This window comes from Chanodichthys erythropterus, chromosome 15, assembly GCF_024489055.1.
Source record: "Chanodichthys erythropterus isolate Z2021 chromosome 15, ASM2448905v1, whole genome shotgun sequence".
Taxonomy (NCBI): domain Eukaryota; kingdom Metazoa; phylum Chordata; class Actinopteri; order Cypriniformes; family Xenocyprididae; genus Chanodichthys; species Chanodichthys erythropterus.
In genome coordinates, this window is record NC_090235.1 from 33,999,534 (window position 1) to 34,071,622 (window position 72,089).

A 72,089-nucleotide genomic window follows, 5' to 3' on the forward strand; every position below is an offset into this window, starting at 1 on the left:
CTAGGTCCTCTCAGATGTGTGTGGAAAACTTGGCAGTATGAACCTATATTTGTGCTAAAATATGGAACGCCAAAAGTGCCAAAATCTGCATAAAAAGTTTTCTCCTCTCTCACTACCCTCAATGGTGGGGTGGCTGTGAAAAAGCAGGCCACCTCTGCCCTGCGTAGTGCTGGTTCGGTCGAACAGACAGCATGCTTCACAGAAGAGTGTGCTCAGTCAGTGCTAAACTGCTTGAATACATTCAAAGACAGGACTTTTTCAGAGGCTCCTGGGGCATATGACACCCTAGAACAGGTGTCAAGGCATGCTGTGGTATCTCCATCATGCTGTCTCCCTCCACCTTCAAAGTTTATGTTGCTGCTATATCAGCATATCACATAAGCATGACCTGGTTGTCAGGTTCCTTAGGGGGGGCCAGAAGGTTGAACCCTCTTCTGCCTCCCTCTATACCCTTTCGAGACCTCACTCTGGTGCTCAGAGCACTTCAGAATGTCCCGTTCGAGCCTTTGCAGTCAGCAGATCTAAGGATTCTGTCAATGAAGACTTTGCTGTTGGATGCACTGGCCTCCATCAAGAGAGCAGGGGACTTGCAGGCATTTTCGGCTGACAAATCGTTCCTAGAGTTTGGGCCGGCCAACTCCAGTGTAACACTGAGACCCCGGCCTGGCTATGTGCCCAAGGTTCCTACCACTCCCTGCAGGGACCAGGTGGTGAACCTGCAAGCGCTGCTCCCAGAGGAGGCAGACCCAACTCTAGCTTTGCTTTGCCCTGTCCGTGCATAATGAATGTACTGGATACAAAGCTCTAGGACCTCAGACCAGCTCTTTGTCTGTTACGGAGGCCAGCAGAAGGGAAAGGCTGTATCCAAGCAGAGAATGGCCCACTGGATACTGGATGCCATCACCTTGGCTTACCAAGCACAAGGCATGCCTTGCCCACTCAGGTTGTGAACTCACTCTACTCAAAGTGTTGCATCCTCCTGGGTGCTGGCATGTGGCACCTCGCTGACAGATATCTGTAGAGCTGCTGGCTGGGTGAGACCGAACACGTTCGCTAGATTCTATAGCCTTCGTGTTGAGCCGGTATCCTCCTATGTTCTCATCTCAAATGGGTAGTGGCACTGAGTGGCCCTGGCTTAGTTTCAGCTTGCTGCACCTAATGTGCTTATATTGCTCAACAGGGCAAACCCTGTTGAGCTCCTTCATCACCCTCAGCAACCGGACATGGCAGAGCATCCAGTGCCAGGCTTTTTTACTTTCTGTATCCTTGAGAACCGGGGCTAGGCTGAGTGTCCATATGCAGTGACCCCGAGGGGATCCCATATGTGTATTGTCCATGGTTCAGGTCCTATCGGAAGCCTGTGTCTTTCCCTTGGCAGAGCCGGTTCTGTCATCTCTGCCTGGTGTACTCCTCCTATTGATGAGAGCCACCTCTGACACTTCCATATGCACGACCCTACAAGGTTAGTCCATATGTGTATTTGGCACTTAGAAACCTCCTGTGGAGGATGTGGCCTCCGCAGTGTTTCTTTTCCTATGGAAAATGCACAGTTTCCCAGTGATATCCAAGTTCACTGAGTGGGCAATGATCGCCTTCTCTGCGTAAGCCCTTCCCCACCTCCCATAAGTGATTAGGAGGCTTATGTAGGATACTGGAAGGGGGAGCATCTATGGCATTTTGTTAGTGAACCCAATTCGTCATTCCTCTGATGAGACAGACTGAAAGGGAATGTCTCGGTTACGTATGTAACCCTCGATCCCTGAAGGAGGGAACGGAAACGTCTCGTCTCGTTGCCATAGCTGCTGTGCCACTGCTGGGGTGCCCAGGTCACCTGCTCAGCTCTTCAGTGAAAACCCGACATGCGCTTGCACCTGCTGCTCATTTATACCTGCGCTGCAAGGCAGAGCTCATTTTGTTTACACTCCAAGTAGATTGGCCTCTCTAGAAAGATCCAAATTTGGATCCGACAAGACATCTCCATTCCCTCCTTCAGGGAATGAGGGTTATAAATGTAACCGAGATGTTATTTCATTTGTATCTTTGTTGCATTGCATTTGTTTGTGCTATTGCTTGTAATCTGATTATTTGTTCTTATTTTATTACTGACTGTTTACTTGTTTTTAACCCTTAAATGCATACCTCGGGTCTTTAGTGACCCGGGACATCATTCACTTTAATTATATTAAATTGTAATCACAGCATTCATCACTGTGAGCTGTACAATAGAGTTGGTTGGTTGTCATCATCAACACGCAGACGTAAGTATTGGTACCTGTTTATTTATAAATCCATTTTGGGTCTGCTGCCTCTATATCTTTGCTCTCTTACCCAACACAAACCTGTTGAAATTTATTCTTTGCACTCCCAGGATTTGTATACCCTTTCAGTTACACTTGCACAAACTGAATTTGGAAAACAAGCTTTTCGTTAGGGGGCACCCAATGACTGGAACTTTCTACAAAATTACCTGAAATTGCAGACCCTGTTGTCGATGAACACTTTTAAATCTTTTCTTAGTGAGCTGTTAAAGGAAGAAACTATTTATAAAAGTTTTTAAATTGTTTTGATGAGGTTTGTCTTTGTGTTATGGTGATCTCTTTCTTTTTCTTTTTTTTTTGATAATGCTGTGCTGTTCATCTTGGCCAGGTGACTTCTTTAAAAGAGATTTTTAATCTCAGAAAGTTTTATCTGGTTAAATAAAGGGCAATAAAAAAAAACTTGATTTACGCACAACCATCACCTTGTTATCATGTGGGTATTACGTTGCTTCCTGATATCACGTGCATATATATATATATATATATATATATATATATATATATATATATATATATATATATATATATATGTATACACACACTGATCAGGCATAACATTATGACCACCTTCCTAATATTGTGTTGGTCCCCCTTTTGCTGGCAAAACAGCCCTGACCCATCGATGCATGGACTCCACTAGACCCCTGAAAGTGTGCTGTGGTATCAGGCACCAATGTGTTAGCGGCAGATCCACCTTGCCCTGATAAATTAATTGAATTACTTTTTCAACATATGTTAAAGCATTACTTTTCCTTTTTTAAACACTAGAAAATAATTTTGTACCTCTCACTGAGAGAAAAGTTCATATAATGGCATCCGTTAATCTCTAATTCCTACTATTCGCCATTTCTTTACTCCAAGCATACGAGTTATAACAAGAGGAAAGTGTACTTACATTGCTGTCGATACTTGAAAATTGCTTGAAGTTACGGGATGTGTAATTGTGCAGTGCTGTTGTTGATTCATTGTATAATTGACGTGTGATTGAATCCAATGCGCAGATTCAAACAAATATAAGGACATACCATGGTATTCCAAACAAACCAAATAAAGTGCGTTGCTTTAGTAACTTTCCACCATTGAAAAACTGTATTGGCTTGGCGTCTTTGATTACCATGCTCCTGCATAACGTGCTTCTATCTACCACCAGCATAGATCATGATGCAATCAATAGGTGTCACTAACATTCACTTCTGCTGGCTGTAATTAAAGGGCCATACTCCTAATTTGGCTCCTACAGATCATGTTATCAGTATGTTTTGGGAAAGTTTCCTGCTCAGAGCAGAGCAGAGCTCAGATCAACTTCAACCTTGATGAAGCTGAAACGTGTATCTGTGTATGTGCGCTAAGTGTTCTGTGCAGGTCCTTTGTACTGATGGACAACTGGCACTCTGAGACCAGCAGACGCCATGTCATGACCCCAAAAGGACATCTGGTACCTAAATCTAGGGTCCCCTCATCAGCATCGGGACGAAGGGAGATATGCATCTAACTATCTGTCCATGTGTGGAAGATTACCAAATCTGTCTATTTTTCTTAGCCAATCAGAATCATTCAACCTGAAGTAATGATGTAGTTATTTGACTCTGTTAGAGTATAATTGTTATGGAAATGTGAATGTAAGCAGAGCGGCCTACGAACTCCTTGTGAGACTTGAAGCTGGCTTTTGTTGATGAAACTGCAAACTATTTTTCATTACATTTTTCTTCAATGTATTAATTTGTTTTTAAACTTTGACTCCGGGTCTTTATTCAACATATCTGGTTTCAAGGGTCCTAAACTGTTTATCCCCAACAACTGCAAATTATTTACAACATTCATAAATTAACTTAACATAAACATAAATTAACATAAATTAAATTAACACCCTCAACATTAAAGCTATATAGTATATATTTAGTTGAAATTCATATGAAGTTTTGGTTTATAAATGAGCCAATTTTTCAACCCACTGAGAGTGAGTTCAGTCTTCCTAATTTGTATGAATAACATTGTTCTAGTCCACATGCATTGATTTCACATCACAATATATCTACTGTAGGTGTTACTTATGTTGAGATCACACCAATTTTCCACTGTAATGTGAAGTTTTGCTCTGACTGATTGTAAGTTTTCAAACAAAGAATTTAAACTGTCATGAAATAAATGGGAAAACCTGGCAAAATTACACATTTGCCATAACTTTGCCCTACTTGTCTGTTTCATCTCACTTTAGTTCATAAATGCTTGCTTTTTGTTTTTATTTTGGAAATGGATGAATGTTTACATAAGTTCTTTGATTGGGGCTGTCTGTCTGGAAATTTCCCTCGGCGCAGAGGTGCTTTTCCACCATTAGTCTGTGGTGCATTGATCCCATGCCCAAAGAGCTCTTCTTTGGCTACCATTGACAAGGCTGTGAGCTCTGCGGATGGTCTTTATGGTGACATGCCTCCACATGTGCTCATTAGCTCAGGGTCTCTGGAATTCATCTCAACACATCCACCTCAACAGCACACTTACTTTCCAGGGAAATTGTCCAGTCCTAATGGTTCACACATGCCACTTGTTAAATTGAGCAGCTGAAAGAGAAGGAAAATTATTAGACTGGCCACCTTCTCTGTTTTCCTTTTCAGGTCCTCGCTAGACAACAGACTCTTCCCATGTCATTCTCATTTATTGCTTGCGTGTCCTTGCCTCTTTGCTTGGCGAGACCTTGGCTGTGGGCTGGACAATCTATGAAATATCATTCTCAATTATACACAAATATCTGCTTAAAAAAACATCATATTTGGGACCACAATCTCAAAATAGAATTAGGGTCAGACAGCACAGGGATAACTCAGAAATGTCCCACAAAACATCTTGAGGTACAACTACCCATTTTCCAAACAAAATTGTGCTGGTGCTCAGTTGGGGGAAGTGAACTTCTATTTTAGAACCAGGCCGCATTTCTCCTGACTGGAGAGCTGAATGATGATGTAACTGTCTTTAATACAAACCATGCCCACAAACAAACATAGCACATCATGACAGTTGTAATCAAGACTAGTTAATTCAAGTTCAGACTGAGACCAGAAAAGGGTTGAGTAGAAGACAAGACCGAGTTCTCATGCTACCTGAAAATATGGTCTTGGACTCGGATGCAAAAAACAGAGTCCGGTATGAAATACTACAACTCTTTCTCTCAGTTGCCATGGCCACAGCTGCCATCATTCATGCTTAACATAGCTTGAATAAATAATCTGAATCAAGTGTAGTTAATGTCCATTCACACCAAGATCGATAACTATAAAGACAACTATAACGATAACTATTTTACCATCCACACGAATGGACAATAAGACTGTTTATACTGCAGAATAATGAAATACTGCAGTTATGATGTCTGCCACTTTAAATGCTTGAGCTCTTTAAAGCCGAGTGGATTCTGGTTGGCTGTCAATGTTTTTATCATTCATTTGCTGAAAAAAAAAAAAAAATCACTCTGAAAGTTTCCATTCCATCTATATTGTTTCTCTGTGTTGTTATTCTGATATTTGTGGTACATATTCTTTTTAATTTATTTGAAGAATTTTTAAAAGCTATATATCATTATCCTTGTAGTTTTCTCATCCCTGGTGTGAATGGGCCTTTGGTGTTATTACTGATGAATATTTGATCGCATACTGTAAATTGTACTACTGAATTACAGTTCTCCAGAAACGCCAGACTTAATCTCCCATCAAAGACAAAATAATCACACAGTATTATCTACAAACAAATCATGGCATTAAATGAAACTTGTATTCTGTTCCTGCCTTTCTAATTTTTTAAGCAACCTATACGCTGAATGCTGTATACTCTCTCAAGGACAATTTTATTAAGAAAATTGTGTCAATTATGCCCCTATTCCATTGTTATAGCTTGCCTTAGTATTATTTTGCTGTAGACAGGTTCTGCAAATGGTGTTTTCTAAGCAGAAGCTGTCATCTATTTGACATTAATATAAAATGACATCAGAGCAGTCCACCTTTAAATTTAAGAAGTATCGAATTCTTTTACATTCACGTCAGATAATTTGACCCTTCCAGCCAACCATACAAATAAAAATCCTGTTTCATTGCTACAGTTTAATGTATCAGTGAAGTCTGTGAACTCGCTCATGGTTTAACCTCTATTTTACCTCTGCATGTTTATCAACTATGATAAATTGCTTAATTCCTGGAACAAATTATGAAGCACATTAACCTCCTGACCCTATCCTGCTTCTTTTATTGTGTTTTAAATACCTCATCTCAATTTATAATCATATTCTCATTCCACAAACCTTGCCAATTGCATCCATAGTGCCAAATTAGTTTGCTTCCTCGTCCGCTGCTCATTCCAGCCGGCAGTCTATCACAACCGCTTGTAATAGTTCCGCGTCCTCTCCGACCGTTATGGTTACCTTTCCTCCTCCCACAGGTGAGTGTCTCACTGCTTCCTCTGTCCACACTTCCAACATTTCTCTTCCTCCTGTCTTTCAGTCTCAGTTTAATTCATCTAGCCATGGAATAAATAATTTGAGGCTACCTTTGCAAACGGCACCCCTTCCCCCTTACCCCCCCTCTTCCATTCCTTTCTCCTCTGCTATCAGAGCAGACCCAAGCGTGAGGCTGCCTCCGCAAACAGTCCTGCCCCCCCTCCCATTCCTTTCTCATCCGCTATTGGAGCAGACCCAAGCGTGAGGCTGCCTCCGCAAACGGTCCTGCCCCCCCCTCCAATTCCTTTCTCATCCGCTATTGGAGCAGACCCAAGCATGAGGTTGCCTCCGCAAATGGTCCTGCCCCCCTCCCTTTCCTTTCTCATCCGCTGTCGGAGCCGATCCAAGTGTGCCTCCCCAAGCAATATATTCTCTGGCCTTATTCCATCCAGCTACTGCTTCAACTGTTCCTCCCAACATATACACTCTCAACTGCTTCTGCTCTTCCAGTTCGTTCCAATGCCGTTGCTATGGATCTACCACCCGTCTCCACCCATCTACGCTCCCAGATTTTAGCAGGTGCGGACATTGATCTCTCTTCTCTCCTCCCCTCTGTGTCAATAAGTGAACCCTATCACACCCTTGACTGTGGTCCTATTACGTTCAGTCTGAAAAATCCAAATTCCAAATCAAATCGTATACTTACCATGGCTGAATTTTGTATCGCTTTTGGAAGATGTACAGAAATTATTTGTTCTGTCTTCCCCTCAAGGCGCATTTTTTTAACCATCATAGCTGAACTGTCCCACTCCTTCGGCTGTACCCATTTCTTCACTTATTACAGGCTTTTTTCAGCCAAATGCGCAGCTCGAGTCACCCAGTGGAATCAGTGTCCTTATTGGGGAGCTCTTGACCTTGAGCTGTACAATAAGGTTTTTCTGGGTTGCCGTAGCATCTGCAAACCTGCAATAATCGCTGCAAATATCTACGTGTGTAATTTCTGTGGCGGAGCTTATGCTCGCTCTGTATGCCCTGTCTATCACTCGTCAGCAAACTCCAATAAAGAATTGAGAAAGTATCTCATTGTCTCCTCTTTAGCGCACAAACTGGTGAATCACCCAGATCAAAACTTCACACAGTATCTACTTACAGGTTTAAAGGAAGGTTTTAATCCTGGTTTGGAAAGCTTGCCTACCACTAGCCTTATTTGCAAAAACCTACAGTCTGCAATAGCCGAACCTGAAGCAGTTGACAACCTAATAGCCAAAGAGCTAGAGTCTGGATTTATGATTGGCCCCTTTGATACCCATCCGTTCAAATTGTTTCGGATTAGTCCCATCGGTGTAGCCACAAGGAAATTTTCAGGGAAAAACGAATGATCATTGATCTCTCTGCTCCACACTACAACACTTATCCAAGCATTAACAGCCTCATCCCGCTAGAAGAATTCTCCTTGTGCTACCATAACATAGACCAAGCCATTAATCTAATCAAAAATGCAGGTTACGGAGCCTGGCTAGCAAAAGTTGACATTACTTCAGCATTCAAAGTCATGCCCATTCATTCAGATTTTTGGCACCTTTTTGGCATTCGCTGGAAAGAAAAATTCTATTTTGCTATTTTCCTGGTGCATCTTCTGGATGACTTTCTCACCATTTCCCCAAGCTTCTTTCCTCCAGCTGCTCATCTTTCCACTGTTCAGTAAGTTTTTTTTCTAAATTGGGAGTTCTACTGTCCCCAGAGAAAACATCAGGCCCTACCACATCCCTAGAATTCCTTGGAATTAACCTTGACTCTGTTAAATTCCAAGCTTCCCTTCCCAAAGACAAAATAGGCACGATAATCGCCATCTCCTCCAATCTGCTGGAAGCACCTCAGAGATTTGCTATCCCTGCTAGGCCACTTAAACTACGCCATGCATATAGTGCCTCAAGGACGCCCTTTCATCTCTCACTTGCTGTCTCTTGCATCTTCCATTCAGGAATTGGATAATTTTTTGTGGGGTCACGAATGGTCTTCTAAAAGCATAGAATTCCAATGTGATAATCTAGCCACTGTTCACTGCATTAACAAAGGCTGTTCAAATTCCCCTGAAATCATGCCTCTCTTGAGACACCTCACCTGGTTATCCACCTGTAGACAGTTCATCTTCAAAGCCGTTCATATTCCAGGCCACCAAAACCAAATCGCTGACATACTCTCTCGTTTTCTGTTTCAGAAATTCAGAGCATTAGCACCGGAGGCGGACCCAGACCCAACCCCAGTTCCTCCCTATTCAGACTTGATATTCCTGTAACTCACCCACTCAAACATCTCCACACCTCATCTCTGGATTCAATATTCCATGCCATCTCACCCAGAACATTACAATCCTACTGGACAGCTTGGAGAGCTTTCAAACAATTCCATTCCTCCTACACCCAGCCTTTTCTCAACTTTTCTCTACTTTCAGTGTCTTCATTCATCTCATATCTCAACCAGATTAAGTCCATTCAACCCAGTACCATCAAAGTTTATCTTAGCGGCATTCAATTTTTCTTTAAACGAATCTATGGCCATCCATGCCCTGCCTTAACAAACCCTCAGATCACACTCCTTATCAAAGGAATTAAAAAAACCCAACCCCACTCATCCTGACTCTAGGCAACCTCCAACCATTGATCTTTTAGCTAAATGCCTGACCTTCCTCCGTTCTGGTTATATGCCCCCCGATACAGCAAGAACTCTGGATGCTATGTTTACCCTGGCCTTTTCCTCAGAGTTTCTGAAATTACAACCAATTCTAAATTCAACCCAGCCATCCACCCAACCTTCTCCGATCTCCAAGTTTTAGACACAGACACCATCCGTTTCCTCCTCAAATGTAGCAAAACTGATCAATTAAAAAATGTCCATTTCATCCATATCTTCAATCTTCCAACACCCATCCACCCATATCAGTCTCTTTCCTACTTCCTTGCACACAGGAAGGTCCAGATCTCCTCTCCGCTTGACCCGCTTTTCATTGATGAGAACAACCTTCCAGTAACTAGGCATTGGTTCTATAAAAAGCTTAAACACATCCTCACCCACTCTGGTATCCAGGCTCACTTGTATTTATCTCACTACTTCCGCATTGGAGCAGCCACCACCGCAGCCCAAAAAGGTCTGCCAGATCATCAAATCAAACTACTGGGTCGGTGGTCCTCAGACGCCTTTCAGTCTTACATTAGTTCTGACCTCAGCCTCATCAAACAAGCCCATCTAACTCTCGCTTCTCTTTAAGATAGCTGTCCCACGAAACTCAATCCAACATATGCCTGCCAAATCTTGCTTTATTTGATACTGCCGCTGCAGTGCTCCGCCTAATTTGATACTGCTGCTGCAGTGCTCTGCCCAATTTGATACTGTCGCTGCAGTGCTTCACATGATACTGCCGCTGCAGTGCTCTGCCTAATTTGATACTGCCGCTGCAGTGCTCCACCTAATTTTGAGACTGCTGCTGCAGTGCTCCACTTGATCCCATGCTGCCGCCGCAGCGCCTCACCTAAATTAAAACTGCTGCAACAGTGACCTGCCTACCTCAATACTACCACTGCAGTGCCATCTTCCATTCCTTCTTTTCTCCAATTTTGGGGGGTCTTCTGGATTATTGAAATAATTTCACATGCCGATTACTTCCATGATCATGATCTGTTCTATAATTCTATAATTCCTATAATAATAAATCCTATAATTCTCGATTGCTGTCTAAATTCTGCATTTATTTTTTTGGGGGGCAATTGGAGCTTGATTAGGATATTCTTTCCGAGCCCCTCTATAGCAGACAGCAAGCCAAATCTGTTTACCACTTACGCTAAGATTTTATGGGCACACAAACTTGTGAAATGTAAATCACAATCAACCAGTCATTTATAAACAGCTCCTTAGAACACAACAATTCTTCCCGTATAGACTAGGAAGTCTGAAAATCTGTCTCTGTCACTGTTGAGTGGTTGAAGAGAAGCACACGACAAAGAAGAATTAAATTCCAATAACATTGAATTCAAAAATGCATGACAGGAAGATTCAGGGAAACAGAATAGCATCACTCTAACATCGACATTAAACAATACAGGACATTAGAGTGCAGAAGGTTTTAGACATAATGGAAGCTGAAATGGTCAAAATATACTGTAGTTTATCTAATTATATAGAGTGAGTTGTTCTTTCTTTCTTTCTTTCTTTCTATACAGTACTTCAGCCTGTCTGGCCATCTTTCTCAAGCTATTGTCAAAGTTTTGTCTTGACCAGCTGACTGTACATCATTCCTGAATGACAGTGGGGAATTATTTAAATTAATGTCAGTAAATTATGGAGTGCTGCAAGGGTCTGTTTTAGGCCCCCTACTATTGCCAATATACATGCTGCACCTTGGTTTTTCTCAAATGCTTTGGCTAAATTCTCAAATTAGACAATTTCTCAAAACAATTAGTTTCTTGTTCACATCAGATTTGGATTTCTTATTGAATTAAGCAATTTGCATGTGTTTTGCCATGTGTGCAAAAGAATAAGTACAACTGTCTACAATTTGCACACCATCTAAATGCACATGTCTTGTTGATCAAAACTGATGAGTTAATTCTCAGTGAAATTGTCAAACTCTTCACAACTTCTAAACATTATTTAATCATAAAGTCTCCACATACAAAATGATCCATTCAGTTATCAAAATCTGTCAGAAATGCATGTATGTTCCATAAATACCTCCAATATGGAACATTTGTAATGTCTGCTGAACTGGCAAATGCCATTGTAATGAAATAGGAATAACAATCTTGCCAATCAAGTTTGGATGCATATAGTAGGCTATATGGAGTTTTCCCAGCACATTCACTGCCATTTTTGAACTCGGAAAAACGTCTAAATCCCTAAACAGCAACAGCAGTTTATTTTTGTAGAAATGTGTTACATATAAACTGAAAATTCACAGTTGCTTGTTGTGAAACAGCAAGATATGTAAGAATGTTTGGTGTTAAGGGAAGACATAATAGTGTGTCAAAATGAACAAGCAACTGTGAATTTTCAATTTACATGCAACACATTTCTACAAATATGTGCTCTATAAATAAAAATGTCCCACTTTATATTAGGTGTCTTTAACTACTATGTACTTACATATGAATGAATAATTTGATACAGTGCACTTATTGTGTACATGTTTTTACATTGTACTTATAATTAAAAAAATCCTGCATGTAATTACACCTGTAATTACATTCATAATTACATTGTTGACCCATCCATTACACCGACCTTAACGTACTCTTAAACCTACCCATACTACCAAACCTGTCCCTAACCTTACCCATATCCCACTTCATTAGCAGCAAATGTGTTTAGCAATACAATATGAACACAATAAATACACTGTACTTATGTTTTTATGTAAGTACATAGTAGATAAGGACACCTAATATAAATTTTGACCAAATGTCCATTTTCTCTTTGAGTACTACAGTACTGACTTACCAAAGTAAGTGAGAGAGTGAAGAGTGTGAACTAAAAAGTAGAAAGCACATGAAATTTGTGTTTACAAAATATTTCTATTGTGGAAAAAAAATGTCTAAACATTTTGACCAGTATGTATGTGTAACGAAGCCGGACTCAGGCGGAGATCCATTTGCAAGCTTTTATTCAATGTGAGCATAGTCGTTCAGGCTGGGTCGATCAGGGGTAAACAGGAACAGCAAGGAACAGGCAGAGTCGTAATCAGAGTACAGGCAGTAGATCGAGGACAGGCGGATATCATTCACAGAACAGTATAACAGGCAAGGGTCAGGACAGGCAGCAACGGGTCAAGAAACAGGAACAGGCAGTAACGGTAACAGACAGGCAGGAAATAATGCTCGGAAATTATACAGGAGTAATCAAGACTTCGTGATTGGATGGTGTGAGTGAGAGTCCTTTTATAGTCCAGGTAACAAGCTGCAGCTGGGTGTAGTGATTAGTGAGGAGTGTGTGCATGGCTGTATGTGGCGACAGGTGATTGGTGTAGAGTGAACATGTGACTGGCAGGGAGGATTGTGGGAAGTGTAGTCCGGGAACTGACAGGAACAGACGGTGATCATGACAGTATGGAGCCCCACACATAACATGCAAGAAAAAAAAAAATAAAAAATGTGCGCATGATTTACTAATTCGTTCCCTTTTTCCCTCAATTTACTAAATCATGCACACAACTTATTTAAACATGCACATGATCTAGTAAATTGAGGGAACTAAATAGTAAATTGTGCGCATGTTTGACTAAATCGAGGGAACAAATTAGTAAATTGTGCGCACAATTTAGCCTGCTCCCGGGGCTCCTTAAGTATGGCTCACACGATGACAAAAAGACTTTTTATTTTGGTGGCATTGGCCAATTTACTGACACAAAAAAATGAATTAAATGTTTTGGGTGAGTAACCACATTTTGCAGCCATGTAATAGAGTTCTGATGTTTCAGCAAACATTTGTGACAGTTGCACTTACAATTTAGAAAATGTAAAGACTTTTTCAAGAAATGTGGAAAACTGTATTAGAGAACATGGGATTAGTTTTCACAGTTAGGCTGATGATACTCAGTTATATATTCACGTCCGGATGAAAAATTATCCAAGTTGACAAAGTGTGTTAAAGATTTAAAGATATAAAATATTGGATGACCAGTAATTTTCTTCTGTTAAATTCAGATAAGACTGAGGTATTACTTATTGGACCAATAACATGCACACAGAATCTCTTAGAATACAATTTGCATCTAGAAGGATGTACTGTTACTTCATACTCTATAGTTAAAGGCTTGGTGTTGTGTAAGCAATAAGGTACGAGAGGCTGTGCTGTATCGAGCATGACTGAAGGGCTTTATTAGGCACAACGTGAAGTGGAGTGCCCTCAGCCCCTTTAGCGGTGACTTATTCACGATACAGCACTAGCCTTGAGTACCTTAAAGGATTAGTTCACTTTCACATTAAAATTTCCTGATAATTTACTCACCCCCATGTCATCCAAGATGTACATGACCTTCTTTCTTCAGTCGAAAAGAAATTAAAGTTTTTGATGAATTCCAGTATTATTCTCCTTATAGTGGACTTCAAATGACCCCAAACGGTTGAAGGTCAAAATTACAGTTTCAGTGCAGCTTCAAAGGGCTTTAAACGATACCAGACGAGGAATAAGGGTCTTATCTATCGAAACAATCGGTCATTTTCAAAAAAAAAAAAAAAATGTATATGCTTTATAAACACAAATGATCACCTCGCAAGTGTTTCTGCCAGACTGCCTTCCGTATTCTTCAAATAGCTTATGCTGTAAGTCCAACACATTCCCTATTCAACTTATGGAAAAAAATGGAACTGACGCTGTAATTTGAATAGGGAAGGTGTAGGACATAAAGTGTAAGCTTTTTGAAGAATACGGAAGGTGGTCTGGCAGAAGCACTTTCGAGGCGATCATTTGTGTTTATAAATGTTTATTTATTTATTTATTTATTTATTTATTTATTTATTTATTTATTTATTTTTTAGAAAATGACCAATAGTTTCAATAGATATTGTTTAAAGCTGCACTGAAACTGTAATTTTGACCTTCAACCATTTGGGGTCAACTGAAGTCCACTATAAGGAGAATAATCCTGGAATGTTTTCCTCAAAAACCTTCATTTCTTTTCGACTGAAGAAAGAAGGACATGGACATCTTGAATGACAAATTTTAATATGAAAGTGAACTAATTTTATTCTTAATTTTATACTAACTTTATTGCTTTTATAAAACAGTTACCACACAATACAAATATTAAAGCCAGATATATGTATCAGTGCAACTTTCATGAAGTAAACTTTTTCTAAAAGCCTTCCTTCCACCAGAAAAAATAGTCCCTGACCGTGAACAGCAATAGAAGTTACATTTTCATGCCATTAGATGGCGGCAAAAGCTATCTTTATGAGTGTGGAAGAATTTACATCAGATGAAGAGCACAACTTTCATTGCGAGGATCAACTTGGTTGTGAATAGTACGTTTTTTTTTCTTTATTTTAATTGTGATATAGTGTCTATGAATATTAAACTGCAAAAAAACTAAATATGAATCCTGCAAGTTTTGTGTGTCTCTGTGTGAATGAATGGGGCAAACGTGCGTTTTGTTTACTACACAAAACTCACATCAGTGAACATGCAATATTGACTATTTCCAAACTATATTGCTATACTGAGATGAGTTAAATTGACTAAAATAAAATGTGTAAGCAATATATTAAACTGCACATTAACATTTAGGCTCTATAATATAACAAATATAATACATAAAATGTCATAGAGGTAATATGAACATTTAGACCAGGGATGGGCAACTTCAATAGTGATGAGGGCCAATATTTTTTCTCCTTCATACCAAGGGGCCAGATTACTAATCCATACTCGCACCTTTAACACTGTTTTATTCAATTTACTTTTTATTAAGGGAAATCAATGTATAAATAATGCATCTTGTTTTTAAAGATTTTATTAACTATAAAACATGTGCAATTATGCTGATACAAATGGGAAACCGTTGTCAGTTGACAAGCAATATTACCCCAACAAGCAAATGTAAACATCTCAATTGCATTATCTGTAAATTTGCAACAAACAAATGTAGTTCTCCTATTTTTGATTACAAGCATACAGAACATTTCAACTCAACTCAACCTCAGAGAGCAGTTAAAAAGGGCTTATTAAAAAAAAAAAAAAAATCAAAAATTACCATAATCCATATCCACATATTACCAAATACATAGTAATGTGTCAAATTTTTTGACCAGTACTATATATAATTTAAAATATAATAGGTATATACAAAATTTTCGTCACATAATGTGCAATAATACCTGCATGCATGAGGTCACAAAAATCATGTTTTCTGTTAATAGTAGACATTATATTAACGTTAATCTAATAGCTTATGATCCTATTATCAGCATGCTGTCACGTTTAGAGTTTTTCATCTGCTTTCATGTTTTTCCCTATCTTCTGTTACTTCGTTAGTTTTCTAGTTTGTTAATTGTTTCAGTTCTCCTCATGTCTATTTGTATCCTAGGTTACTGATTAATTAGTGTCTTCAGTTCAGGTGTTTCTTGTTAATTAGTATTGTTAACTCCTCTGTTTGGTGTGTATTTAAGCTCTTAGTTTTGGTCTATTCTTTGTCTAACTTTGATATGTTATGTGGTGTTAGTAAGTTACTTTCCTGGTGATTTTTGCTGTTCCTAGCATGCCATTAATTGTTCTTGAAGATATCTCCTTTGTTGTATGTATGTAACACGATTTATTTCCAGGTATAACTGTGTACTCAATTTCTTTGACTCTCATTCATATTGTTAACTATATTATAAAACCACAAAATAAACTACTTTTGTCCTGGTGCTCTTTCTTCTCACATACCTGACTAAAAAGGCTCATTATGCAGCTCATTATGTGGGTCATTGTCTCCTCAGGTTTGAATCACAGCCTTATTCAGGATTGACCAGTGTTTTTTTTTTTTTTTTTAAGATCACTTTGAAGCAAATTCTAGACTTCTACATTTAGTACTATAAGAAATTAAAGTTTGCTCTGACCAAACTTCCTCTCTGAAATCTGTATTAAACTATGCTCCTTCCCTGAAAAGAACTTGATTATCATAAAGACAATTCTTTCCGATCTCCGTAATCTGTAAATAGTACCACCTGAGTGACTATATCACTTATAGTATGGGTGCGGCAATGGGCCATCAAGAACCATCCTGTGTTAAAAAGAATGCATGAATATGAGAATCAAGGGTTTTGGGTTATCTTATCACCTCACCATTTGGGTGTGCCCATATGGTAAAATATCAAATGTAGAGAATACTGTTCAGTCTGACTCTGTTGAATCTGAAGTGTTGCGTTGAATCTGAAGTTGCTTGTACTTTGTTACTGCTATTCTGGAATAAAAGTGCTTCACCGAGATCAAAGTGTTTTTTTTTTTCTCCAAATAACTATGCATAAATGTAATTCTGTCAAAAATAGACATGTACATGTTGCTCACATTATGGTAGCCTAATTTGTGCTGAATACAGTGTAATGACACTAATATGCCATAAATATGTTTATAAGCAACTGTAAAAAAGCACAAATGTTAGGTCATGTCAACTTCTCCAGGGCCCCAAAAACCCACAGACCCCTGAAGGTTAACCTCTGACTGCAACACAACAGTGCTAGCAAGCTGTACATAAAGAGAGGAGCTCGAAGAGCGAAGGCTTCTAATAAAATGACTCTCTACAGTGAGAGGAAGCCTACCAACGATCTGATTAAAAAAGGTGACCAAGGAGGCTCGCCGAGAGCCTAACCACTTAGACCCAGGCCGAGCCGAGCTGAAACCTGTCAGGGAGGCATAGAGATGGCCTAGCAAGTTGACAATAAAAAAATATAACTGGGGCTCAGCCCAATCTGGATGCACCAGAGGAGGCTCAACTTAGCGCTACTGATCCCAAAATCTCTAAGAGAATGGAGACCTCCATAAGCTGACTCTCAAAAAACGAAAGGAGGCCTAACTACATTCTATACCCAAGGAGGCTCAAAGGGAGCCTACAACTCGGAAAAAAGTAAGGGCTGGAGCTCCGGTGGAGAGGAGGCCTACATGAACAATAATTCTTAATAAACGGTAGGCCTAGTAACGTTATATAAAAGAGCAGCCAAGGAGGCTCCAGAAAAGCCTAGCAACTCTTCCAAGCTCCTGTTAAGGAGGCACACAGAGTGCCTAACAATTTGGCACTGCCCTGGGCAGAGCACCGAGAAGCAGTTTCTATAAAGCAGTTGCCAAGGAGGCTCCAAAAGGAGCCTAACTACTTGATAACACTGCTGGCTAAAGCAGGGGCCTCATAAGAGAAAATACAAGAAAGGCCTAACCTGATGACACTCCAAGCGAGAGGAGGCCTAACATTGTCCTAAACTCAGAAAGCTTACCAAGGGGGCTTACTCTGTGTTAATTTATACTGTGTAATGAGTGATTGTTGAAGTATCAGTATTCAAGACATTTGTTTCATCCTGTTAAATTAATTCAACTACTAAATTATGAATTATTATTGTTACGTTCTCTCTTCCTGACCATTGTTTGAAACATGGTAGGGAGGTGGGTGCTGTTTGTTTTGTTCGTTTTGTCCTGTTTATGTTAGCAGGAAGGGAAGTGTAGTGAACAGCAGACATGATGGCACCAGAAAACCTTTTGTCCCACTGTGATTAAGACAAAAGTATGTGATAGGACCCTCAACGACAACTAAATGACTATTGTAATCATAGTAAATGCTTATGTACTCTTTCATACCAGCATCCAGAAATACCACAATTGATCTCCCATAGACTCCTAATAACCCATTCATTGCTTCATCCAATCCGTTGCTCATCTACTTGGCATTCATTTTGTTAATGTCCATTTGTGTAGTAGTTTGTTGTTTCTGTTTGATTATTGATTCAATTTTCTTAGTTGTTTAGTCAATTACCTTAGTAGTATTTAGTAGTAGTAGTAGTAGTAGTAGTAGTGTGATATTTTACTCTTGTATATCATTTTGGTAATAAATTAATTTTTATTGCAAACTGTGTCATTCTTGTGTTGATAATCAGAGGCTCTACAAGCTGCCCAAATCTCACTAAATCCTTCAGATTGGTCAGATGATAAACTTCCTCCAATTTATAAAATTCTAATTCAGTCAACAATCTTCTATGATTGTTCTTTATTGTCAAGGTGAGATTCCTTGGTTGGTGCCCTGAAATATAGGAAGGAATCATGACACTTTCACACTCTACTTAGTTGATGTGTGACCAAAAACTCAATATTAATATTTAAGACCATGAATCACTGCATTTGCGGTGTAGGTCGTGTGAGGCTAATCCAAAATCACTACAGAAGTTTTTGTATTTTCTTTGTAATCTGTTTTCCATGTTAGTCTGTAAACATTAGTTAGTTTTGCTTTTTGTTATTTGTTTTGACTTTTACCCCTCCAGAAGTTTGCTCTTTATTTATTCTCGTTTAATAAATACATTTCCTTGCACTTTAAAAGTGTTTTGTTGTTGTGAAATTCTTTGATAATGGGGAGTGAGAGCGGGGACTCCAGGGATCTTTTTATTAGGATTACGGACAGTTTAGTTCTAGACAGTTTAGTTGTCTTTTCGGTGGGTAGCAATTATTCCTATTAATCTTGCTTTTCTTGAAAGGGTAAAAGCAGTGATGAAGGCTAAATATGGAGTCAGATGTTTGGATGAATGAGTCACAGGCTAAGATGAAGGAGTATTATGACCGTAAAAGTGTCACTCGTTCTTTCCAGCTGGGTGATTCCGTATTGGTGTTAATATCCACGCCAGATCTGCAGCCAAAATTCTCAGGCCCTTACACAGTGACAAATAAATTAAATGACACAAACTATTTGATTTGTACCATCAGAGGAAGTCTTGAATGGGTCATCTTAATATGCTGAAGTTTTATGTAAAAGGTGAGCCTGGTCTTGCTGCTGCTAAGCCAAGTGGAGTATCTATGCAAGAAGAAGAGTGCGTGGAGTTCACATTGTCTATTAGTTCCTAAAGCTGACTCATTGGTTCATTTCTGCATTATTGCAAGGCCAATACAGTGACCAAACCTGATTCTTTCCAACTTCAATGTATGGAGGACTGCATAGACTGTGTTGAACCTGCAAAGTCTGTAATGAAATTAGACCTCTTGAAGGGATACTGGCAAGTACCCCTTACCCCTCAGACATTAGAGATTTCAGCTTTTGTTACCCCTGATGATTTATTTTAGCCTCCACTCTTCAAACTACCCCTGATGCAGTATTCTGTTAAAGCATTCGGAATGCGCAATGCGCCATCAACATTCCAATGTTATGAATGGAGTTGAGAAATGTATAGTTGGTTGAAAATAATATGAGTTGTCATAACCAAAACAAAATCTTCAGCATGGTGACAAAGCGCTTAACTGAGTACTTCATGAGGAACAATTATATCAACAACTCTGTCCAAAAGGGAGGCATCCCAAAGGTACCAGGCTGCTTGAAGCATACAGGAGTCATCACACAGTTATTGAGGGAGGCCAGAGAAACCAAGGGTAACCTAGTGGTGCTGTGGTTAGATTTGGTAAATGCCTATGGCTCAATTCCCCACAAAGTTGTCAAGAGTGCTCTGCAGAGGCACCATGTTCCTGAAGGCATCAGAAAGCTCATCATGGACTATTACAACGAGTTCCACCTGAGAGTCTCAACAGGGACAATAACATCTGACTGGTGCAGTTTGGAGGTTGGCATCATCACAGGCTGCACTATTTCAGTCACCCTGTTTAGCCTGGCAATGAACATTTTGGTCAAATCTGCAGAGTCAAAGTGTTGAGGCCCAAAATCAAGATCCGGTATCTGCCAACCACCCATATGAGCCTTTATGGACGACTTGACGATTACAACAGAGTCAGTACCAGGTGCTAGGTGGATACTGAGGGGGCAGGAGAGGCTGATAGGGTGGGCAAGGATGTCCTTCAAGCCTGCAAAGTCAAGATCTGAAGTGCTGAAGAAGAGAACATCCAAATCCCAACCATCACAGAGTACCCTGTTAAAAGTCCCAGGAAAATATTTGACGAGACACTCAAAGTCAAAGATACAATAAGATACACCCGTGCAGAGTGTGAGCAATGGTTGCAGAAAGTTGACAGGAGTGACCTTCCAGGTTGATTTAAAGCTTGGATCTATCAGCACGGCATACTACCAAGAATCCTCTGGCCACTGCTGCTTTATGAATTCCCAATTTCCACCATTGCCGAACGGGAGAGGGTACTCAGCCAGCTCCTGCGAAGATGGCTGGGTTTACCAAGAAATATCAGTAGTATTGCTTTGTATGGGAGCTCCTACAAACTGAGACTCCACATGAAATCTATTGTGTTGGGGTGCTTCTCAATATCCCTCCTCGTTTCCTCGCTCCTCCATCCTCCATCCTATGACACGGAAACCGATGGAGCTCAGCCATCTTGATTCAATTCCTTCCTTGTTTCCTTCCCTTGAGCCCTGAAGGGGTGGAGCTAAGACGCGAGGAAAGGAAGCGAGGAAAGGAAACGAGGATGCACAAATAAGATTTGAGAAGCACCCTTGGAGTTCAAGGTAATGCAAGAGAAGTGCTGCAGTACCATGAATCCTCAGACCCAAAGGTTACCAGAACAAGAGTTGCAGTAATAACAGGAAGGAAATTGAGAGCAGAAGCTGCAGTGGAAGGAGCTGAGGTGTGATTACGACACAAAGTGCTGGTGGGAGCAGTTGCTAAAGGACAATCTGGCCTTGGAAGCCTTGAAGTCCCATGCCCAAGAGAGGGAGAGATGTCAGCTTATTTAAGATGAAATCAGGGCAGTTGTAGAGGAGGAGAGGATGGACAAAGCAGTAGGGATGAGACAGTAAGGCACCTGGACCAGATGGGAGCAGGTGATGGAGCGTAAGATCATCTGGAATGATCTCTGAAAAATGGATTCAGAGAGCATCAAATTCCTCATTATGGTTGTCTATGACATCCTCCCAAGTCAATCCAATTTGCACCACTGGGGCCTTGAGGAATAACCAACCTGCTCCCTCTGTGAGAGAACGGGCACACTAGAACATATCCTGAGTTGCTGCAGTCAGCTCTCGCAGACAGTCATTATCAGTGGCGTCATGACCAGGTCCTCAGGATAATAGCAGAAACCATCAGCAATACTCTTAACATCTGTCGAAGGACAGGGTCGAGCAGGAACACTATTCAGTTTGTCAAGTGTTGGCCCATGGAAGTTGGGTGTTGGCTTTGTAGGCCAGTCACAGGGCATTCAGTGCACTTGGTATCATAGGAAAGAGATGAAGGAGAGCTATTCACACTACTACAGACACAGCTGAGAAAGTGTCTAGGTGGATTGCAGATCCGTGTTGCTGCTAGGGCATAGGTCGTGGTCTGATCAACCTTGGTTGGGTCACCAGGGTGAGGGTGTATGATATTCGAAAGACCCAAAACATCCTGTGTCCCCAGGTAATATCACTGATGATGTGCCCTAACGTAGCATCATTAAGATGTTTCTGTAAGTAGGATGCAAATGATTGTGTTATTTTCTTTTAGACAAGACATTTTTTTTTAGAGTGAGTTGCTTGAAATGTTATGAACAGCAGCTACACTAATTATTTTCAATTTGCTTACTGTTTCTGCCTCTGCCCATCTCAAGGTAACTAAAGATTATGTCAGCTCCAGTTTGGATCCAGCCTCTCATGAAGATTTCAGATGTGACCCAACACCTGTGAAGAAATTATACCAACCCATGTGAGGACTTCAGATGACTCCAACTCTGAATCAACATACACAACTGCCAACTTTTCTATATATTGTAATCATAACAATCACAGCTTTAATAATTTAAATGTTGCTTTTAATGAGCTCATTATTTCTGCCTAAATAAATACATGATGTTAGCTAAATACATGATTTGTATTATCTTAGATTTCTGACACATGGACAATGCTATGACACAGTCACCTCTGATTACTCTAAATTGTAATGTAGAAACATGGATTTTCTATAAAGCTATGAAATAATATCCATTGTGAAACGTGCCATACAAATAAATGTGAATTAAATTTACTTCTCCTGTACACCTTCATTTATACAATAACATACAATGACATTGCTAATAATAATGAACAATTTAAATAATTTATCAATTTATCAAACAAATCAACTGACTATGGACCACTAAGGCTACATACAGGATCTGCAAAAAAAGTCAGTCCTTTTACTGGCCTCAGGTAAAACGAGGCACCATCAATTTAATAGGAAAGCTTAGAAGGGAAAGAGAGCAAAGGAAGATAAATTGATGAGAAGCACATGGGCCACGTGCTCATATTTTAACCACTGCGTGAAGTTGAGACACATGGGACCTCTTTACGACCCATTACTGTAATTTGTTCCGTCACCCTCTGCCAGCATTTAATCCCTGTCTTAAAGAGGGCTGCTGTTGCCTGGCAACAGCCATTGCCACGGTCACACTTGCATCTGTATCTCAGCAGACTGCTGAAGTGGATGAAATGTGTGCAGACGTGTCGGAGGATGACACCTGTGACTGAACGCTCTGTCAGGGACAAAACAGGAGTCATTAGCCAGCATATCATGAGTGAACACTGCTTCAAAAAGACAAAGAGTGGATATTTTAAAAGTGCCTTTAGCTCAATATTTGATTTATCTTTTAACATTCATCCCAGGGAAGTAAGGCATGGGCAAAATTTTGTTTTTATTTAGGAGTTTCAATTTTAATTGAATTACCAACATGCACCAAGGTATGCTGAAGTGGAATTTGAATCTGAAGGACTGGCAAAATTTCAAACAAGGATTATTAAAATCATCTAAACCTTCTGGGAATGAATGTGTATGATAACATATTATGGATAGTTTATGCTGAAAAATTAAATATTTTAGTAAAATAAGACTGAAATCCGTTTGTTTAGTTAAATAAATATTAATTAAATAAAAATAATTAAATAAGAATTAAAGAATACATTTACATTTATTTAGCAGATTAATTATATAAATAATATAAATATAAAAAAGCAAGATTTACATGTCTTATCAAAAAGATGAAAAACAAAATCATCAAATCATAATCAAATGTCATTTTGTCATTTTTAATCATTTTTCAGTTTGTTGGAAATTATTAAGAACTAATTCAGTATATACATTTCTTTGATTCTAAACAATAAAAATGAAAAAGATATTTTATGCAGCCATGACATGGATCATTGCCTTGAAGGAAAGTGTCCGAGTGGTAACAACCCCTGTGGTGTAGCCAGACAGCTCAGCTTTTGTGGATGGGCTTGCATTTTCCCAAAGAGTTTTTGGGAAAAAGTTCCGTTCTCATAAACACAACTGTGACCATCAAAGGCTTTCTTTTTCAGAAACTCTCCAGAAATCACAGCCGTTTGCCCAAGGCATTTCATGATTTGCTATTTTGACATAAAACTGAGATGAATAGGATGAATCAAACTCCACAGGCAAAAATTTATGCCGCTTAATTTTCCCAACTTTAGAAATAAGACATGCTTTTAGAATATATTTAACCTTTACAAACATTTAATAATTTTTAATTAGTTATTTAATACCTTTAATTATTTATTAGTGGTGTCAGGAAATATTGATTTTATTGACTGTTTTACTATTTGTTGTTTACTTAAACAAATGCTTGAATCTGATCTTTTTTTTTTTTTTTTTTTGGATCATGTTATTAATCTGTTTCCTCTATTTATTTTCTATAGTTTATACCAAAGAAAGTTATATTGGAAATGATCTAGTAGTAGTCTGGAACAATACATAAATTCTACAGGACGAAAGCCAGTCAATGTCCTTTTCAAGCTGTAAAATATCTGAGGAATTCCTGCTGGGATCTGTCTCAATAAGGACAAAAGAGCATCATAAATGTAGTCCATATGACTACATTTTATTCCAAACTTTCTGAAGCCTTAGTAGATCCATGTGAAGAACTGAAGAAAATAGACTGAAAGCCAATATAGGCTATTTGACTCTTTCACACATGAATTTAAAATATTCTGGTTGACCCCCCCGGAGTGTGTTTTTTTTTTTTTTTTTTTTTTTACATGACCATTATTTTAGAACGTTTCCCTTTATTGTGTCCATGGCAACATGTCATGCTTGTCAAGTGACACACCACAGCCACAATAACACTATAGGGGATTTCGCAACGGAGGAACCTTTTCATAGGTCCTAGAACTATTGGCTGAAGTACCCGGATTTTGCTGTGTTTGCACAGCAGGAACTAGGAACGATTTTAGTTCTAGGAACTCCTTTTGGGGAATTAAATTAGCTCCTACTTTAGAGTAGGGTCTAAACCAGCTCTGTAGGAACTATCAGTGACGTAAGTGTACACTGATAAGTGCACGTAAGTGCACATTTAGTTTTTCACTTTTTTTTCAAAATATTCACAAATTTGCTTACCATTGTCATCAACTATCTGATATTCAGATTCTCAGATACATGCAAGTGAGTGTGTTTTGTCATTTAAAACCCTTTATAAATGATCCTGATCTTGATCTGTAACGTGAGATGTGCGCCGCCATGCTTGTTTGCACCTCAGTTCAGAGAGTCCTGTCAGTCGGAATAAATGCAGTTCTCCCGAAATACATGTAAGTAAGTGGCCCGTGACCTAGGAGTAGAATAGAGTGAACTTTATAGTTACTTAAATCGATGTGGCAAACCGGGCCATGGCTAACATCGTGAGGGAGTATCATTTGAACACCGAGCTCAACACACTTGAGTATGTAGCAGCCGCAGTCATTGCAGGCAAGATGAAGGATACTCCCAAGAAGGCAAGAAAAGAACCACTGTGGTAGAGAAGGCTTCAGCAGAAGGTCGACCAAAACCACAAGAACCTCTCCATCTTCAGTGAGCTCAAGCTTGGAATCGCCAGCAGGCATGTCCATAAGCAGATCAATCACATACTTAGGAAGGAACAAAAGGACTACAGCAAACTCGAGGAGTTCTTCCAGGACATCAAGATGAAGCTGAAGGTGAAAGCCCAGAGGTTGCGAAGGTACAAAAAGTGCCAACAACAGTTCTACCAGAACAAGCTGTTCAGAGATGACACCAAGAAGTTCTACCAGCTTCTAAACAAACAGCATGACGGCATCCCTAAACTGCCTTCATAACCTGCTGTCAAGACATTCAGAAGCTGCATCCTCAAGGACAATGTCAAACACAATGCCGAGGCATCTTGGTTCAAGGATGAGGAGAAAGGAAACTAGAAAGTAACACCACAAGCCTGGACGTGCCGTCGTGCTCATCAAGCGAGCACAGAACTGGAAATCTCCTGGTCCAAACAAGTTGCAAAACTTCTGGTTCAAGAGTTTCAATGCTCTACACCAACACCTGACAAGAGCCATGATTGCTCCTCCTCTTGCTTTGGACAGTCGTCTTGCTGAGGCCTCCATTCTTAGAGCTCAGTCCATGTAGCTAAACTGGGTCATAAGGCTCTCTATGAGCCCCTTGGCAGAACCACGCTTAGGGAAGTGTTGTTAGGTTTCCTCTCGATTTAGAGAGTCGTCATGCTGAGACCTCCACTCCCCAAAGTTCTGCTTAAGATAACATGTCCAAGTTGTGCGGCTCTCTGTGAGCCTCCTTGGTGAGGTGGCGTATAATGTAGTTAGGCTTCCTCTCACTATAGAAGGACATATTACTGAAGCCTCCGCTCTGAGAGCTCCATGTAGGTTGTGGACCCGGTTGTAGGCACTCTTTTGAGCCTCCCTAGTTAACTGTCTTCAAGATGGGCATCGCTAGGCTTACTCTCATTCTAGAGAGTCATCCTGCTGAAGCCTCCACTCCCCAGAGCTCCGTGTTTGGATAGCAGTATCGAGTTGTCAGGCTCTTTTGTGAGCCTACTTGGTAAGCATTCCTTAGCTTAGAACATAGTTAGGCCTCCTCTCATTTTAGGGAGTCATCTTGCTGAGGCCTCCATTCTTAGAACTCCCCTCAGATACTGTATTGGGTTGTTGGCTTTCTGCAAGTCTCCTTGATAATATAGTGTTGCTAGATCTTCTCTCATTTTGTGAGTGGTTTTCCTGAGATCTCCACTCATAAGGGGTATAGTGTCCCCTAAAGTGACAAGCAGGATATTCCTTCTCCTTGGCCATATTCCCTTGAAGACATTTGGAAAAATACCTGTTCCTGAGGTCTACCTGGATGGTATGTATGGTTTCTGGCCCTAGGGAATAGTAAAAAAAAAAAAAAAAAAAAAGAGAAAAAAAGGCTGAACAGAGGACATTCTGCTGGCAAAAAGAAAACACCTCGGAACACGTCAAGAACGAGTATCAACACTTTTTGAAAATCATGAGAACTGAGGGATTTATTTTCAAGGAAGTGTGTCTATTAATGGGTATAGTTACAGTAATGTCTTCAGCTAGTCATCTTGAGATCCTTTCCATATAATCTGAATATATATTTTTATATTTTTGCCTAGAGTGAATGTTTTATGAACAGTGGGATAGTCTCTCTCTCTCTCTCTCTCTCTTTTTTAGTTAATAGAAAGAACCATATTCATTCACATATTCAGTCACGCAGAGCTGAAGCACAACCAAAACAAGGTACTTTCGCAAAATGCATGCAGTTTTGTTCTTTAACCACTAGAGTGCCAAAAGTTACATAGTGTTTGTTTGTGGCTTTTTTTTCTTTTTTTTTTTCTTTTTCTGAAGAAAATATTTTTAAAATGTTCACTTCACTTCTCTACTGTAGAAAATGAAAGAGAGTATCTCTTTTCTGAGAATCTCTGGTGGAGATCTCAAAGATGCTGAACCTTTGCCACTTACACAATGAAATATGAGCCCGCTTTATCTTTCACGTTGGTGTGAGGGTCCACAGTCTGTCTGTCTTTACTGTTTTTGGCAGGCATTTTCCTCAGACAGGCTAAAAATCAAACAAATCGCACTGGCCAACCAGCGTAACTCACAAAGACATACTCACAGTCTTGGTCTCATCTTTACAATCCTAGCAGTACAAAACCCATCTGAAAGATATTAACAGAGGGAAACCTGGTTTTGGTTTCCTAAATTAATGTATTCCAAATGAGCATGTCACTTTACATTTTAAGAAAATATTGAGAGTATCCCAATCAAAACAAAACAGGAATTAATTGAAAATCCAGCATTAGTGTCAGTTCTGGCAGGTCACCTCAGTCAAGCACTCATCAGCTGACTCACATCTGACTCACGTCTACCTATAGGAATATGACGCCTATCACAGCATCCATATATAAGCTCTTCAGTATTATCAGCATCTATTGCATTCTTAGGAGCTAATTAAATGGTGAATTCGACAGGCAAAACAGCATCATCTCACTAGGAATCGTGCAATTGGGTTCCCCACATGGATTTCACCTCTTGAACACGCAAATTCACCGCACTGATCATAAGCCGCCTGATTTGGTAGTGACTGAGTTAACATTAGCATTGCTTCTCACATCGCTGCAATTAGACATGGACTCGAAGTTATACTACTGACTCAAGAACAAGTTCAGATGGATCTGCACTCCCCGCATGAAGAAGGATATCAAGAGAAGATCAAGCATCCACGTCACAGCCAGCTATTTCACTCTCCTTCATCTCTGAATGTTTTTAAAAGCTAAGCTAAGTTCTTTTTAATGGTCATTGTTTTAAAGCTATCAGGTATTAGCAACATGCTGTTGCTAAGGTTATCAGTGTTGCTTAGGCTTCCAGTCATTCTCATTAAAAAAATGTTTGTGCAAGCTTTGCAATCATATTGGCAATGTGCATTACTTATCTGTTGTCATTAGCAACCGGCTCGATCGCTGCTCACGCTGGTCGGGGCGCTTTCATTTGTATTGTAACATACACGCTTGTCAGATTGCCTGTGTTTGGCGCTATACATCGCAGATTCAATCAGCTTTGCAGTAGAGTAGCATAGCATAGCTTAGCATAGTTCATTGAATCTGATTAGACCGTTAGCATCGCGTTTAAAAATGACCAAAGAGTTTTGATATTTTTCCTATTTAAAACTTGACTCTTCTGTAGTTAAATCGTGTACAAAGACCGACGGAAAATAAAAAGTTGCGATTTTCTAGGCTGATATGGCTAGGAACTATACTCTCATTCAGGCGTAATACTATACTCTCATTCAAGCTCATTATTACAATTTAAAAGAACTGGCTTAAATTTTAATTTTACATTTTAAATGTAATTTATTGCTGCAATGGCAAAGCTGAATTTTCAAAAACCATTACTCCGATCTTCAGCTGCATGATATTATCACATTTTTGATGACATAACATTACTATTAATTACTTCCAGCCTACACACTGACCTTATACCCTTTTGTTATATATCCTGTGGTAATCTTTTAACCTCTTATGGTAAAAGCTAGGGATGCACCGATACCAAGCTCATGTACTTGTACTTGTAAAAAACCCCGATACCTCACGTGATAAAAATGACAGAATTTTCCGTGCACAGAGACACCGGCGGCAGCAGCAGAAACAATGTCAACATTAGGGGTGTGGAAATACTTCAAAATTAATGATGACAACCCACACATTGCGAACTGCACATGAAGGCGGGATAGGCGGAATCGCGCTGAATGTCACAGACCAGAAGCACTCTCTCTCTCTTTCTCTCACGCGCTCTCTCTCTTTCTTGCGCGCAATCTCAGTTCTCTCAGACAGAGTGCGTTCAGTTCTCCTTGTGCCTTAATGGTCAAATGCACACATACTGTAGTTGTCAAAATGTTCATTGTGTGGAGTATCTCACGTAAATACAGTCGGTTATGGCTTAAGTGGACGTAAACAGGTGGGTGAAAACAGGATATGTCAGAGTATTTAACAAATTAAATATTTGTTATTAATGTTAATAAAACAACAAAAGATGTTAAAGGTGCCCTAGAAAGTTTTTTTTTAAAAAGATGTGAAATAAGTCTAAGGTGTCCCCGGAATATGTCTGTGAAGTTTCAGCTCAAAATACCCCATAGATTTTTTTTAATTCATTTTTTTAACTGCCTATTTTGGGGCATCATTATAAATGAGCCGACTCAGGGCTACCAGCCCTTTAATTCTCGTACTCCATGCCCAGAGAGCTTGTGCTTGCCTTGAACAATGCATAAACAAAGTTTACACAGCTAATATAACCCTCAAATGGATCTTTACAAAGTGTTCGTCATGCATGCGTCGGATTATGTGAGTATTGTATACTGTTATATTGTTTACATTTGATTTCTGAATGAATTTGAGGCTGTGCTCTGTGGCTAGCGGCTAATGCTAAACTGTTGGAGAGATTTATAGAGAATGAAGATGTGTTTATGCATTATACAGACTGCAAGTGTTTAAAAATGAAAATAGCGATGGCTCTTGTCTCCGTGAATACAGTAAGAAACGATGGTAACTTTAACCACATTTAACAGTACATTAGCAACATGCTAACGAAACATTTAGAAAGACAGTTTACAAATATCACTAAAAATATCACGATATCATGGATCATGTCAGTTATTATTGCTCCATCTGCCATTTTTCGCTATTGTTCTTCTTGCTTACCTAGTCTGTTGATTCACCTGTGCAGATCCAGATGTTAATACTGGCTGCCCTTGTAATGCCTTTCATAATGTTGGGAACATGGGCTGGCATATGCAAATTTTGGGGCGTACACCCCGACTGTTACGTAACAGTCGGTGTTATGTTGAGATTCGCCTGTTCTTCGGAGGTCTTTTAAACAAATGAGATTTATATAAGAAGGAGGAAACAATGGAGTTTGAAACTCACTATATGTCATTTCCATGTACTGAACTCTTGTTATTTGACTATGCCAAGATAAATTCAATTTTTCATTCGAGGGCACCTTTAAATAAGTGAAGTTCACAACGTAATTTCGGGAGGAGTGAACCCATCTAATCTTTAAATTAGTGAAACTCAAACATAATCTCAAGAGGAGGGAACCCTAATCTTTCAATTACATCCAGAGCATATAAGCAGCTACTCACCCTGCTCTGGCATCAGTTGTTTCGATATCCCTCCACCTCCCCATCTCCACCACATAAAATAAGCATCTCATCTATCGTACTCCTCTTTCATGCAATAGTAGTCCCTGGGGGGTATATCCAAGCTCGAGTTGAAGCTGCTTCCTCGAGCCCCTCCACAGCGGACAGCAAGCCAAATACGCTTAACCTTATTAGCTTAAAGATTTTATGAGGAAACGAACTCGTGAAATGTATATACTATATTGTGAAATAAAATTTCTCATATCATGGTCATATTGCCCACTCATCCTGTATTCCACCATGAGAAATCTGGTCACCCTAGGTTGTTTACATTGGTTCTTCACAGTGTTATGTTATAAACATTTGCTCTGTAATATTTGTTTAGTTTTTGAAAGGCTGGTTAAAAAAGACATGATGTTTTTATTATGACTTTGGTAATTATGCCCTTTGCAGGTTATTGGACACCGTGAAATTTGTGCTTTATGACTGTCACATAAAAATTATTACTTTTTTCAGTGGAATAATAATAAAGAAGCTGTCCTACATTCATTCGTCTCACTGTGTTGTGCTTGGAAAACTGCCACATCAAACAAGAGAAAAAAAAAAAGAAAGAAATTAATAAATGTATATAGGCATCAGTATTGGTATCAGCGAGTGCAAGCCAAAAAAAAAAGTATCGGTAATTGTACTTAAATGGTATTGGTGACTCCACCAAGCTATATATGTAAGTCAGGTTACTGTAGAAAAGGACTGTTAATCTGATGAGTGTATTTATTTTAATAGCATCAACAGTTATGTTTTAGCATGAGGCTCATGCTTATTGGCAAAGCATGGTGAACATACAGGGTCCCTGCAGTGTGTGCCCATGTTTGCACATTACAACTAACTCCTTTGGTTATGTCTGTCTTTTTATCTGTACCAAAGTCTGGTGAGCTTCATAAGCATGCCGCTGACACGAAAGTTGTCACACTTCAAAATGTAATTGGATTAGTTAACTATTATTTTTTTTTTTTTTAGGTTTGAAATGTTAGAGGACCATTTACATAGTTAATGTGCTGAACTACACCTGCGACTAACTTTGCTAGGACACGTTTGTAAACCAAGAAGGTGCAAAATAGCTGTTAGCATTCATATCCATCTAAAGGGAGCTTTTCTAGTGCATGCAGCCTTGCAAGTATGTGACCTTCAAGATGTTACTTTGTACTGATGCATTTTATTTATTTTTTTTTTACCTTAGTTTTAAATTCCATGTGACCAACTACACACGAGAAAGGTGTCAAGTGTAGCTTGTTTACATGGCTCCATTAGCCCCTGCTGGTGGATGCTGTAACTACACCATCTGGACACAAACATATCTTTCTTCACTGGCAGTTTAAAAATGACACCTTGTACCGAAATAAACACAGTTTTGTAAGTTTGGGGTTGGAAAGATTGTTAGATATTTCTGAAAGAAGTATCATATATATATGTATATATATATAGATAGATAGATAGATAGATATATAGTTTATGACAACTTGAATCCCATCCTGATGGAGGTATTTCAGCACCTACATACACATTGCTTTTAACTTAAGCTCTGTGTTCCATCATCTTTATTGGGAATCTGCAAGAGGTTAGACTATTGCTGAAAGCATTGAGGCTGAGAAACAAACTCACTTTTATATGAATTCTGTACACATACACTGAGTCTCTTCACACCCCGCACACAGATAGCCTGTAAAAACAGCACAGTATTTTTGGTCTGGCAGTTTGTCATGCAATTCGGAAGTATGGACCGTGTCGGTTAAGCAGCACAGAGAGGGCCTTGCTCCATCCGGAGAGTTCCTGTCTTACCCAGCCGCTTGCATTGAGCGGCACCAAGGGCAGGGGTGAACCTGGTCAAGGGCTCTTTTATTCCCAGGCACTGGAAGACTCTTGTCCATGCTCTGTGCGTTCCTGGCTCTGTGACTTGGGAGCACTTGTCAATGTATAGTATTGCTGTGTGTTCCAGCGGGCCCAGAGGAGAAGGTAAAATAGGCAGCTTGCGTAAAACCTCAGAGTTTGTTCACAGACCGGCTTGCTGAAAAAGATTCCACATTGGCAACCATATGTAATTAACTGTTTTAGGTAGGTAGCTATAAAACTACATTTTGTTCCTGCTGTTTAATTTCTTTTTCTGTAGCGTGGAATATGAGATTCTATCACGCTTGCTCAGCGCCCACTCACAGACTGCTGTCTGCTTGTGTCTGTCTCTTCAGCTCTGATCCAAACCGAGCAAGCTGCCTACCAAGACAGCTAAGACATCATATAGGTGCTTCATCCAAAAGATACATTATTTGAGCTATTTTTTTTTAATTTATCATCATATTTTTTACTTCATGGTTACACTACATGATATTTTTAGAGTCATTGAAACCAGCTATAAATAGAGTACATTTTTACAGCTCTTTTGTCTGGTTGCTGCCTATGTAGAGTGTTCAAAAATCTGTCTGCCTATGTAGGCAGTAGTCAGCAAGGCAGCTCGCTAGGTTTTGGAACATGTTGGTTCCCCTCTTGTGGTTCTGGTCAATGCAATGCAAAGCAGTGGGGAGTTACTCGGGCGTAAAGATGAGGTTGAACCAACCCTGAGTGCCTTAGAGGTGAAGAGTCCATGCCAGAAGATGTTTGTTGCTCCTGTATGGAAGTCAAGCAACGTGGGTTACTTCATGGTCTTCAGCAGCTAAAGAAAATATTCCACACTGCCCCTTTTTGACACACATGGTAAGGATTTAGACAAAAAAAACAAAACAAACCCTGTTAACTACTATGGTCCTTAGAAAAAATTGAAGGAATTTTGTGCGGTGTACGGAGATGTATAAGTATGCGTATGTGTGTGTTTTTCAGCAAGACAGGTTTGCATTAGACGCTAATGACAGTAATCAAATGGGTTTACTGTGCATGGCGGTGCTGTCTGCCTCCCATGTCTTTGCCAGCCCTTAATCAACTGATCTGTTTCTAAACTACTGTCTCATGCCCGGTGTCGTTAGTTATATAGTACTCACAGCAGGCAGCGGGCAGGCACGGGTTCACAGAGCGCTTCTCAACCTCTGCCTAGAGAAAGACATGAAAGCCAAATGAGGTTATTCATTTACTAGGGTGATGTCATTCTTAAATGGCCTATAATCAGCAGTTTCCTGCTAACTGATTGGAGGAGACAGACCAAGCTGGCTGCAGCGTACGGTTAGGCTTTGGACGCCCGTACATCCTCATTTATGCCAGCAAGAAAATCGTGATTAGAAAATGGCAAGATATTTTATATTTTATTTTCTCCCATGAATGTCTTTCAAAGGTGTCTCTCAAGAAGAAAGTGACAAATGCTAAAATGCCTCTTTTTATGGGTCAGTTGTGGGAAACTAGTTGAGATTGTCATAGCTTCTGAAGAAAAATATGAATGGTATGCTGCCATAGCTAGGTTGTTGTAGGTGATTGCTCACTATTGTTACATGATTGTGGGTGCTAAAGGGTCCTGAAGGGTTGTTAGCATGCTGCTATACAGTTGCCTGGGTGTCCTGGATGGTTTCTAGGGAATTGCTACAGTAGGTTGCTTGCTAACCCAAGTCAAAGGAGCCCACCCCAAAATCTCTCTATATGGCTCAGATAAATTAACGAAATGTCAGTGAAATTTTGCAGGCAAAAAATGTCCATTGTCCACTGTCAATAGTGTATGAAGCACAGCTTGCACAAAAGTCCAAGCAGATTTCTATTGGTTTCTATCGCTGTGAATTTTTATGAAAAACTTGAGCCTGATCCAAAATCGGTGTTGTGAAATGTTTCTTAAAAATCTCAAATTAGTAAACCTAAAGGTCCATTCACATAATGCGAAAATTAGTTATAAACATTTAAATTTGAATGCTTCTCTTTAGACCGATGCAAACATTGGCATGCCGAGCTGTAAATGCATTTTTTTTTTTCTAATTTATTTTCCATTGAACTGTAAAGAAAACTAGCCAACCAATAGGATTCACACTTTTAATCACTTGGTTGTGCTCATGAAAAGACTTTTGCTTAGAGACAGTGAATAGCAGAGTAAGAATCTGAAAAAGGCTTTTATGTCCTTGTACTCTTGTATTTGGTGTTATTAATAAACACCATAGCGAATGCAAAAATCTAAACAGCTGTTTGAAAACGTAAATATTGTTTGACTTTCTTTCTTCTCTGTTACAAGTGGGTGTCAGAAATGCAAAGTTACATAGTGTGCCAAACATTAAAGTTAGTGTGAATTTGTTATATTTTAGCTACATTTTGTCTGCAAAAAGTTCTATTGTCTACTCTCAACATGCATGAAGAACCGCTCAGACAGTAATCTCTTTCAAACCAAGCAGCGTTCTGTTGGTCTCAATGAATTCATATGGTACTTGAACTCGTTTCGAAATCTGTGTTGGGAAATGTTTCACCCTTATGCAAAGTTCCCAATCACATGGATTCCTGTAGAATGGACCAAATTTTGCTCAGAATATTTCGCTGAGCAACAGTAGCACACTTTAATTCTATTGGATTTTATCTATGATTTCATCCAAATGAGAATGCAAACTATGTTGAAGTCAGTTGTCTCTCGTGTGCCTATGTATCAATTCCAAGCCACCATTCATATCCATTGCACAAACATGTGTAATGTGCTGATGTTTTTGGTGGAAAAATTGTAAGTTTGAGTCTTTAGGTAAGTATAACAGTAACTAAGCATACTTCAATCATCCAAGAAACAGAACAGTTTATTCAAAGTAATGATGGAACGCAGCTGGGAATTGAGTGTTGTGAGCAAAAACTCAACCGTGTTATCTAAAAGTTGGGCACCCTGTTAAATTAAAACCACACTATAAAATCTCTGCTTTGCGACGCTTTTTCCATGGCTTCAACCATATAATTCAAAATGCAATAATCAGTACGTAAACACTGGCCATTTGTGACAGTTGCAATATAAAACCGTAGCCTTGGGCAGTATTTCTTAAGATTTAGTTTATTAGGCTGAGATTAGGGTTTTGCTAGAGCAGCCTTTCTTTCTTTCTTTCTTTCTTTCTTTCTTTCTTTCTTTCTTTCTTTCTTTCTTTCTTTCTTTCTTTCTTTCTTTCTTTCTTTCTTTCTTTCTTTCTTTCTTTCTTTCTTTCTTTCTTTCTTTCCTTCCTTCCTTTCTTTTGGGTGGCTTCAGTGCCAGAGAAGCAACCAGAGCTATTAGGTTTTAATTACTACTAATATGGCTCTTACGTGAAGGGCTGTGTCCTATAGCAGGGGGACATGAGAGTGAGTCACCTCTGATTGATGCATCGTATTCAGAGGAGTGCAGGTTTAATAGGATACATTTTAGAGGGGAAAGTGGAAAGCACACTCAAAATGATTGGAGAAAACAACCCTTTGAAGTGAACTCAACCCGGTCTCAAATACGTTTCTGGTCATAATTGTCACTATAGACAGAAAAACCCATAATTTTAGAACACAATGTAACCTGTCATTGCTTTCAGCATGCCTATTCCCCATCTGAAATGCGCATACATTTATACCAAGCCAAGTGTCTGCAGCAAAACATCCAAAAATGATTATACAGTATGTGTTAACACAGGCCAAATGCAATGCATAAAATAGCTTGTCATATTTTCCTGGTGGTGTTTTATTAGATTTATTGGTTTTAAAAGATAAAACTGAAATTGATATTGTGTTCAAATGAAGGCAAAAGTAGTGTGATGTTATGTGGTTGTTAAACATTAATGGAACATTCATGGTTAATGTGATGAACACCTGTGTGAACATTACCTTAGCAAACCGCTTTGAAACCATTTGATTAAAGTGGTTATTTCTAAGAAAAGTGCTAACGTTATTTCTTTGCAGATGCATTAGTTATTTTGTGTCTAGTCCAATAACATTTTTAAGTGTGATTTAAGTGTCAAATTATTTTTAGGGCCACTGCATATTGATAAAGGACTGTAGTTAATGAATTTGAATAAACTGAATAAATGTATTCCAAGTGGCCAAAAAAAAAAAAAAAAAAAAAAAAAAAAATTGAAGGCACAAGATATCCATGGCCTTCATGTAAACATACAGTGGATCTCTAACACATCCTTCTTACAAACCAGAACTCAGCCTATCATATTTGATGGATGACATTGCGCGAGGGTAAAAAGAGGCTAAATACATTGAATTCAATGAGTCTGTAACTGCATCAGTATACAAGCCATTAATAATGGTGCTGCATTTTCCAGTGGCTTTGAGCTCTGCCCATCAGCTGTCTAGCACAAATATTTTGTTGTCAAAATGTATTTTTTTGTTGTTGTTTTTCTTTCCTACTCACCCAAAAAGTAAAGGTTTATAGCTGTGGATCAACAGCGCCCCCTGCTAGTGATAATGACAAATTCCCCCTTGCAGCATTATATTGCTCTCACTTAGGGTTAATTATTTGAATGATACCTTACATTTTAAGAGAACAGACTTATTTTTACCTGGCAGACGATGAAACAACAACAACTATAACAACAACAAAACAATATACTGAAGGAGATCCGAGTCAGACCAGAATATCATCGGTTGGAGAAGTAAATAACCATCTAGAAACCACTCAGAACACAACAGTAAACAAGCAACGACATAGCAATAAGAAACCACCATGAACATCGTAGAAACACCTTAACATCACACCGCAATGTTAAGGTGTTTCTATGACACCTCTAACATTTTCTTCAGAAAATGTAAAAATGTAGATCCAGACAGAGTAAATAAAAGTTACCCTTAACCAATATATATAGCATAGAAACGGACTAGCATTATATAGGCTATAATGATTACGTTTGTATAACATTACATTTATATAATCGACATTTTGAACAAAACTAAACAGAATATTTATCTGCTTGTCCTTGTCATATTTCAATAATCTATTTTCACAAATATATTGGTTTAAAATGGTCCCCAACCTAACCACAAGATGGCACATCATTCCATTCAATAGTACTCTGCCAAACTGATTCTTGAAGAACTGTATATAGCTTGTATGCATTTACTGTATATGCTTTAAACACAGCTCTAAAAAAATGTTCAAAACATGAAAGTACTGCCTTAATTCTTCATGGCATAGATTCAACAAGGCTCTAGAAACATTCCTTGGAGATTTTGGTCCACATTAATATGAAAGCATCACGCAGTTGCTGCAGATTTGTCGGCTGCTCATACATCACACAAATCTCCCATTTTTTCACCTCTGAAAGGTGCTCCATTGTATTGAGATCTGAGGCCATTTGAGTATAGTGAATACATTGTCATGTTCAAGAAACTAGTTTGAGATGATTTGAGCTTTGTGACATGACGCACTGTGGTCATAAAGGGATAGACATGGTCAGCAACAATACTCAGGTAGGCTGTGGCATTTAAACAGTGCTACTAAGGGGCTCAACGTATGCCAAGAAAATGTCCCCCACAGCATTACACCACCAGCAGCAGCCTATACTGTTGATACAAGACAGGACGGATCCATGCTTTCATGAAAACAGCTGACGAAAAGCACAAATGAAGGTATCATAACATAAGCGTAATGTCTAATGTTAGAGTTTGTTTTTACATTTTATGCTCATTGGAAGCATGACTTGCTGACATCTTGGAACCGACGTCAATTGACGCGTCTCGCTAAGAGCGCGGTTGATTGATGTACCCTGCGTTCACATGCCAAATGTCTGACTTTGAATGGCATTCCAGACGTTATTTCCTAGAAGGAGGTGGGAAAATTCCAAATTCTGATCTGTCTGGAATGCGCCATTACTCTTATAGTCTACCTGAAGATATGCTGGAGACCGGAGATAAAGTGGCCTTGTTTAATTTTTTGATGATCCAAAAACTGAGCCTGCAAGTCTACTTTGCTCAATAAAGAAACCAATTTGGAAGACAGTTTCAGATTGTGTGTCAATGTGTACCACAGTGTTGCAAAAAGTGGTCCTCAGCAATTGATGTTTAATGTTAACTTCCTTACCCATACCCATAAAGTGACAAAAACTGTGACAAAAACAGGTTAACCATGTTCTGAAAATTCCCGGAAAAGCCTGAGTTACCATTGCAGCTATAGTCTCTTCAGTAAGGATGTTATTGTGCTGCAATAAATATCATGGATTAATTCCACCTGAGAAGGAAGCTATTGGTTGTCATACACCAGTGAGCAGATTAACTTGACAGGTATGTCATTGAGACTGCTTTTTGAACCTAACTTCAGCCAGCAGTTTGCAACTGACAGTTAACTGCCCTTATTTGGAGTCTTACTTTTATGTTTATAATTTACTGTTCTTATACGAGTTGATAATGTATCCCATTTGAAAAAAGCATGTCAAGTAGTTTTAATATGATGCACAACTAAGGGAAACTATATAATTTGCATTACATGTGCCACATGGTGAAAGCAACAATACATGACTGATGACTCCATGTTCTTGTGCTTATAGTTAATAATATACCATCCATATATTGACCATTTAAAAGGTTTGAGGCTGTAGAAGGATCTAGCAACATTAATAAACTATGCCATGATGCTCATGCAATATCTATTAAATCTCTAGAAAGTTTCTTTTTTATAAATCCTGATATGTGTGTGGAAAATTGTGTACACACATTTCAATGCAACATTTATACATCAGGCCCCAGGAGAAAGTAATACATGCTTTTATATTGTCACGTATTGACTATTGTAGTGCCTTGTTTCTAGGTGCAAGTCAGTCTTAAATTTTGAATATATTTATGGTAGGAAATTTATAAAATATCTTCATGGAACATGATCTTTACTTAATATCCTAATGATCTTTGGGTAACACTTTATTTTACAGTGTCCTTGTTACATATGTTACATGTACTTACCATAGTAATTATGCATAATTACATGCATATAACCCTCAACCAAACCCTAATCCTACCATAACCCTATAGTAAGTACATGTTGTTAATTGATGTTACTCAGTACTTAAATATATAATTACACTGTAACAATGACACCTTAAAATAAAGTGTAACCGATCTTTGGTATAAAAGAAAAAAATCGATAATTTTGACCCATACAATGTATTATTGGCTATTGTTAATATACCCATGCGACTTATGACTGGTTTTGTGGTTCAGGGTCAGAAATGTCAGTAAAGACATTTACAAAGTTACAAAATATTTCTATAATGATTCAGAGTCTACAAAGCATTGTGAGAGATGGTGTTAAATCACCTCATGTCACAACATTACAATAATAATGAACATAAACAACTTAAAGAGCTCTGACTTGTACCACCTGACTGCTGCAGATACATTTTGGTATTAATAATAATATTAGTGATAGTATTCTAATACTATTTCACAATTTTACTGCTTTTACTATATTTTTGTTCTAATAAATGCATCCTTGGTACAGCATCATTGACTATTCTACCGACCCCAAACTTTTGATTACCTGTGCATTTTTTATTCATTTATTTCTCTCCTTGATAAGATCTCTTTCAGTTTATTGTAAATTTGCAACACTTTGGTACACATTTTTAAAAGGGCATTAAAGACTCTGAAGCTTATTTTAGAATTTTATTCAACCATTAACTACTTAGAGATCCACTTTTATCTAACATGATGTGACACAAGCCACCTAATAATTTATCAACTCCATTGCTATGGTATTTGACTGATATTTGTGCTATTGGTTTTCCCCCACCAAAAGTGATGGTACATTATATGAGGAAACAGGAAAAAACAACAACTTTAAATTGATTATCAATTAAAGCAATATTCATATTTTGGCACATAGCACATAACAATTTGCAACATCCACTGAAGCTAAAACTTAAAACTCACCGTTGCATTTTATTAATTATGGTATTGTGACAACTATGCTTTCCTTTAAAAATAATGTAATATTCCATCTAATATAAGAAAATGTGGTGCATAGTTGTTTCTTTGTGTCCTTATTTCACATAAATCTTGTTTCTTCCATGTTGATCACACAATGTTTAGCTGTTCTGCTGATGTGTGGATCAATGAAGGAGCTCCATTAGAGGTGCTCCCACACAATGTGGGAATTGAGGTTCTTATGGTGATCAATGTTTGCACGGGTCAGTGGAGCAGGCGTTTACCTCTGATTCTCTGTAAACCCATTTCCAATTTGCTTATGGTCATCATGCATGGCCTTGCATAAGCCGGCATCATCAGTAAAAGGGAGACTGAGAGGTCCTCCATGATTAGAGAGCATGGGCATTTAATAGAGCACACAGGAGAATTCCATACATAACCCACAGAAATCAATGATATTACTAGGGATCCTTCAGGGATTTAGCTCTAGAGGTTTGCTGGTATAAAAACATGTGCATGATTAACATCTGGAACCAATTTATTACAAATTTGATTTGAGGACTGTCTTTATTTATTACTAAAAAACAGTGACTCTTCATATAACCTCATTAATGTTCTCTATGCTGCATCTTCCATAGAGAGTAGCTGAGCTCACTAAGTCGGAGCACCAATTGGCAGTCTCAACAGTGAGCAACATGAGACCCAGATCATTGCTGTGAATAAGACAGTTATGGCACTTTATTTAAAAGTGAAGCTTGTTATTTTTTCAGTGTTGTTCTATCCCAGTTTAATATGCAAATGTCAAATAACTCTACACTGTTTGCTTGTGCCAAGGAGGTCTATCCGCTTGTTAAAGGTAGAGTGGGCAGATTTCATACACGCTTTTAGTTATTCTGGTTGAAACTCTTTTTACATCCTGATAGCAATCAATAATAGAAGTGTTCTAATTTTATATGTATTTATGAAAATGTTCGTCTAGTCATTGCATTCAGATACCATATCCTACCTACCTGTCAGCATATGTATTTCCATACCTCCGCACACCCTGCGCGTGCAGACATCACACGTCATCATGTTTCATGAGGCTATGCAGAGTTGTGGACAGACATTCACAGAGCGCCGCAAAACGGGCAGCAGTTTTACAGTTCCTCCTGAAATCTTAAGGCCTGTACACAATGGGACGAATATCGCATGCGTTTATCGCCAGCCTTTTTTGAGAAGGTTTTTTGTGTTCATACCCAAGTGATTTTCACTGGCGATGCGCAGAGTGGATGTGCAAATTTACTCCCTGCCAGTATGTGGCGCTTGTGCTTAACGGTAATGCAAATATATATATATATATATATATATATATATATATATATACAGTAAAAATACAGAAATAATACACATCTGTTGGTCTGGCCAAGAACTGGCAGAGCACCCATAGCGTGCATCTCAAACAGCTCCCTAGTTCAGTACAGAGTTCAGAGTCGGCCACATTCATTTACACGGTATACTGATACACGACCTAGGAAGCTAGGGAGCTGTTTGAGACACAGGGATAGTTTTTAGGGGTCTTCCTTGTCTACTTACTTCCTCTTCATCATCTTCGTATCAATGTGTGCTAGGCAAGACCGTTTTGTGCTTGAGTGCCACCAAGTTGTGTTTTACTGTAACATCAGCAGCTCCTGGCACGTGACCAAAAGTGCCAATATAATTGGTCAGCCAGTTTTTAACGCGGCGCGTCAAACCAAAAAAAAAAACGTTTTTTGTGTCTGTGTGCACACTCACATTGGCACCCTTTGTTTAGTCACGAGGCGTTAAACGTTGGCGATAATCGCGCGCGATATTCGTCCCGGTGTGTACAGGCCTTTATGCTACATTCATGCCATGTCGTAACCATAATTTATATGCGGCAACCCATGGCATTTTGCCCGGAGCTTCTCAGATTGAGATTCATGCGTTACTATGACAACACTATGTCAACGCCTAAATGAATGTGCAGCAGTCAGATGGTTCAAGTAAGTTAGTGATGGTGCTTTGCGAAGCACTGAGGCTTTCCCATCAACTGTATCATAAAATGGTTCATTACCCAGAGTTTTTCAACTTTGTGCACAGTACCGACATCTTGTGGTCATAAGTTGGAAAAGCTGTCCCGTACCACCCAGCCATTTCTCTTTGATTGTTTCATATGTTTAATCGGTAGTGTTGTACGTGGTGTAGCACTTTTTATTAATCTGTTTCGATCAACATGTGCAGCCTTATTCACATAAGCTTTTGCCTTAGTTTCTAAACCCGAGTTCATAGACAAGACTCGTTGTCATATATGTTAAAAATATAAACAAACATTACTGTGGAATTGTCAGTTGAAGTGCTTGTGAACTAGGAGTTGAATAACTTCAGATTTTTTAAAGTCGACATTTATGTGATTTAAGTCGAGTTGACGTCGACTAGTCAATGATGATGTCATTAATGAACAAATTTCCATTACAATACGCTACTTTTCCATTGTTTGTCTATGTGCGGTATAGACAGACATGTATGATCTCGTGTCTTTCGCAGTGACATGGCATTCTAAAAACGCGGTGCTCAAGTTCAAATTAGTTCAACTTGAACCACATCTTGTGTTTTTGAAAGCAAAAATGTGTTCTGTGTGAACGAGCCCTAAGTCTAAACATCGAGCTGAGACTTGAACAAGGGTTGCCTTGTGCACAGCTATGGCATATGAAATGATGCAACCCACAAATATTGCTGCTACATAACAGCTTATTTTTATCAGTTCTTTTGTCTTTAGGTCATTATATTTCTCACAGATTTCTGCTCGTTCTAAAACAGATACAGATAAAGGAGCACAGTAAACATTACACTTATATGAATGCATCAGTTGAGATTGATTGTGTGTGAATTAATTCTACCTGGCAGCTTCTCTCTACAAATAGTGTAGCTGTGGGTTTTAGTTACTAAGAAATATAAGCAAGAATGTTTTGGTTTCTAAGCTATTTTATTGATAAATCACGGAACAATGTTGACAATAAATTTCTCCTCTACTAAATGATTCTGTGAAAATGCGCAATCTGCACGCTACTGTCTGTGTGTTTGCATAATGTAGCAGCACAGTTTAGAATGGCAATTAACTTACGTGTACAATAAGCTGTTTAAAACTTGCATTCATCCGATCAATATAAGGAATCCAGATGGTATAAACATATCTTGTGGAGCGCTCTTTGAGTATGCATTTATTTGTCATTCATTGTCGTAAATGTAGACTTCAAAGATTTCTTATCCTGCTGTGCCCAGTTTAGGCCATGACCACTGACTAATCAACTTCATGCTTAAAACGTCATGGCAGAGCATTAAAGTCGACTAGCAGATTAGTCGGTGCAACCCCTATTCTGAATTGAGGATTATTACAAATTGAATGTTCCCCAAAACTACACATGTAAATACAGCTATGGAAAAAATTAAGAGACCACTCCAAGTTCAGAAATCAATGTTAAGTGGTCTCTTAATTTTTTCCATAGCTGTATTTATTCGTATTATGATTTATTCTTATCAAAGAAGCAAATGACACTCGGAAGCTGCACAAGGGGTTTGTGTTATTTTTGAATCAGAATACGAAGCAGTCACATGTCACATGCTCCCTATGCAGGCCTCACGGAGCCATCGGATTTCAACAAAAACATCTCAATTTGCATTCCGAAGATTAACAAAGGTCTTATGGGTGTGGAACAGCATGAGGGTGAGTAATAAATGACAGAATTTTCATTTTTGGGTGAACTAACCCTTTAATACAATCTTCAGCCCACTGCTCTCAGCCTTAAATATTGATTAAAACTAGCTGGTGAGTTGATCCTTAAGTTCTTTGATACATAAAATGGATTAATAATAATGATAGTAAATTCTGTGGTGCATAAATACAAACTATTTCTATAATAGATAACAAATGTCTGAGTATTACTGAATACACCATTCTACAATTATTTATAGATTGATGTCTTTTATATATATTATAATGTTCTATATGATATACTATATGCTATTTGATATTTAATATTTAATATCTTAATTTGGCATATTATTGTTATTGCTACTGATGCTGAAAACTGTTGAGAAACATAGGTGAGTCGACTGCATATATGTTGATTGCTGATTGCTGGTTGGAATGATGTGATTAGTCAGATCATTTGAATGTATTCCTCCCGAACTTTGTCAATAAATCATCAGAAGTTGACACTGCCGACATAAGAAACGACAATGAGACTAATTCCCTATCAGCTACAACATCAGCTGCAGAGCTTTGTGAATCTATCGAGACATTCTCGTCCTCGCCCACTTTAGCTAGGCCGAATATACCCCCTCCTTTGGCCAGCACTTCTGAATTAAGTGATGATGATACAACTGATACAGGCCAGCAGTTTTCTCTAATTAAAGAACATATTATATCCACTGATGTTGCTTGTTGCGGCCCTGCTGTCACCGAGGAATTGCATTGTTACTGGGTTAGTAAGGGCATGAAAGCATCCCTGTTATGTCAAAATAAAGATGCACCATTCCATGCATCAGAGCGATTTTACAATAATCAGAAGAGTTGTTAAAACCATAACGCATAGAGCGAGTGAACATGGTTTTGCAAAACCATGTTCACTCGCTCTATGCGTTATGGTGAAACTGTGCCAAAAGAATGGCTTGTTTCTTCTTTGACTGGAATCATGTATTGCTGTTTTTGTCAATTATTTGGGGAGTCTGCAAGTTCTTTTTCTCACTCCAGTTTGGAAACGTGTGTGCGTGTGTGGAGGAACATGAATCAAGTCAGCCTCATAGAAATGCAATGCTTATTTTGGCATTTCTTGAGGATCTCTAAAGTCCTTGTGGTGAGACACTGTCATGGTCGCTGGTTGCAGCACAAAGGAATATAATCAGGATCTTGTTGTAGGAGCTTCTTTATTCCAACAAACTCAAAACTCCATAAAACATGTAGAACTCGGAACAGAACAACCAACTTATCACTGACAAGGACAGTTTAAATACAAGAACAAACAGTGGAGCTAACAAGATAATCAATGAGACACAGCTGGGACAAATTAACTCAATGAGGGTAACCATGGAAACAAAGCAGTGGCAGGAAACTGAACAAAGGAGCTGATCAAAATATAAACAAAGTCCAAACACAAACTGAAATGTGACAATATGCCCCCTCCTGAAAAGGCGCGTCCTCATGCCGTATAAGGACAATCCAACCGATGAGGGAGGGAGAGCGGGGGCTCTGGAGGAGGGTGCGGAGCAGAGCAAATCAAACCCCAAGGGATGGGAGGGTGGGCGCACTGGAGGCTGACTGGTAGAGACTTAGGCAGGGCGGGACACCTCCAGGGCGGTACCGGTGGTACAGGGATCCAGGGAGGTACGGAGGTGCTCAGGAGGTCATGGCGATGCAGGCAGCTCAGGGGGCCATGGCGGATCTGGCAGTACACCTTTGGAGAGTGCTCTGAAGGCAGAGTAGGATCTAATGCTTTCAAAGCTAGCTTGCTATTGCTAGCCGCTCCAAAAGTGCCTTCCCTACCTTATGTCATAATGTAAGAAATACTGTTTTGGGGTCCAAGCCTCCACTCTTTTCACTTGAGAATACTATATCTCAAAAGCAGTTTATGAGCACTATTTATTCATATTACAAACTTAAGCTGAGCTTTTAAAAACTTGCAGCCCCATAAGCAAACAGTGGCTGCAACTGAAATTGCATAATTCCCCACTACAGTATATAATCAGTGAAAAAATAGTAGTATGTCCCACAAGATTTTGATGTGTGCATATGATGGACACTTTACTATTTCATGAGTCCACCTCAGGGAATTTGTGAATGGCAGTGAAGTGGCGCAACTGATTCTGGTAGGTCATGTGACAATGACAACATAAAGTATGTATTACGTCTGGTTTACATTCATACTTGACACATTCATACTGCATATAAAACATACTTTTTTTTAGTGGTCACGAATTAGTACCTACTCAGGGAGTATGCAATTTCAAATGCAGCCTAAATGTTGCCATAAATGTTAACCAATTACTCTAGCATAGGGTGAGTGCTAATTTTGTATGCTGAAATACAAATAAAGTAGAGTAGTAGACAACAAACTATTCCCTGTGTTCGCTCAAGTTTATCCACACCAGAGAATTTCAGCTGCTGTTTTTAATCCCATCTGGCTGTCTCTATTAATACTACTGCTGTGATGTTCTCTATGCTTCATGGATGTAACCACATGTGTTTTGTACTTTCAGACTTTGCAGTGTGAGTCACTACATTCTATCTTATACCTGGCTGGCCGAAAGAGTCATAGGTCAGAGTCTTGTTGGCCTGTCTTTGATATCTGGTGTTAATGGTCTGCTCATTGTGTTCACTGTAATGATGTTTCATTGTTTCCATTTGCAGGCCCCTACTGAAACACTGGAATGTGGGTCAATTGTATAATAAAGTGTCCATGATATAGAAAGCTAAAGTTTAGTAAAAAATGTGTTGTTCATAGAATAATACTCTTAATGTTTGCAACAATGGTGAACTCAGAAATGAGGGGAGACTAGATCCAAGTGCAGAATAAATTTAAATAAATAAATAAGGCAAAACAAGAACCAAAGCTGAAAACAACTAACCAATCGGAAATACAACAAAGACCTATACAAAGTAGGCTACACAGAAACAAAAGGGCTATAAAGGTTATAACATAGGAAACAAGGAATACCTGGGAACAATCAAGGAACTTACTATCAAAGAAACTACAAGACTAGGAAAGAGGAAATGGGAACCAAGGCACCAAAATGTCAACATAAAAAGTCCAAAACAAAACACAGCCCTGCATCCCAGTGTTATCCATCCCAAATAGTATAGAATAGAATACATGTGTACCAAAGCATAGTGTATTGATTTTGGACTAGCCTCACACAAGGGCACCACAAATTTAGTTATTTATGGTCTTAAATATTAATATTCTGTATTAATATTAATATTACGTTTTTGGTCACACATCATATGGTGAGCGTGAGAGCATCAGCTGAATCCTTCCAGTATTTCGGGGCACCAGCCAAGGAGTCTCACCTAAATTACAATTATATAAATTGGAGGAAGTTCATCATCTGACCAATCTGAAGGATTTTTGAGATATCATTAACTTGTAGACCCTCTTACTGCATTATCAACAGAAGGAAGACACAAGTGTAATAAAATGATTCTATTAACAAAATGATAGACACAAACTACTGAATGGATGCATGAATGGATGAATAGTACAAAAAGATTGATAAATGCAAGTGAATGTTTTGTATGTTACTATGGCAGTTACAAGTTACTATGGAAAGATAAACTGTATTTTCTCTGAGGTAAACCTTATTCTGAATTCAACAAATACATCAAGAGATTATTTGTTATCAACTGATATCAGCTATGCAAAATCTAATGCAAATTAGATAATCATATACTGACAATATACACTAATGCCAAGGTCTCTGGATCTCTGCTGAATCCAAGGGTGACGTCTTCCACTTGAACTCCTGAAGCACAGAGAAGGTCCTTTTCCTGGAACACCCAGAAGAAGAAGCCTTGAAGTTGAAGGCCTATGGAGCAGATGGAAGGATCTTTAGATTCTGAAGTCAGTGCGGATCTGGAACACGCAGATCTGGAGGATCTGAGAGGATTTTGAAGTTGGTGCAGAAATATTTTGAAGATGGGGGCTAAACATTTTGTCGTTGTCTCTGTTGCAGTTTTCTAATTCCCCAATTTCACTTCTTGGAAACTGCAGCAACCCAGAAGCTGGAACAATTCTCTATCTCAGAGACAAGCCTTTAAATCTGTACGGAGAAGGAGGGAAATGCAAATTGGCACATTTCAGATCCAGTGTTTTGATTGGCTGATGCTGTCAGAGGTGGCCACTGGATGGTCCCTCTCTTACATTAGGTTAATTTGCATAGCTTAAAGTTCATGTTTAGAACAATGTCTTTATGGTTTTCCCTATGCAGAATTCACTTTTCAAACCAATTTTAGATTAACCTAGGCATTATGCTGAAAACATAAAGACCAAACACCATTGGGTTATGTTGAACTTTTACCAATGCATTCATGTGTATCTTAATAGGTAGGTTTGCATATTTTGCATGTACACAAACAGTGCTCATTACGTATATACAGTTCTGTTAATAGAAATTGAGAAGATTTACTCCATTTTGTCCATTGTGTGTCCATTTTGTGTCCTTTGTGGCTTCAAGCCACATGGCAAACCTGTTTGGTGAGTGGAGTCAGTTCACACCTCAGGTCTTAGGACTGAGGGACTGGGGTGAACAATGGGGAAAATGGTGACAGAATTAGTCTGCTCAAAGACATGGTAATGTCAGCATTCTTCCCTTGTACAAATGGTCAGGGTAATTGTCTTTGCAGGCTTATCTCCTGTCTATTTCCTTGTTTGTGGAACTTCTCTTGGGGGTGTGAGTTTTGGAGTCCTGTGCTTTTCATCATGGCAGATGAGGTGATGAGGGGAGTCTCCCTTCATGTCTGCATGCTGATCACTACAATAGTATGTTGAAAAGCGTATACCAAAAGATTTTCAAAGTGTGGATCCATGCACACTGTAACAGCTAATATTGCCCAAAACCCATTGCACTTTGGACGAGGATTTGGTTCAAAAACACAAATAAAAATTGTTATAAAAAACTACAAATATGGCGGTATATACGTTTCAATAAAGGGGTTTGAGTGACTATTAATCAACATTTAACCTGAACAATTGAATGTTATCCATGTTATATTTCATCTGCAATAACAATGTGAACTTTTATAAAGATCTGTTTGACAGGCCAGTTTACGTGAGAGGATGCACATAAATTATGTGACAAAGCATCCGTTAAAGACAATTGATGTAATAGTATGAGCCAAAGCTTGCCTACTCTTCTGCTACACACTCAAAAATATGTACTTTTTCTTCACAAAGAAAAGTACATACTTTCAGGGTGTAGTATAATTAGGCAATACTATTTAAATGCCAATAAAGTGGGTCTATATATATATTATATTATATATATTTATCAGTTCTATTTTGATAAACATGACACAACATAACATTAAGGTTACATAAAAAGAGTACTTTTATAAAAACACAAATTTGGGAGAATCAGCTGAGAGGAATGTTTCAAAATAAACTCAAAACACACGTGATAGTTGTCTTTGGTGAATCCTGCCAATTGCGAAACAGCTGTTTTGTCATCAGAGCTTGTGTAGCTGATTTAGGGCAACTGTAGCGCTTGACCCAGATGGCTGGTCTTGTCTTGCTCTCATGGTACATTGATGGCACATGGGATAGTGATGCGACAGCAACAACAATCAAAGTCAGAAAGAAATTCTAACCAGAATGCACTGCGTTGTAAGACACGTTGTTCTGTGTGGCGTTAAGTCGAGCTCACCTATATTTAGGGCTGGGCGATATATCGAATGCTTTTGTCACACTCATTTCGTCAGTAAAGCCGGTTCCCTGATTGCCGCTAAATTGCCATCACCTGCTTTCAAATGGAGCGGCATTTAATAGACAGAGCCGTAGTTCACTGATAAGCCACGCAATATCGCGTTCAATATCGACGGCGATTCATATCGATATTGCGTGGCTTATCAGTGAACTTGGTTCATTGTCTTATGGTTATGAGTTCTGTTTGTTTATTGGTTGTCACAGTCATGTGTTCCCAATCATGTATTTAAGCCCACATGTTTGCCTTGTCTAGTGGTTGTGTATTGCAGTGCTGTTTTGTTGTTTATAACGCATGAACAGCTGAATAAAAATCAGCAAGGAACATACTTTACAATGTTAAAAAAATACACTATTACAATATATTAAACAAATAAATAAACAAAACATTTTTTTCTTCTTCTTCTTTCAAGCAGTCTTAATTCCCCCAGTTTAGAGTTCACTGCAATCACCAAAACCTCTTTGGACACATTTGGAAATCTCTTCTTGCCTGCGTAATATCATTGCACTGCTGCAGCCATGGAACGGCAGCAAAGTTCCTTGATTATTACGCTGGAATGAGAGTATAGTTCCTTGCCATATCAGCCTACAAAATAACAACTTTTCATTTTCCGCCGGTCTTAGTACACGATGTAACTACAGAAGAGTCAAGTTTTAAATAGGAAAAATATCAAAACTCTTTGGTAATTTTTAAGCGCAATGCTAACGGTCTAATCAGATTCAATGAACTATGCTAAGCTATGCTAAGAGTGGTACTGCCAGAACCGGAAATCGGCTGAATGGATTCGAAAACGGTAAAACTCAACTGTTTAACTCTAGGGGAGTTGGAAAATGAGCGTATTTTCAAAAAAAGTGGAGTGTTCCTTTAACTTCCTATTTTGGGGCATCATTAAATATGCGCCAATTCAGGCTGCGGCCCCTTTAAATTCTCATGCTCCCCACCCCTAAGCTCGTGACTGTCTTAAACAGCATAAACAAAGTTCACACAGCTAATATAACCCTCAAAATGGATCTTTACAAAGTGTTCGTCATGCAGCATGTCTAATCGTGTAAGTATGGTATTTATTTGGATGTTTACATTTGATTCTGAATGAGTTTGATAGTATGCTCCATAGCTAAAGCTAACATTACACACTGTTGGAGAGATTTATAAAGAATGAAGTTGTGTTTATGAATTATACAGACTGCAAGTGTTTAAAAAATGAAAATAACGACAGACTTGTCTCCATGAATACAGTAAGAAACAATGGTAGCTTTAGCCACATTTAACAGTACATTAGCAACATGCTAACGAGACATTTAGAAAGACAATTTACAAATACACAAAAAATATCATATCATGGATCATGTCAGTTATTATTGCTCCATTTGCCATTTTTAGGGGCCAAGCCCCGAAGGGGCTGTAGCCCCTATTGTAATTGTACGTTTTCCCTTTTATTATTATTATTCTTCCTCCCGAATGGGAGTCTATGGCAGCCCTATCAACGGAACATGAGAAAATGATGAAATTTGGCACAGTTGTAGAGATGCTCATGAATAGTGATTGGACCAAATTTGGAGTCTCTAGAACCAACTCTATAGCGCCACCACCAGTTCAAAATTTCAACATTCTAACGGTTTTAACATTTGAACTCTTTGTCATAGAAAAATTAAATTTAGTTCATCTGATTCGTCTCTTCATGCTGATGCTATTCAACTTCTTACATTAAGTCTCCACCCATTACAGTAGCGGCCATTTTGAAAAGTACAGTATTTGTTTTTTTCGCTTCTCCTCCTTCAAAATTTGTCCAATTTTGTCCAATCTTTGATCAGGTGATCTTTGGTCTGAGCCGCACAGAAATGACTGAACAGATTTTTTTTATTCATCTTTGTTCAAAAGTTATGATGTCACGAAGTTAACGAGGTTGACCCGAAATTGCTATAGAGGCTGTATCTCGGCCAAACTTTGAGCAATCGAAACAAAAATTGGTACCCTTGATCAAGACCATGATCAAAGGTTCCATGCCGAATTTGGGAACAGCGCCACCTACAGGTCATGAGATATGAAAAATGGCTATTTTGGCCAATTACTTTTGAACACTTTATTAGAAAATCAAGATCTTGGTGTCTATGGATTCCTTGGGCCATGCCGAATCCGGGGATATTGAATTTGTCAACATCGGATGAAAAGCATGTCCGCCATTTTGAATTTTGTCATAAATTGCAATAACTTTTAAACAATTTGACATATCATCACAAAATTTGGTACATATGACCACCAGAGTGTCCTGAAGGTACATGAGAAGTTTCAGCACAGCGCCACCTAGTGTTCCACAGATATAATGTTTTTTGCAAAATTGCTTATAACTTTTGAAAACATTATCCAAAATTTGTCTGCTTTATGTCATTTTATTCCCTGGCTTATGCCGATTCCGACAATGTGTCATTTGTCATTTTCCTTAAATGTACCTGTCTGCCATATTGAATTAAATCAAAAACAGTTTTTTCGCTACTCCTCCTACAAATTTTGGTCAATTTTGTCCAAAATCAGCTCAGATGATCTTTGGACCGAGCCGCACAGAAATGACTGAACGGATTTTTGATATTCGCTACCATTCCCAAGATATTCATCTCTGAATGTGACCTTGCTTGTGTTTGTTGTCTTATACTAGTTAGCTTAGCACAGTAATTGCTTAGCATGCTAAACTATTGCTATTCTTTCTAATGTGGTCTTCAGTCAACAGGTTAACCAAAACTTAGTTGGCATTAAATAACTTTGCATACTAATATGGTTAACATGCTATGAAGCTTTTTTTTTGTGAACTCTTTCTCACACTGAAACCTCTGCTTAGCATACTGATGAACTTGCATGGCTGATTAGCTCAATGTGTTACGCCACGGATCTCGAATGCTCTGCATCGTGGGTTCGAAACTCAGTGTGACACATGCCCAGACCGCATGAGGTACTGTGGCAGGAAAAGATGCAGAACTTGTGTCTGTTCTAGGCATTCTGCCTAAAACTGGTCTAATCTGAAGCTATCACATGCAATTCCTTTATGTCCAAATTCGTAGTTATTCTTCTTCCCCCTGTATGGTAATCAATGAACCATAAGAAGGAAAATTATCAAATTTGGCATGCTTGTAGTGATAGTAATTGAAAGTAATTTGACCAACTTTGGAGTATCTAGGACTAAGTCTATAGCGCCACCACCAGTTCAAATATTCACTTTTGTAAAGGTTATAACTTTTGAACCCTTTGTTCCAGAAAAATGAATGTCAATACAACTGATTCCTCTCTTCATACTGATCACATTCAATATCTTACATTAAGTCTCCACCCAGTACAGTAGTGGCGATTTTGAAAAGTACAGTATTCCGTTTTTTCGCTACTCCTCCTTCAAAATTTGTCCAATTTTGTCCAAACTTTGATCAGGTGATCTTTGGTCTGAGCCGCACAGAAATGACTGAACAGATTTTTTTTATTCATCTTTGTTCAAAAGTTATGATGTCACGAAGTTAACGAGGTTGACCCAAAATTGCTATAGAGGCTGTATCTCGGCCAAACTTTGAGCAATCAAAACTAAAATTGGTACACTTGATCAAGACCATGATCTGAGGTTCCATGCCAAATTTGGGAACAGCGCCACCTACAGGTCATGAGATCTGAAAAATGGCTATTTTGGCCAATAACTTTTGAACACTTTATTAGAAAATCAAGATCTTGGTGTCTATGGATTCCCTGTGCCATGCCGAATCCGAGGATATCGAATTCGTCAACATCGGATGAACCACGTGTCCGCCATTTTGAATTTTGTCATAAATTGCAATAACTTTTAAACAATTTGACATATCATCACAAAATTTGGTACATATGACCATCAGAGTGTCCTGAAGGTACATGAGAAGTTTCAGCACAGCGCCACCTAGTGTTCCACAGATATAATGATTTTTGCAAAATTGCTTATAACTTTTGAAAACATTATCCAAAATTTGTCTGCTTTATGTCATTTTATTCCCTGGCTTATGCCGATTCCGACAATGTGTCATTTGTCATTTTCCTTAAATGTACCTGTCTGCCATATTGAATTAAATCAAAAACAGTTTTTTCGCTACTCCTCCCACAAATTTTGGTCAATTTTGTCCAAAATCAGCTCAGATGATCTTTGGACCGAGCCGCACAGAAATGACTGAACGGATTTTTGATATTCGCTACCATTCCCAAGATATTCATCTCTGAATGTGACCTTGCTTGTGTTTGTTGTCTTATACTAGTTAGCTTAGCACAGTAATTGCTTAGCATGCTAAACTATTGCTATTCTTTCTAATGTGGTCTTCAGTCAACAGGTTAACCAAAACTTAGTTGGCATTAAATAACTTTGCATACTAATATGGTTAACATGCTATGAAGCTTTTTTTTTGTGAACTCTTTCTCACACTGAAACCTCTGCTTAGCATACTGATGAACTTGCATGGCTGATTAGCTCAATGTGTTACGCCACGGATCCCGAATGCTCTGCATCGTGGGTTCGAAACTCAGTGTGACACATGCCCAGACCGCATGAGGTACTGTGGCAGGAAAAGATGCAGAACTTGTGTCTGTTCTAGGCATTCTGCCTAAAACTGGTCTAATCTGAAGCTATCACATGCAATTCCTTTATGTCCAAATTCGTAGTTATTCTTCTTCCCCCTGTATGGTAATCAATTAACCATAAGAAGGAAAATTATCAAATTTGGCATGCTTGTAGTGATAGTAATTAAAAGTAATTTGACCAACTTTGGAGTATCTAGGACTAAGTCTATAGCGCCACCACCAGTTCAAATATTCACTTTTGTAAAGGTTATAACTTTTGAACCCTTTGTTCCAGAAAAATGAATGTCAATACAACTGATTCCTCTCTTCATACTGATCACATTCAATATCTTACATTAAGACTCCACCCAGTACAGTAGTGGCCATTTTGAAAAGTACAGTATTCCATTTTTTCACTACTCCTCCTACAATTTTTGTCCAATTTTGTCCAAAATCAGCTCAGGTGACTGAATGGATTTTTGATATTCGCTACCATTCCCAAGATATTCATCTCTGAATGTGACCTTGCTTGTGTTTGTTGTCTTATGCTAGTTAGCTAAGCATGCTAATTGCTTAGCTTGCTAACCAGTTGTCATTCTCTTTAATGTGGCTCTTCAGCTATCAAGTTAACCATGAGCTTCATTAGCATTAAGTTAGCTTAGCATGCTAATATGGTTAGCATGCTAAGTAATGCTTTTTTGTAAATTCTTTCTTACACTAAAAGTTCTCTTCCACAGATTGTTGAATGTGCATCCTCAAGTAGCTCAATGTGTAAAGCCAGTTACCTGATGAGCTCTGCACCCCAAGATAGTGGGTTCGAATCCCAGGTGGAGCGGTTTTATGAAATAGTGTGTTTTGATTCCTTTACTGCCTCTTGGATTAGAAATAAATGCTTTTTGTTTCATGCTGTGTTCATTTTCATCTAAGCTTATGTACATAAGTTCTGAGTTCATTTTCGCCCGTAATTCTGAACCAGCTGTTTCATGTTTGTTCATTTTCTGCTGTTTTTCCTCTTCCTGCTCTGTATTGCGCTACAGCATGATGAGCTGCAGAATGATCTAAAGTAGTTATTAAATATAACATTCAGTGCAGTTTTATAAAAATTCTTCATTTTGAGTTCATTTTCACATGAACTAATGAACTTCGGCAGGTGTGCCAACATTCACCTGCACAGTGGCGCAATGAGTTGAGAAATGGACATTGGACCCGGAGGTTGTGGGTTCGAATCCCGTGTGGGGTGCCTTTATACAATTGTGTGTAATGAGTCATTTTGATACCTTTTTTATCCAAATAAGCATTGTACTAATCTTTATTCCTCTTGAATGAGATACAAGTGTTTTTAGTTCATTCCGTGTTCATTCTCTGAACTTCTATTAATTTTCATTTCATTTCCACCTGTCCTTCTGAACGAGCTGTTTAGCATGTACATTCAATTTCTGCTGTTTTTGCTCTTCCTGCTCCGTATTGCGCTACTGCCCCTTCTGGGGCTTGGCCCCGAATTGCTGCTTGCAGCTATATTTAGCTATTGTCCTTGCTTGCTTACCTAGTCTGATGTTTCAGCTATGCACAGATCCAGACGTCTTGCCCTTGCGTAATGCCTTGAACATGAGCTGGCATATGCAAATATTGGGGGTGTACATATTAATGATCCCAACTGTTACATAACAGTCGGTGTTATGTTGAGATTTGCCTTTTAAACAAATGAGATTTATAAGGAGGAAACAATGGAGTTTGAAACTCACTGTATGTCTTTTCCATGTACTGAACTCTTGTTATTCAACTATGCCAAGGTAAATTCAAATTTTAATTCTAGGGCACCTTTAACTGTCAAATACAGGCTTAATGTCAGCATGTTGAGATTTATGAAGTAAATGTAACTGTAATAATGTATAAAACCTATAGAAATATAGGTGATGACATTTTATAATATACCCATGACTGCTCTGCAGACCAAAAACTTCTGGACAGAGCCTCTCCAGCACAATTTTTGAGCCAGTGGGGTCAGCATGTGGACAAGGATGCGTCAGATGGGAGATGGGACCTGCAACTGTTCCAGACAGAGAGACAGACAGAAACAGACAGACAGTAAAAAAGACATAAGAGAACATATCAATTCATAATTTAAACAAATAAAATTAATGAATATGTGACCAGGATACACCAACAACTGGAAACTGTCTTTGGTGTATCTGGAGCCCTAGATTGGTTTAGGTCATATTTTACAGGTCACACTCAATTTGTTTTTATTGATGGTTTCACATCTGGTGTGGACCCTGTTTTCTGTGTCTGAATAGCTCTAAAACCGAAGTTATGCTTCTTGGCTCTCCCCACCAACTGTGAAATGCTGCTTCTTCAGATCTTTCAGTTGGTGGTGTTGCCCTAGAGCTACACAGTAAACCAAAAAATCTTAGTGTTATCTTAGACGCCACTCTGTCATTAGAGCCTTTTGTACAGAATGCGGTAAATACCTAATTTTTTCATCTTAGGCCGAATACGTACAATATTTCTATGTTTTCCTTTTCTGTTGCTTAAAAATGGATTCATTGTTTTGTTTTTCTCACAAACTGATTATTGAAATGCTCTCCTTGATGGAGTGTCCAAATAATCTCTTAGCAAATTGCAATACTTGCAGAATTCAGCAGCTAGAATTTTAACTTAAAACTTTGCTTAAAACATTATTTTTTAGGAAAGCTTTAATTTGGTTAGTTTTTTATTGTATTGTTTTGTGATTTATTTCTTGTTGATTTGTATAATATATTGTCTTATATTGTTGTGTTTTACTTTTATGTAAGCTTTCTTGGAAAGTGCCGAAAGCAACTTTTAAAGGCTCTATATAAAATAAATGTATTATTATTATTATTATTATTATTATTATTATAAACAACATCTGCAACATCACTAATTACAATGCTCAAAGATATTTTCTTTTACAGAAATCACTTTGACTACAACAAACGGCTGGTAGGGACCTCAGTGATCTTCTTCCTGGGTTGGTGACATCACAAACCCTAAAGTTTAGTAGCCCTGCCCACTGATCCAAGCACGGAGAGTTGTAGTAGGTAAATAACAGATATTACATTAACAGTGGATCGAGCATCTAAGCAATACACTTGCCTTTGAAGAGTGCAAAATGTTGTACAATGCTAGGAAAAAACACAGTAGCTGTATTGGATTTGCAGAGAGCCTGAAAAAACAAACAAACAAACAAACAAAAACATGTTGTGCCTGTTATAATGGATCCAACAGGAATGGCGCAACACACTTATGTGAGTAAAAAAAATAAAAAATAAAAAATTACTGTGTCACTATTGCTTTGTTACAGATCGTTTGATATGTGCAGATTATGTGTATGTCTAACCAAAATCATCAGTGACCAGTGATTTCTGATATGTAATGATTCATGTATGCTTACAGTCAGATGTTTTTGTCTCAAAATCATTTTTTTGTCAGTATATCAAACCAGTGATTAAGTGGTCAATTTCACATCGTTTCTCTTAGTAGGATGAAAATGATCTGTTATTTAAACTGTGATTAAATTATAGAAAGCGAGCAAAGAACGCTCCCTTTACAGCTGGAGCTGTCAATCAAACAGCGCGAGTGTTCTGGACTCTCACCAAAACTGTTAAAATCAACAAATCTCTTATTTACATTTTGTTTGCACTGTTAGTTATGATGAAAGCATTCATTAGTGTGCAGAAATCGAATTACAATGACGAAATCACTGCAACCTTATATGCCACAATCTAAATGTAATGCTATAATCAACACTTTTCACGATTGGTTAACCTTGAGAACTGTAATAGTAAAAACGTGCTAACAATTTTCGAGAGAATTCCACATCTAATACTTAGCCAATTCCATATGCAAAGATGGGCATTTACATTGAAGTCTCACAACAGACACACCCCTGAAAACAGAGCATTCAAATCAGAGGGCTAAAATCAGGGTAGTGTGTCTTTTATTTCTAAATTATGACAATTTTTGATGTAAAAATCATACTACCGTTATAAGTGCACCCCAGGAAACAATATAAAATAATAAAATAATGCAGTTCATGACTCCTTTAAACCAAATGATAAAAAATAAATATTTTGTTTGCAAATGAAACGCCATTAATACCAAACCACTGCATGCCTGAACTCCAAAAAGGAGTGAATAACATGTGTCGAATTAACAAGTTTACAACATCACTACTGGTATTTATGAACAACAGCAGAGCTGATATCTTTCTGACATTACTTGTAATGTTATTTAAAATACATTATGATAAATATATTGCTTGTTACATATACATGCAATGTTTCAGATGTAAATAAATTATAAATGTTAGCCAGATCATGTTCATTACCTGTCTAGCCATGTATGTTTATGCTGAAATACAATAAAATAATGGTTTGTATTTTTAAAAAACATCTATCGTGTGAACTTTTTAGGGAGCAAACATGTCAGTTGCTCTGGAAGGATTCTGCAATTGAGACAGCCCTTAAAATGGCTGACTCCCTGATCAGTGTCCTGACTACTGAACTAGGGAAATTATTAAGATGCACCATCAGCTGCTCTAGCAATGGACGCAACACAGACACAAACTATCAGTATTGTACCGGAAGGACTGGGACGAGAGGCGTGCAGATCCATCTGCAAAGTTGTTTATTTATAAACAAAGGCAAAAGTATGATATGGGCAAGACAAAGAGCATTCCAGAGACAGGCAATGGTCAACAAATGAAAAGGTAATCCAATGGGCAAGGCTAGAGAGTAATCCAAATATCCAGGCTAGAATCCAGGGGCCTGATGTATAAACGTTGCGTACGCACAAAATGGGCATAGAAATATGCGTACACATTTTTCCACGCACATATCGGGATTTATAAAAAAATAAACTTGGCTTAAATAAGTGCGCACCGTAAGGGCCGTTTCATAGTCAACGCATCTGTACGCATACGCGTCCCCGAGGCTACGCATCATTACGCTTCGGCCGCCATTATGCGTCGGTGCGTAGCCAAATGTGTCGTCCTAGTTTTTGATACGCGACGGGCCGATGCACGCAATACTATGCGTTGTCGGTGGGGGCGACATTGCAAGTATTGTACATTAATTCAAGTATATTGTGTTTACAGAAGAAGAAGGTTTGAATACAATGGCAGGCGAAGAGGAAAAATTATGCGAACTTGTATTCATCCTAAAATACTGGAAATGTCTCTCCTCGTCCAGGCTTCGCATGGGAAGCACCAGAGGCACAAACTCCCCATCCTGATCTCTTTTTTGATTTAAAGGGCGAACATACCATCGTTTATGTCTGCGTTGCCTTTGTTGCCGCCGATGTGAAATCAGCAACAGAATACACTCCTCTTCATTGCCATTTTGATCTGAATATCACCCGACTCTACTACCCCCTGTTGCGTGAGCGGTGTATTGCATACACGCATCGCCCGTGACGCTTGCGTCCACTGTTTAGACTATGAAAGAGAGCGTGTCGCTCGCATTGCTTGCTTGCGTTTCTCGCGTTGACTATGTAACGGCCCTAAGGATGCTCTTGACCGTGCGTACGCACTCTTTTAGAAGAGTATGTGTTTTGGCGACACCAACTGGCCCAAATAGCAATAACTATTTAAAATGAAAAACTTCTAAATTATCTTATTACATCACCCAATAAATCAAATTGCATCAACCTGAATTATCATTATCAGCATTCTTAACCAGGTGCAAATACACTGAATTTACTAAATTTTTTAATGAATGTGCTATAAAAAGGTATGTGCGTATATAACATATCATCATAATGGATGCTCCCCCCCAGGGTAGACAAAAGTGATATGAATTGAGATAGTAGATGTGCTACTTTCGATCACTTTTCCAGTGACACACTGTTTTAGGGTGCTTTCACACTTGGTTCGATTGCCTGGACCGAACCCGAGTTCGATTGCTCCCCCCTCCCCCTGCCCCCACTGGACTGTGTTCACATTATATTATTTGGGTCCGACCTGCGGTTCGTTTGCGTCATCAAAACAGCAGCTGTTTACTCCGTTGCTTAGTAACGACGGCGCAGGAGAAGGCGGCAAAATGCATAACGTTGCTCTCCTCACTTTCATATTTTTGTTTTTGAACCGCTGGTTTTGTTCATAACGACACTTGCCTCTATCTGCCGCGACTGTAGTACGGAAGGTGAGCAGAAATAAGAAGGGCTTACACTACAGCTCTCTGTTTGCAGCACGTCAGTCACGCTCGTTGGGAACGTGAGTGAAACACACACACAAACACACATTTTTATCAAATAATGCGGCATTAATAGCGGTTCACTTCCGCAATTTGGTACGTTTGCATTCATATCAGAAGCGAACCGTACCGGAGTTCACTTGAACCGCACCCCAGACCACCCTTTTTAAGCGGACTCGGGTACGGTTCGCGGGTGCGCACCCGAGTTCAGAAGACTGTGTTCACATCATCCAAACGTACCGAACTCTGACGTCAATCGAACCCGGGTGCGCACCAAAAGTGCTAATGTGAAAGCACCCTTAATGACAGCGAGGAGCGCTGGAAGCACAATAATTCCTCTTTAAACCACACTGCAGATGTTATGACAAAATATTTTTTTTCGAGAATGACGATCAGTGATGCACACTTAACTTAGATATTTTGGAAGACACTGCTGGATTCGGTTGTCGAACGGTCCGTTGTCCAGTTTGAATAGGTCCAATAATATCTTACTGTACAACCACAGCTGCAGGAGGTGTTGATGTCGTGTGAAGGATCTTCAAATAATTACCATTTGAAGGATATCATTTGAGGAAAACGTCTCGGGTTACGAGTGTAACCCTTGTTCCCTGAGTAAGGGAACGAGACGCTACGTCGGATGACGTGATGGGAACCCTCTGTATTTTGTGTTCGTGAAGCACCTCTGTATCCAACCAATGAAAAGACGTGACGTCAGAGGCGGGTGACGTCACGGATCAGGAAGCTATAAAGCACACCTGAACACAAAGCACGCCAGCTTCTGTAGGTTGTCTGAAGCAAGTGCACCAGGTATGCAGGAGATACGGCCACGTGACGTAGCGTCTCGTTCCCTTACTCAGGGAACAAGGGTTACACTCGTAACCCGAGACGTTCCCTTTCGTGGGAACTATCGACGCTACGTCGGATGACGTGATGGGAACGCAATCCCAACTACGCCGTCTCTCCAAGTGCCTGGCTGCTATCTTGTAGCACCCTGGCCCCGGGAGTGATATTAAGATGAAGATTATAAAATCTGATAAAGGTGTGCTGGGATGACCATCCAGCCGCACCACAAATGTCGTCCATAGAGACCCCAGACAGAAGAGCTCTGGACGCGGCCATACCTCTCGTGGAGTGAGCCCGCACCATCAAAGGACACGGGCGCCCCACCGTCTCATACGCAAGTGAGATGGCCTCGACCAACCACTTGCTCATCCGCTGCTTAGATGCTGGACCCCCCTTCTTAGGGGACCCATAACACACAAACAATTGTTCTGTTTTCCTCCACAGGGCAGCTCTGTGGACATATGCATCTAGTGCTCTTACAGGGCAAAGCAGATTCTTTCTTTCCTGATCCACATTTGTGAAAGGAGGCGGGCAGAAAGCCTCCAGTACAATGGGGCCTGGGACCCTCGTCGGAACCTTTGGAACATAGCCTGGCCTGGTATGTAGAAAGGCTTTCACCATACCAGGCGCGAACTCGAGACAGGATGGAGCGACTGACAGCGCTTGTAAATCGCCAATTCTCTTCAGAGAAGAGACGGCCAAGAGAAAGATAGTTTTCAGTGTCAGGAACTTGTCTGACACCTCTTCTATTGGCTCGAAGGGAGCCTCAGCCAGCCCTTGGAGCACAATAGTGAGGTCCCAGGTCGGGGTCTTTGTGCGCACCACAGGTCTCAACCTGAGTGCACCACGGAGGAAGCGTACTACTAAGGGGTCTCGACCCAGCGAGGAGCCCCCTACAGGGATGTGATGAGCCGAAATAGCGGCGACATATACTTTCAGCGTGGAAGGGGTTAAACCTTCCGAGAACTTTCCCTGAAGGAACCGAAGCACGTCTGAGACTGAGGAATGGACCGGGTCCAAATTATGCTGTTCACACCACAAGGCGACTACTTTCCATTTGTATAAGTACAGCTTCCTCGTGGAGGGAGCTCTGGAATGAAGGATGGTCTCCACAACCTCGGTTGGGAGACCAGTTTCTATGAGCCTTGCCCCCTCAGGGGCCAGGCCCACAGTTTCCACATATCTGGGCGGGGATGGAGAATCGTGCCACCCACTTGAGACAGGAGATCCTGCCTGAGAGGAAGCTCTAAGGGAGAGCCGTGTAGTAGAGACATTATGTCTGAAAACCATATTCTGGTCGGCCAGTAAGGGGCCACCAATATTAGGTCGACCTTCTCCTGGCGAACCTTTTCCAGAACTCCCGGGAGCATTGAGACTGGGGGGAATGCATACAGACGTAGCCTCGGCCACGTCTGCAGCATGGCATCCAGCCCTAGAGGTGCTGGGTGCTGAAGTGAGTACCACAGAGGGCACTGAGCTGACTCCTCTGTGGCAAAGAGATCGACTTGAGCTCGACCGAAAGTTTTCCATATCACCTCCACCACCTCGGTGTGGAGTTTCCATTCCCCCGGTCTCGCGCCCTGCCTCGACAGGGCGTCTGCTCCCACATTCAACCGCCCGGGGATGTAAGCTGCTCTCAGCGAGAGGAGCTTCCCCTGGGACCAGAGGAGGATGCGGCTGGCCAACTTTGATAATAGGCGAGACCGCAAACCCCCCTGATGGTTGATATACGAGACCACCGTAGTGTTGTCCGTGCGGACCAACACATGATGATCTCTTAGGTCGGGGAGGAAGTGTTTTAGTGCAAGGAACACCGCCATCATCTCCAGCCGATTTATGTGCCAGGAGCGCTGATGGTCCTCCCACAGACCTTGAGCTGAGCGGCCACTCATGACCGCTCCCCAGCCCGTGAGGGAAGCATCTGTCGTAAGCATTACACGACGACCAGAAGTCCCCAGCACGGGTCCCTGGGTTAGGAACCAAGGCTTCTTCCACATGACCAGAGCACGAAGGCATCGCCGCGTGACTTTGATCATGCGAAAAGGATTTCCCCTCGGGGAAAACCCCTTGGTCCTGAGCCACCACTGTAGGGGTCTCATGTGCAGAAGGCCAAAAGTAATAACGTTGGACGCAGCTGCCATCAGACCCACCAGTCTCTGAAACTGTTTTACAGTGAGTGACTGGCCTAACTTCACTCCTTTCACGGCCCCGAGAATGGAACTCACACGAGCAGGGGACAACTGCGCCTGCATCGTGGTGGAATCCCAGATTACACCTAAGTAGTTTGCAACCTGACTCGGGACCAGCACACTCTTTTTGGCGTTGAGCCTCAGCCCAAGCCTCTTCATGTGCGACAGAACAACATCTCGATGTTGAACTGCCAATTGTTCTGTTTGAGCTAATATCAACCAATCGTCGATATAGTTCAGCACGCGGATGCCCTGGAGTCTCAGCGGAGCCAGCGCTGCATCCACGCACTTCGTGAACGTGCGGGGTGAGAGGGATAGGCCGAACGGAAGAACCCTGTATTGGTAAGCTTCGCCCCCGAAAGCAAACCTGAGGAACTTCCTGTGTGAAGGATGGATGGATACATGAAAGTATGCGTCTTTCAGATCTATTGCTACAAACCAGTCCTCGGACCTGATCTGAGGGATGATCTGTCTGAGTGTAAGCATTTTGAACTTCAGCTTCTTTACAGATCGATTTAACACACGTAAATCTATGATCGGACGCAACCCTCCATCTTTCTTCGGAACAATGAAGTAGCGGCTGTAAAAGCCCGACATTTTGCTGGGAGGGGAAACCCTTTCTATAGCCCCTTTTTGCAAGAGCGTCGTTACTTCTTGCTCCATCACCAGAGACTGCTCTGGGGTTACCACCGTGGGAAGCACCCCGTTGAACCTGGGCGGTCGTGAACCGAACTGAATTCTGTAGCCCTGTTCTATCATGAGCAGCACCCACTTCGAAACATTCGGGAGATTTTTCCACTTGGCTCGTCTATCTGACGCGGCGCACCGGCAGACAGGCGAATCACGTGCTGACCGACCCCCCTCGGAGGATCGGTGGAGACCGCTGCGCCCTGACTCACACTTGGTGGCAGGGTTGGCAGAACGGTCCCCTGAAGGCACCGAGGAGGACCCGATATCCGAATCCTCCCGGAGGGGGCTGCCCTCAAGAAGTCCTGTGACACTAGTGTCAGGACTTCTTCTTTGAAGCCTTCCGGGAGATAATGACGGTCCTCAGATCCGCCCTACCTCCGGAAGGCTTTGCCTGTGCCGCCCGTCCCGGTCCCCAGGCACTGCGTGGGGGAGTACGGGAAGCGACACTGGCTTTTTGCTGCGCTCTGTGCGCGGATGTTGCTGAGGAGCTGGCTGTCGGCCGAGGCTGCTCCCGCCCAGCAGCCTCGGGGGGATGAGCGCGGCGGGGAATAACTTTAGAAAACGCCGCCGTCTGTTTACGTGACTCCTGAAACCTGTCGACGACTGTTGACACTGCGTCGCCGAACAGGCCATCAGGAGACAGCGGCGCGTCCATGAGCGTGTTCTTATCACGTTCCTTGATGTCCGACAGATTCAACCATAGGTGCCTCTCCGTGGCCACCAGGGCTGCCATAGAACGGCCGATGGATTTGGCCGTTTCCTTGGTGGCCCGGAGAGCTAAATCTGTGGCTTTACGCAACTCATGGATTGCCTCAAAGGACGCTTCCCCGCTCTGATCAATTTCCCCCAGCAGGTCGGCTTGATATGCCTGGAGGATAGACATTGTATGAAGGCATGCCGCCGCCTGACCTGCTGCCGAGTAAGCCTTGCCCACCAAGCTGGATGTAGTTTTCAGAGGCTTGGTGGGCAGCGCCGGAGTCTTAAGGGACGACGCGGTCTCGGGCGAGAGATGGCTCGCAAGCGTCTCCTCTACCCGAGGCATCGCCCCATAGCCATGATTTTTTAGGCCAACAATATTGCTGTACAGCGATGTCTGCGGGCTGTACAGCCGATACTGTACGGGTCTCTTCCACGACCTCGACACCTCGGCATGGAGGTCGGGAAAGAACGGGAGACCCCGGCGCTGAGGCAGTGACCGAGGGGGAAGAAAGCGTTCGTCCAGTTTACTTTTCACTCTGGACTCGGCTTTCTCCGCAGGCCATTCTATATTCAACTTTTCAACAGCCCTGGTCACTACCTCTAATAACTCCTCATAAGCCGGTAAAGTTGATGGCGGTACATCATCGACACTCTCTACATCAACCTCCTCGGAGGAAGATATATTGAGCATCGGTGCCTCTCTTCGGGGGGAAGAAACCGCTACGCGTGCTTCCACCACCAAAGGAGAGACACTGGGTCTAGCGGGTAAGGGAAGCGATAAGGCAGGGCCCGTCTCTTCCCCCTCCGCTAGATCCATCTGTGAACCCCACGAACGCAGCCTACGCTGTGCCTCGGCAACAGCGGGACCGGACCCGCGGGGAACACTCGCCTCGGCGCCCTCCTCGAAGAGCGCTCGACGCGATCGCAGCACTCTGAGGGTGAGCCGCTCACAGTGCACACAGACAGCTCCCTCGAGAGCCGCCTATGCGTGCTCAACCCCCAGGCATTTTACACACATGTCGTGTGTATCCCCTTCCACAATGAAGCGTGGGCAGGGAGGAACACACTTCTTGAACTGCTGCTTTTCCGCCATATTATTTCTTTATATGTCTTTTTATTGTGCTTGAAACTCTTGTCCTCGGACGAAGAGATCACTGTGTGAATATATCAGACAGACAAACAATAAATAAGACAAACAAGATACAGAGAGCCCTTGCTGAAGACAACAGATTATATGCAGATGAGGTTATGCATAGTAAAACTAGGCGTCGTAAGCTCCATATATGGTGATTTCGGGGAGGAGACAGGGTGGAGATGCAGGTACGCACAATCTTCCGCTGACTGGGATTTATAAAGGGATTTGTACGCAGGATCTGGGGTACGCATGGTTTTATAAATCAGATTTTTTTTGTGCGTACGCAGAATCTAGCTTTTGCGCGTACGTACACTTTTAGGATGAAATCTACGCAAAGTTTTATAAATGAGGCCCCAGGTGTGGGGCAAACAGTATCCAAACAGGGCAAGACAAGAGAGGCAATCCAAGGTGAGCAAGAGTCCAGGGCAAGCAGAGAACAGACAGAACACAGGAAAACAGGCAAAGATCAAAACATAGGGCAAACAAGCAACAGCAAGACTAGACTGACTATGGACACTAGGTGTGGCTCCATAAAGTAGCTATCAGCTAAATTGTGATAAACACTAAACAATACTTGGCGATCGGTGAGCTTGTAAGTAAGTGTTTTGTAGTGCTTGTGATTGACTACAGGTGTGGAAGTAATTAGAGAAATGGAACATGGGAAATGTAGTCCGGAGTAATATGTAACTGTGCGTGCCATGAAAAAATCTTTATAGTGAACTCATGACCTCTGGTGGTGCTCTCTGGTGGTGTAGAAACAGCAGGTGCAGGATACATGACAGGTATGGATTTTTGCTGATAACTGATTGTTCATGTGTGTCTCAGATTTGACCTCAGTACTCACTGGAGATTGTGAGCAAATGAACCAAACAGGGCATTATATTGAAAAATAAAGTTTCATCTTGAAACCTTGAATATACAAAACACTATACTATACACTATATCTACAGTGACAATTAATGTTACATGTGCAACAAAAAAAATATGACTAAAACTTAATTTCCCTTTTGAGGTAGATCTCTCAACATTGCATCATAGCTGACACTTTGGGGAAACTCCTTTTCTCCAAAAATGCTGAAGCCTGATTGAATCACATTATTCCAACTGCAATAGCCAATGGCACTTGCACGCTTGAGCGAGGGACGTTTCCAACCACTATTTTTTATATTATATTAAATATAAAACGTAATGTTTTATTTTTAAGAATTTAATTAATGATGCTTTTAATTCATTATGATATCAGGGCAGGTCTGTCACTTATTTTAAGACTTTATGCATCCCCCCAAAAAATGTAAATTAAAATTAATTTTAATCTAGAAATTAAACTTGGTCATCATAAACAAAGTCATTGTTTTTTTGTGATTTTTCATGTATTTTTGAGTACATGCTGTCTCAGGATCCTGCTTTAGGGGGTTCATGTCTATTGTGGTTATGTTCCTGGAATGAACAACTATTTTTAGGCTTCTCTCATGTGTGCCTGGTAGTTCTTCATCTAGTTAGCATTAAAAGGTTGCTGACCATGACAACCACGGGCCTACATCTACTGTCAGCATAGGTAATGCTCAAAGAACAGGCTAGGAAATATATATAATATTTATTATATATAATATCTGCTTCCAAATATTATATTATATATAATATTTGGAAGCAGCACTGGCAGATTTAAATTAATAAAACCTGTGAAAAAATCTGCCAATGTTTGAGATACAGAGTAACAGTACATACAGCGTAATGGTGGGTTTAATAACAAGCTGAACTGATCTGCATGAGCCAAAACGTCTCAGGTTATGTATATAACCCTGGTTGTCTAAAACACCCCTCTGTGTGATTACGTTGTGAAGCACTCGTGAATCTAACCAATAATGTGACGAGACATCAGAAGCAGGTGACATCACGGACCAGGAAACTATAAAGCATACCCAGAACAAAGAACGCTAGCTTCTGGATTATGGCTGAAGCAAGACACTCACAGGTACGCCGGGGGTACAGCAAAGCGACACAGCGTCTCGTTCCCTATTCAGGGAACCAGGGTTACATACGTAACCTGAGACGTTCCCTTTCATGGGAACTGTCGACGCGGCATCATTACGCATTGGGAATGCTGTCCCAACTACGCCATAGTGCCAAATACCTGTCTGTTATCTTTGAGACAGCACAGCTGACCCCGGAGTGGAGCCGACATCAAGGTTATAAAACCTAATAAACGTATGCTGGGAAGACCACCCAGATGCATCACATATGTCATGAATGGAAACTCCTGACATTAGAGCCTTTGAGGCCGCCATACCCCTAGTAGAATGGGTGCGGACAGCTAAGGGAGATGGCTGTCTGGCCGCTTCATAAGCAAGTGAGATGGCCTCAACCACCCACTTGCTCATCCTCTGCTTAGACTCTGGGCCTCCTTTCTTTCTTCCTTTCTCTGGTGGCCCAGAGAGCTAAATCAGTAGCTTTTCTTAGCTCTTGTATGCATTCAAAAGTCGCTTCCCTGCTATTATCAATTTCCCCCAGCAGGTCAGCTTGGTAAGCTTGGAGGATCGACATTGTGTGGAGACACGTTGCCGCCTGACCTGCCGCCGAATAAGCTTTGCCCACCAAATTAGATGTTGTTTTTAATGGTTTGGTGGGCAGCGTCAGGGTTTTCAGGGATGATGCAGACTCAGGCGAGAGATAGCTCGCAAGCGTCTCTTCAACCCGAGGCATCGCCCCATACCCATAGTGTTTCAGCCCCATGATTTTACTGTATGTGGATGTTTGGGGGCTGAAAACAGGATACTGGACTGGTCACTGCCACGACCTCGACACCTCGGTGTGGAGGTCGGGAGAGAAGGGCAGTCCCCGACGCTGAGGTAGCGACTGAGCGGGGAGGAAGCGCTCATCAAGCTTGCTTTTTGTTCTTACCTTGCTCCTCTCTGCGGGCCATTCAATATTTAATTTTTCTACGGCCCTGGTCACTATCTCTAAGAGCTCCTCGTATGCTGGAGATGAGGATGGCAAGTCCTCGTCTCCAGCCCCGACGCTCACCACATCCACCTCCTCAGAGTTGGGTAGATGAAGCGCCGATGTCTCTCTCCAGGGAGAAGAATCCGCAGTGCATGCTTCCAACAACAGAGAAGAAACATTGGGTCTGACAGGTGAAGGCAGAGATAAGGCTGGGCCTGTCTCTAACCCCTCTGTCAAATTCATTTGTGAACCCCACGAATGGAGCCGCCCTTCTGCCTCGGCAGCAGTGGGACCCAATCTGCGGGGAACATTAGCCGCGGCACCCTCCTTATCTTTATCAAAGAGTGCCTGGCGTGATCTCAGTGTTCTGAGAGTGAGCTTCTGACAATGCATGCAGACAGCTCCCTCGAGAGCTGCCTGGGCATGCTCAACACCCATGCAAACAACACACATCTTGTGTGTATCCCCACCCGTGATAAACCGGGTGCAAGGATGAACACACATAGTGAATTGCTGCTTTTCTGCCATAATATTGTGTCTAATATATATATATATGTGGTGTGACGAAGTGATTGTGACCAGACAACACCAAGACACACAAGATAACACTGAGTGCTTGCTGAAGACAACAGAAGCAAGCGTTCTTTGGTCTGGGTATGCTTATAGTTTCCCGCTTCTGACATCTCGTCACATTATTGGTTAGATTCACGAGTGTTTCACGACGCAATCACAAAGAGGCGTTCCCAATGCGTAATGATGCAGCGTCCACAGTTCCCATGAAAGGGAACTGAGCATGTTTGTGTGACAAAACACTGGTGACTTGTTAATTTTCATGAACATGACAGTCAAAAAAAAAAATGAATGGGAAATGAAAACTAACTGATAAGTCCCTCAGGTGGTGAATCCATAATCTAATTACTGAAAGGAAGTCATCCTTTTTTATCTGATGTCAAGTTTGTTTGCTTTTGCAGCCTTATGTAGCACCAAGGCCAATTAACACTAGCAACATTTTAAAAGCTGATGCGAGGTCTTGGCTTTTTAAACCAACCGGGAGTTCATTAAGACAATCGTTGGAGTGCCACCAGAGGCATGACTTGCATGTGGCATACAAATGGTGTCTCCCACCAGATTGTGATGAATTGTTTGCCGTCAAGTCACGCTTTGGTCTGACCCTGGATGAGCTACAGGGTCAGTCTGAATTATTGTTGCAAAAGAGTAATTTAATCTTCAGAAAACAGCAACAACAAAGGTTGATTAATACAAAGAAAGGGAGGGAGACACACACTGAAGAATCAAGAGATGCATTAGTAAGCAACACGATGCAACCCAAACATTCGTGACGCACAGCAAGGAAATACAATGCTCAATACAAATAGTCATATAATTATGAATATAATTAGAAGATAAGTTGATGTAAGTTGTTAAGCTCAACTTTTAAAAGATTTACATCTTTTGTTGTTGACAATGGCTTTGTATCCACTGCAAGTTTTTGAAAATTATACCATTATAGTCTCTGTGTTAACTACAAAAAGTTAACAAGTCTTTGTGTGGCTCAAGATACTCATTTACTAGTTTATTAGTAATTCTCCAGCTAAGTGTAGATTTACTGCACTGCTACTACCAATAGCAGAGACACATTATTTACATACACCAAATTCTAACTGCCAACTAACTCTAATTCTTACCTTGCCAACTACTCGCCTGGTATGCATAATACAGCACTTTTAGTTATTTTTCTCAGATCTGTGCAAACTTCTTGACAACATTGTCATCTGAACGCAAAACTTTTAAAAAATGTCAATTAAATGCGTTTCTGTATTTAAGCACTTTGTTGTTGTGTAAACGTACCCTCAGTTTTGCTACATGTTTTCCCACTGTTCTGTTCAGATTATTTTTGTCAGTATTCTGTCTTGTAGCATTTGGACCAATCAGGCACACACTTATTCATTATATTTAATGAATTACCCATAGATTCACTCTATCAAAGTTCTGTGAACCCATCCCCCTAAAACTGCAACTAGCATCCCAAACGTAGCTAACACACAGGCAGAACTAGGATACTTGGAACTTTTACGATCAGAAAGAATTTTGCAGAGACTAGTGACTCTGACTTCATTCTTCCTGAGAAGGACAAATAAACCCTCTTAATCCTATTCTCTATATAACCACTTGGGAAATGTATAAACATGTATCCAATTTTCCCATCTCCTGACTTTCCTTTTACTCTATGTATTAATTCTCTCTTTTGAACTATTTTAGTACTAATGTTCTATTGTTGCAAATTTATAGTTAACTGAAATCACATTGGTAGCATGTTTGGTATCTACAAACTCCAACTTTCATTTCCTATTTGGCAATTCATGTTACGTGTTATTAACTCTGTGACACATTAGTATTATAATAATCTAGAAGGTTCTTTTCTCATTCATCCAATCCAGTGTCTTATGCCAATATCTTGCTACAGAACAAAGCCTCGTAAAACTTCCCTCTGAAAGGGAAACTCCTTATTGGCTCAGACACCTCAAGAGGGTGTGACATCTTCACCCCTTATATTCACTGATCACAAGATCAAACCCTCTTCTTTTCTCTTCTCTTTTACTGATAAATGCTGATGTCAAGATGACGTTGTAAGAAGCTAGAAGCTTCTAAGAAACCCCAAGCTTGTGCCAGGCTTCGGCCTAGACCTTCCATTCACCAAAGATCCTATGAATCCAACTGGTTCTCTTTCATCAAGACAATATCAGCAAAGATTCAACGGGAGCCTCCACAAATTGCATCAGAACAGTTTTAATTCAACTTGGAGGGACATGCAAGTATCAAACTTAGACTCATTAACTGATACATTGAGTATCCTTACCCCTTTTAAAGAAGGGCCTGTTAAAACTAAATTGATGGTTTGCTCAAGGCTGTTGATCTGCTGAATTTCAAACAATACTGTAACTGTGCAGTCTTACTGTACATTATTTAACATCTATGCATGTATGTGTGTGAATGTTAGAGTAGTTAAGTGTTTAGTCTAGTTAATAAAGTCTTTTTCATGTCATTGTAATATTAATTTTATTACATTAAGTTTTATTAACTGATCTAAATATTTATAATTAATTATATCTAGTTATGATTAATTATTAATATTTCTTTTGAGCTAATTTGCTACAGTCTGAATTACTCAACTTCTCAATTTCTCACTGCTGATCTTTGAACTGGACTATTGTCATTATCAAACTCCTGTTGTCTGCGAGCCCTCTACCCATTAACGCAGGGATGGGCAACTCCGGTCCTGGAGGGCCAGTGTCCTGCAGAGTTTAGCTCCAACCCTAATCAAACA

General features: G+C 40.1%; 1 pseudogene; it reads left to right on the top strand.

Moving 5' to 3' along the window:
* Positions 1-785: 785 nt before the first annotated feature.
* Positions 786-10,002, top strand: LOC137037176 (uncharacterized; annotated as a pseudogene).
* Positions 10,003-72,089: the final 62,087 nt, after the last annotated feature.